This window comes from Acipenser ruthenus, chromosome 57, assembly GCF_902713425.1.
Source record: "Acipenser ruthenus chromosome 57, fAciRut3.2 maternal haplotype, whole genome shotgun sequence".
In the NCBI taxonomy this organism is placed as follows: Eukaryota; Metazoa; Chordata; class Actinopteri; order Acipenseriformes; family Acipenseridae; genus Acipenser; species Acipenser ruthenus.
Genome location: NC_081245.1, coordinates 1,386,199 through 1,458,287, shown reverse-complemented (window position 1 = coordinate 1,458,287; position 72,089 = coordinate 1,386,199). Strand labels below are relative to the sequence as shown.

Here is a 72,089-nt window from a genome sequence, read left to right as displayed (position 1 = left end):
CCAGAAGGTGGGGCAACAGCAGCATGGGGCCAGTACCGCTGGACATATGCCTCACCTGCCTAAAAGGTGATGAATGGTGCTTTGCCGTTGGCGAGGTTGGGCACATAGTAACCAACCAACCCCTCCATGGTAGGAGGTGGAACTGGCACCACAGGCACAGCAGGGGACCGCTGGGACGGCTACTTCTGCCTTGTCGAGGCCTCAACTTGGTGTCCTTCCTGCGGGGAGTGGGGCCACTCCGTCATCAACTGCCCCCCGTCCCGGAGAGGAGGAGGAGGCCTCCCTCGGTGCTCGAGGTCACGAACATGTTCCCTGCATGCGGGGTGGGGCCACTTTGTGGTCAACTGCCCCCTCCTCCAGGATGAAGAGAAGGAGCACCATTTCCTGGCAAGAGAGGGAGAAGCCCAGTCTCCAGAAATAGGAGATTACCTGCTGCTCCTGCCTCCAGCGCTAGAGGCAGACAACAAGCCTGCACTGCCCGGGGAGGCCTGCACGTCGCCGCCCAGGAAGGCCTGCTCGTCATCACCCAGGGCTTTGTTGTATCCAGCAGCAGCATTTGCACTTCTGAAGATCCTGGGGCCGGAGCCCAGAAAAGGGAACTGCCGGCCACAGAGAAGGGGGGAGAGGCAAGGAGACCACCTCCACCCATAGCAGTTTCACTGTCGGAGTATCCTGCGCTGAGAGCACAATGGCCGCTGCCAGAGTCACCGCCAATTGCCTGGGGTTGCCTGTTCGTCACCGCCTGGGAGTCGTTTGCTGTGGCCGCTGGTGGACTATACCACACCTCTGTCTGCCTTTCTGCTGTCGGCACTGCCACTTTAATAGAATGTCTACTGCCACACATTCCTTTGCTGGAAGAGCTAGCCTTGGCGCTGTCAGCACAGCAGCTACCTTAATGTATTCACAACTATACTCAATGTATTGTGCGTCACACTTCACATGGAAGGAGGGTTGTGAACATAAATGATCAGTTAAATGCTGCAAATCCATAATTGTTTGTGAGCAATTTATTATGTTATTTGTGTGTCGGAAACAAACCCTTAAACATTTAGTAATATTAATTATCATGCATATTATATTGTTTGTAATATGTTATCGCACACAATATAATAGTATTAGTGTGACAAGATAGCGCTGTTGGCCCAGGTGTTACCAGCAGGAAAGGAGACTGGGACACAGAGAAAACTAGATTTAAAAGGGCTGATGCACATTTTTAATTAACAAAACAACAAATCAAAAACACAAATCAAAAAGACACAAGGGCCAAAACAAAAGATTTAACAAAACAGAAAAAAAACTGCTGTCATGCTGGGCATTCACCTTCACTGAACAAATCTTTAAATAATAATAATAATAATAATAATAATAATAATAATAATAATAATAATAATAATCTTTATTTTATATAGTGCATAAAGGATTTAAAGCAAGGGTAGACAAGTAAAATGGCAATAAAACAAAATTCATGACCTTTACAGAATTGGATACAAACTACTAACACTAAAAATCAAAAAAATAAAAACAACAAATAATCTAACAGAATGCCAATTTAAAATGTGTTTTAAGGCGAGATTTAAAAACACAGACAGGGACTCAGAAACTCGAATCTCCAGCGGGAACAAGTCCCACAGCCTTGGTGCATACTGCGAGAAAGCACTATCCCCCACTGTTTGTAGCTTGGTTAAGGGACCAGTTAAAGACCAGCAGCGGCGGATGGTAGAGCGCGACCAGAAGTGTAATTTGACAGCAGGTCAGAGCTATAAGGGAGAGAAATTCCCCTATTGGCCTTAAGTCAACAATAAAATTGTATAATCAATACAGAATTTGACCGGCAACCAGTGTAGAGATTTTAATACAGGGGTTATACGCTCACTGGAGCGGGACCTGGTTAACACCCTAGCTGCTGAATTTTGGACAGGCTGGAGTTTTTGGACAGTATTCTTTGACACCCTAGCAAGTAGGACATTGCAATAATCAAGTGTGGTGGAAACAAAAGCATGTACAAGTTTTTCTGCAGCAGACAGCGACAAGACAGGGCGCAGTCAAGCAATGTTCCGAAGATGAAAAAAGACAACTTGGTAATATTCCGAACGTGCGGCTCAAAAGCTAGACTAGGGTCAGAAATGACCCCCAAGTTTTTCATTTTGGAACAAAACTCAGTTAGTATCCCATCAATAGCCATGTTTCGACAACTGGATTTACGCAGTTGATGCAGAGTACCTAATAACATAACTTCAGTCTCGTCACTGTTTAACTTTAGAAAGCTTTGTTGCATACAGAGCTTGATGTCAGCAATACAATTTGTAAAAACAGAAACAGCCAAGTCAATATCAGGTTTGCAGATAAATCTGGGCATCATTGGCAGATGTGAAAATTTACACCGTTAATGATTTGATCTATTGGAAGCAAATATATGCTAAATAGGATGGGTCCCAATATGGGGCCCTGGGGAACACCAGAAAAAACCAACCCAGTAGTAGACCTGAAACTGCCCAAAGAAAAAAAATGCTTTCTCTCGTGGAGGTAAGAATTAAACCAGCCTAGGGCTGTACCAGATATGCCAAGCATGTTCTCCAGCCGGGCAAGGACAGTATTATGGTTCACAGTGTCAAAAGCAGCACTAAGGTCCAGTAAGACCAAAATAGAGAGGGCCCCAGAATCAGAAGCCATCAGCAGATCATTGACAACCTTGACCAGAGCTGTTTCCGTGCTGTGCAGCTGTCTAAAACCTGACTGGATTTGTTCATAAAGATTATTTAACATGAGATGATTATTTAATTGTTGTGCCACAACACGTTCAAGAGGACAGGAAAGGGTAGTTTGAAATAGGCCTATAAACTGCCCAGGTTATCAGTGGGAAGATTTGTTTTTTTCAATACTGGTGTGATAGCAGCGATTTTAAATGCTGCGGGCACAACTCCAGAGCTCAAGGACTCATTAATGATGTTAGTCACAAATGGACCAAGAGCCTGAAAACAAGAACGAACGAGGAAAGTTGGAATGGGGTCTGACCGGTAAGTAGTGGGCTTCATTTTATGAACCAATTCAGTAAGCCTACTGGGGGTGACATGAGTGAAATTAACCAATGGAATGCCGGTAAAGACATATTGATGATAAAACAAAACAGGTGGAGCAAGGACTTGGAATTGACATCTGATATTGTCAATCTTAGCAATAAAAAATCATTACATAGGCCTTGAGAAGCAGGTAATGCAGAGAGCTGCTCGGCTCTAGCAATCTGCTTATTGTAGAAAACAAAAGTCTTGGATTGTCATGACCAGTCTCAATAAGATTAGAGAAGTATGTTGTTGCTGTTGTAGTATGTAGTATGCTGTTGTCTCCAGGCCTGCGCATACAGTTAGCCCGGAGTCCCTCCACTTACACTCAAGTTTACTGCAAGCAGCCTTCACAGAGCGCAGCTGATCTGTATACCAGGGTGAGCAGCGAGTATAGGACACAGTTCAAGTTTTTTCAGGGGCAGTATTATTGACAATGATAGACAGAGTGTTATTATAAAGTTGAACCATGTCTTCCAAAGCCACCCTAAACCCTGTAGTCCCCTCAGTAACCACTAGGGGTGCACCAGGGAGTGCAGACACTATTGTTTCAGAAAACCCAGCATGGTCAATAGCTCTCAAATTGCGAAAAGTCACTAATTGTTTGAGATTCAGTGAAGAATAAGGCATTTCCAGGTAAAATTTAATGGCCATGTGATCTGAGATGCCTAAATCAGGGATCAGCAGGTCTGACACTGGAACACTTCTAACAATTACCAAGTCTAGAACATGGCCCCAATTGTGCTTGGGGACATTTACTAGTTGAGAAAAGCCAAAACAGTACTGTAGTGCTAGAAAATTCTCATCAGAGGAGATTTTGGGGAATCAATGTGTATATTAAAATCTCCCATGATTAAATAACCAGCAAGGCACAGAACAAAACCCCACCAAACTGCATCCTCCTTAATGGAGCCCTGGGCTCTCCGTTTATGGAATGTGGCTCTACTCCCACTTAGCACCAATTATTCTATTAAGGAGCAGCTAATGTTTTTGGCAGGGACAGGAATTAACCCCATCTCTGCCAACCACCACCAAAACACCACAATATTTACAGGCATAGCTTTTGCCCTACCACAATTACAAATATAGGATGTGTTATGCTTATGTTTTAAAGTTTATATAATGCATATCAAACTAAATATGCACTGACTAATATCTTGGCTCTAACTATTAAAAGATGTACAATTTCATTCCCTGCTACATCAACTTATGGAGTCCTGTGACAGTCTGGCTCGCAGTGGTGATGTGGATGACGTCACGGACCAGGAAGTAACTCAAACCAAACAGTGGATGGGCGGTTGAAGCTGAGTGTTAGTGCACTCAGCGTATTTAATAAACAAAATATTAAACAAATTAACACAACACAAAACAAAAGGGCACAAGGGCCAAACGAATGAACAAACAAACAAGTAAGTGATGTGCTGGGAAATCCAGCACGTCTTAGCAATTGTTTTGTTAATGTTGCTTTTTCTCTCTCCGCTCTCCCGTACTCTCCTCTACACTCTCAACCCCGAGTGCAGAGTGCTGCTGGTTTATATACTCTGGCCGAGGGATTAACTAGTTGGTAATTATCTTATTATCCCTCGGCCAGAGTCTGCACGCGTTTGGTAAGGATGCATGACTGTCAGCTAGTTAAATAATCAGTAGCTGATCAGCCATGCATCCTCACGGGGTTTTTAAATATAATAACAAAAGACGCGGCGCTTTTACCCGCGCCGCAAACAAAAATACAAATAATAATAAATAGGGGCGGGACACTCCGCCACACATGCCCCCCCTTGTGCGCAGCACACATGGCCTTTTCGGCCACCTCCCCCCTTAGTCCCCAAAGTCCCGGTCAGCAGTCCCGGCGCAGGAACAGGGGCAGCAACGGGCCAAAGGTGGCGGCCACGGTGGGATGTCCTCCTCCCACCCAAACAGCCGTAGTGTTCCAATGGCCCGCGCACCGGCCAGCTCCTCTGGCCAAAAAATTTTTGGGGGTGGTCTCCAGACCTGCCCCCCCTTCTTCATGGCCGACAGCTCCCCTCCGTGGGGCTCTGGCCACCCTTTCTCCTGCAGCGAAATTGCTGCGGGGGAAGCTGGTCTCCTGACCTCCCCCCCCTTCTTCATGGCTGACAGCTGCCCTTCACGGGGCTCCAGCCACAGTATTTCCAGCCGCGAAAGTGCGGCTGGGGGAGCTGGTCTCCTGACCTCCCCCCCCTTTTCCATGGCTGGCAGCTCCCCTTCGTGGGGCTCTGACCACATGATCTCCGGCCGCGAAAGTGCGGCTGGGGAAGCTGGTCTCCTGACCTCCCCCCCTTTCTTCATGGCCGGCAGCTCCCCTCCGTGGGGCTCCGACCACAGTGTAGTGACCCCAGGCGAAGCAGGATCCCTGGCGACCCCAGGCAAAGCAGGATCCCTGGCGACCCCAGGCGAAGCAGGATCCCTGGCGACCCCAGGCGAAGCAGGATCCCTGGCGACCCCAGGCGATGTGGAACAGGCAGCCCCAGGCGATGCGAGGCAGGCATCCCTGGGTGGTGCGAGGCAGGGCAGGAGCAGTCCTTCCCATGACGGTGGATGTGGAACCAGCAGGTATTCACCCTCTGCTGGTGGAGGTGGGAGGGGAAAGCAGTCCTCCCACAGCGGCTGAGACGGAACCAGCAGGTATTCACCCTCTGCTGGTGGAGCTGGGAGTGGCAAGCAGTCCTCCCACGGCGGCTGAGGCGGAACCAGCAGGTATTCATCCTCTGCTGGTGGAGGTGGGAGGGGCAAGCAGTCCTCCCACGACGGTTGAGGCAGAACCAGCAGGCATTCATCCTCTGCTGGTGGAGGTGGGAGGGGCAAGCAGTCCTCCCACGACGGTGGAGGCGGAACCAGCAGGCATTCACCCTCTGCTGGTGGAGGTGGGAGGGGCAAGCAGTCCTCCCACGACGGTGAATGTGGAACCAGCAGGCATTCACCCTCTGCTGGTGGAGGTGGCGGAGGCAGAGGCAGCTCTTGCTGCTCTGCTCCTGGTGATGGTGGAGACAGAAGCAGCTCCTGCTGCCCTGCTCCTGGTGGTGGTGGAGACAGAGGCAGCTCCTGCTGCTCTGCTCCTGGTGGTGGTGGAGGCAGAGGCGATGGGGCGGATGCTGGCCACTCAGAGGGAGGCTGTGGCGGTGCTGGCTCCCTCTGCTGTGGCGGCTGGGCTGGTGTGTGCCGTGCTCCCTTCAGCAGCATAAATAGAGGCTGCTGGGGAACACCAGCATCCTGCCCTTCTCCCCCCCAGAAAAATTCAGGGGGTTGAGCCTGTAACTCCTCCCCTTCTGGCTCTTGGGACTGCAGCTTGGGTCCTAAGGCTGTGGAAGCGCAGACTTCCACCTCTTGGGCTATGGACGCACCGACTCCCCCCTCTTTGGGCTGTGGACGCACCGACTCCTCCCTCTTGGGCTGTGGACGCACCGACTCCTCCCTCTTGGGCTGTGGACGCACCGACTCCCCCCTCTTGGGCGTAGGACGTTCGGGCTCCTCCCACTCGGGCGTAGGACGTTCGGGCTCCTCCCACTCGGGCGTAGGACGTTCGGGCTCCTCCCACTCGGGCGTAGGACGTTCGGGCTCCTCCCACTCGGGCGTAGGACGTTCGGGCTCCTCCCACTCGGGCGTAGGACGTTCGGGCTCCTCCCACTCGGGCGTAGGACGTTCGGGCTCCTCCCCAGGCTGTGGAGGCGAAACCAGCAGGCATTCTCCCTCTGCTGGTGGAGACAGTAGCGATGGCTCCTCTCCCTCTGATGCTGGAGACGGTAGCGATGGCTCCTCTCCCTCTGATGCTGGAGATGGCAGCGATGGCTCCTCTCCCTCTGATGCTGGAGACGGTAGCGATGGCTCCTCTCCCTCTGATGCTGGAGACGGCAGCGATGGCTCCTCTCCCTCTGGCGCTGGAGACGGCAGCGATGGCTCCTCTCCCTCTGGCGCTGGAGACGGCAGCGATGGCTCCTCTCCCTCTGGCGCTGGAGATGGCAGCGATGGCTCCTCTCCCTCTGGCGCTGGAGACGGCAGCGATGGCTCCTCTCCCTCTGGCGCTGGAGACGGCAGCGATGGCTCCTCTCCCTCTGGCGCTGGAGACGGCAGCGATGGCTCCTCTCCCTCTGATGCTGGAGATGGCAGCAGCAGGGTCTCTCCCATATCCGCAGCCAGGTAGTTGAACACCATGGCTGCGATGTCTGGGAGGGAAGCTGGGTGGTGTTGCTGTTCCCAGGCCTCCCAGCGCTCCCCATCTCTTGCCCACAGGAGGTTGATCACTGCAGGGAGGGCTTCCTCATAATCCCTCCCCGGCTCCACCAGCCAGTCCCAGACTCCCTCAGAGGAGAGTGCATTCGTCCTCTTTGGAGGATGCAGGTCCTCCCTCACTGGACGCTCTGGCTCCTCTTTCTCCTGCCATGGAGGGGGTTGGTCTGGTGCCACGTGCCCAACCTCACCAACCGCGAAGCACCACTCCTCACCCTTCAGGCAGGTGAGGCAGATATCCAGTGTGGCAAGGTAAGGCTGATGTTGCTGCGCCTCCTGCTGCTGTTGTTGCTGCTGCTGCTGCTTTCTCCTCCGGCTACTTTTCCCCATTTTTAATTTGAAAAAAAAAACGAACAAACAAAAAAAAACGCACTTTTCAATCCTGGTCCGGCTGTTGGAGGCGTTGTTTGTCCCACGCAGGACACCATATGTGACAGTCTGGCTCGCAGTGGTGATGTGGATGACGTCACGGACCAGGAAGTAACTCAAACCAAACAGTGGATGGGCGGTTGAAGCTGAGTGTTAGTGCACTCAGCGTATTTAATAAACAAAATATTAAACAAATTAACACAACACAAAACAAAAGGGCACAAGGGCCAAACGAATGAACAAACAAACAAGTAAGTGATGTGCTGGGAAATCCAGCACGTCTTAGCAATTGTTTTGTTAATGTTGCTTTTTCTCTCTCCGCTCTCCCGTACTCTCCTCTACACTCTCAACCCCGAGTGCAGAGTGCTGCTGGTTTATATACTCTGGCCGAGGGATTAACTAGTTGGTAATTATCTTATTATCCCTCGGCCAGAGTCTGCACGCGTTTGGTAAGGATGCATGACTGTCAGCTAGTTAAATAATCAGTAGCTGATCAGCCATGCATCCTCACGGGGTTTTTAAATATAATAACAAAAGACGCGGCGCTTTTACCCGCGCCGCAAACAAAAATACAAATAATAATAAATAGGGGCGGGACACTCCGCCACAAGTCCCCATTGAGATAGCACTGTAACATCTGGTAAAATTATAAAACATTCTCTGCCACACGGAGCACATGAAATGCTGCCCTGATCCGTTTTGAAACCCCTCAAAATCAAGTTTAAACAAGGCTCTGCCAGCCACTCTTACCAATAACGTCGCTATCGTGCCATCATAATGTGTGTCAGACATTGTACGGCCCCCTATAAAATATGCTCTATATAGTATCTGTGTTAAAGATAACGTGCATATGTGCAACAAAATATAAAACCAAACAAACCTTCCCAAGTCTGTGCAACCTTTAAGAAGGATTTAGAAACAAGAATCTCATCTGTTGTACACAGGCCCGGACTGGCCATAGGGCAGTCCGGGCAAATGCCCGGTGGGCCGGTCCATTCTGAGGGCCGGTGGGCCGGTCTGTGTTGGGAAATTGCAAATGGGATCAGAGTGATTTAATTAAAATATTTTATTACCTCTAATATGTAGGCTACGCGTCATTGCTTATTTACGCTCTCAGTTGGCATTATTTGGTCCCATATTCGGCAGCCTACAGAACACCGGTGGTGACACAATGTAAATGCGTATTGACAGTGCTAATGCGTACTGTCATAATAAGCATTAGCATTGCCAATACACATTGATATTAGCTTGTCACCACCGGAATTCCGTAGGCTGCCCCACAGATTGGACCAGAAATGGGCCAATGAGATCGCACGGCAAAATCACGCTAAACAACACATCTAGCTAGTAGCCTATCCAGTTTATACCACAACCAAAAAAACAGTCATGGACAAAAAGGCGGCGAAAAAACAAAAAGGGGGGCCGAAAAAGCCGACAATAGGTCATCTGACAATATTGTAGCTGTTAGGGCAGAAGCTAGCACCGAAGCAGAGCCAGGCCCTGACGATATTGCTGCTGTTAGCTCAGAAGTAGCACTAGCACCACGGCAGGGAGTTTGACCGTGGAAAAGACAGCTGATGACAACCAGGGCCACCATCATCAGGGAGAGGTAGCAGTAGACCGTAATGTCACTGAGGAGAGCTTGCTTATGGAAAGCACAACAGAGGATGAGAATAGGAACAGTAACTATGAGAAACAAAACGTTGAGTTTTAACGCTATTAATTACTTTGCTCGTCCTCATTCAAATGAGCTAACGTTGTTTTTCAGTTACCATCCAAATCAAACTACTACGAACAGTGTTGTGCAGAAGGTGTTCAATTGCAAATTGGAACTAATCGCAAGTGACTGACGTACTGTGCAGAAAAGCGTTTGTTATTTTGCTCTGTCTGTTTGGCATTTTCTAGTCCTGTTGCAACAAATTCATTCACTGATGGAATGACAGACTGGAGGCATGTGCATCAGAGAGTAGAGGAGCACGAAAAAAGTCACATGCATAGATCTTGTGCAGAATCGTACTTTTTGATGGCCAATAGGGCAGATATTAACAGTTTGCTGAGCTGTAATCAAATGTCTGTCCACCGTGAGCAAGCGTGCAAGAGGCGACAGGTACTGAAGAGAGTAATAGACATTGTGAAAATGATGGGTAACAAAATGGAGGCTGCATACACTTTAGCAGACTTTTAAGTGGATCATGGCAACTTCTTGGAATTCATTCTACTGCTTAGCAAGTATGACATGTGTTTGCAGGAGCATGTAAATGAGTGCATTGAGCAAAGCAAAACACTACGTAACTCAGGTGGGGGCAGGGGTAGGGGATCGTTGGTGACCTTGCTTTCCAAGACAACAGTGAATGCAGTTATAGAGGCAATGCGGCAACTGATAAAAGAGAGGATTGTAAACGAAGTGAGGGAGGCGGGCATGGGGCATGTTTTCTATTCAAACAGATACAACTCAGGACATAACCTCAAAAGACCCGTACTCTGTTATCCTGAGATATGTTACAGATCGCAAGGGTCAGTCTTGGGTCCTCTCCTGTTCTCTCTCTACACCCGCTCCCTGGGCCCCCTCATCGCATCCTATGGTTTCTCATACCATTTCTATGCTGATGATGCTCAGATTTTCCTCTCCTTCCCCACCTCTGACTCCACCATCTCCTCCCGTATCTCTACCTGTCTGTCTGCTATTTCCTCCTGGATGCACTCGCATCACCTCAAACTCAACCTCTCTAAATCTGACCTCCTTTTCTTTCCCTCCTCCTCCCCCTCCTCTGATCTCTCTATCTCTGTTCCTCTGGAATCTACCACACTCTCTCCCTCTTCCTCAGCTAAGAACCTTGGAGTCACCCTGGACCCCTGCCTCTCTTATTCCCAGCACATCTCCACTCTGGCACGCACTTGCCGATTCTTCCTGAGCAACATCCGAAGAATCCGACCCTTCCTCACCAACTATGCTACCCAGCTCCTGGTCCAGGCCCTGGTACTCTCCCGCCTAGACTACTGCAACTCCCTCCTGGCTGGCCTCCCTGCGTCCGCCACCCGTCCGCTCCAGCTCATCCAGAACTCTGCTGCTCGCCTGGTGTTCTCTCTACCTCGCTTCGCCCACGCTACTCCACTACTCCGCTCGCTCCACTGGCTCCCGATCACCGCTCGCATCCAGTTCAAGACTCTTGTACTAGCCTACAGATGCCTTGATCAGACTGCACCCAGCTACCTCCAGACCCTCATCTCTCCCTACACCCCCACTCGACCTCTCCGCTCCGCCTGCACTAGAAGACTGGCTCTACCTCCGCTACGCTCCCCTGCCTGCCGAGCACGCTCCTTCTCCACCCTTGCTCCGCAGTGGTGGAACGACCTTCCTACAGATGTCAGGACTGCCCAGTCCCTGACCACATTCCGGCGCCTCCTTAAGACTCACCTCTTCAAACAGCACCTGTAGAACTCCTCTGTTGTATCCTGGGACACTATCACCCTTCATTTAAATATGCTTTATTTTGCTCTTATCTGCCCCCTATTTTACTGCATTTAATCCTGTACCTCAGAATATTGTAATCTGCCAAGTGTTTAATCTGTAGTATTTTGTACTTAATCATATCCTGATGTAACTATCACTATTTAATCATATCCTGATGTAACTTTCACTTTTATCTGCTGTATTATTGAATTGTGATTTGTCACACTTGAGAATTATTGTATTTCTTGTTCTTATTGTATGACTTGTATTGTAACACTTGAATGTATTTGTATTTGCTTGCGATTGTAAGTCGCCCTGGATAAGGGCGTCTGCTAAGAAATAAATAATAATAATAATTCACAAGAAACTAATTGTGGTGATAGATTGCTAATCCTCATCTAGGAAATACTTTCTTCAGTTAATAAAGCAGGTTCTCGATTCATGTGAAATTAACATAACAAAATGCGCTGGCAATTCCACTGATGGTGCTGCAAATATGCAAGGGCTATATAAGGGTTTTTCCACGCTTCTCTCAACAGAATCCCCCGACCAAGTCCATGTCTGGTGCTATGCACACGTACTTAACCTAGTGTTAGCAGACACTACAGGAGTTGCGATTGCAAGTGCATCATTATTTGCTCTAATTAATGATGTTGCCGTGTTTATTCGGGAGTCGTATCAGCGAATGAATATCTGAGAAAGCGTGAGTCAGGACACTCACCATCGGAGGCTGTCCATGATCAGTGAAATGCGCTGGTGGTCAAAGGATGCAGCACTGAGAAAAATGTTTGGGTCATACTCAAAACCAGACTGTGCTTTGTACATAGACATAATTGCGACTTTGACAAAGATTCAAGAGAACCCTAGATGCAACCCTGTCGTGTGCGTGAAAGCCAAAGGATACACAGAGTCACTGCTAAAATATGAGACCATTCTCACCGCTCAGATCTTTTTGCGCATATTTGAGTGTACGTCACCACTGTCAAAATATCTCCAAACAAGTGGAATGAATATATTGGCAGCTTATCATATGGTGTCTGCAACACAGGAGGATCTCAGAAAGTGTGTGAGGGATTCCGATGCTGTCAAGAAGGCAGCCGATAACTTTGTGGAGTGAGCCAATGACAAACTGCTAGATCGGGAGGATTGTGAACTCGAAGTGCAGGCAGCTCTGCCTGCTAAAAGGACCAGGAAAAAGAGAACCATGCCAGGTGAGTCCAGTGAGGATGAAACTGTAAGTGACGCAACTACAGCCTACAAGATTAAAGTCCATAATGTAATTTTTGACACTATAGCAGAGAGCATCCATCGTCGTTTTCTAAATAATGGGACACTGTACGCTGATTTTGCTTGTCTGGACCCCAGAAACTTTACTGACATTAAGACATGTGGGCTTAAGACACAATCACTTAAGGAGTTGAGCAAATGCCTTCTCAAATATGACGAAAGGGCTACCGTGGATAATTTGCAGTCCGAATTAACCATCTGGCATCTCACTGGGACAAGCTTAAGACATCAGCATCGGATGACTATGTGTTCAGGGCAGCAAGTGAAGTTCCTATTGAAGATCAGGGTCAGGAATGTGAATTGGAGCTGGTGAATACAAGGTGTTCATCTTGCAAAAACTGTGCAATTTGTGTCTACCAAATTCTACGGAGATACAACTTGTTGACTGATGCTTATCATGTCATGGGCCTGGCTTACAAATTCGTATTGACTCTATCTGTCACACAAGTTGCATGTGAGAGAAGCTTCTCTACTTTGAAGTTCATCAAGAGCCGATTGAGGAGTACTATGTCACAGGAGCATCTTGAGTCTTTTATGCTGATGGCGACATTCTCTTGAACCTGGACTCGGATGAGGTTATCGATAGAGTGGCCAAAAGGAGTGAACTTTTGCGACGCCTGCTTATTCCCTAAGACACTTTATTCAGTACTATCGTTTTGGGATGTGTGTGCAATAAATGTATAAGTTATAAGGTTGGTGTTTGTACATACTGCATTGTTTGAAAGACAAATATTAATGCATCTGTCATTCAGATCGGTCCTTTAAAATTGTGTGTAAGGAAACGAGTGACATATCTGCGATAATAAAACTTATTCAGTTGTTATTTAAAGCCGCTGCACTTAATAAAACGAGTCGAGGTTAAGCCGTTCAATAAGTCAACATTTTTATTTAGGTATTCCATTGCATACAACTGCTAATAAGAACATACGTTTATTTTTGTTTATTTATTTGTTTATTTATCAGATGTCTTACAGAGACTAGGGTGTGTGAACTATGCATCAGCTGCAGAGTCACTTACAACTACGTCTCACCCGAAAGACGGAGCACAAGGAGGTTAAGTGACTTGCTCAGGGTCACACAATCAGTCAGTGGCTGAGGAGGGATTTGAACCGGGGACCTCCTGGTTACAAGCCCTTTTCTTAACCACTGGACCACACAGCCATTTGTTGAGACATGTACGTTAAATAAGCCTTGAAAAAAAGGTTGTAAAAAATAATATAGGCCTAATAAATAATTGCCCATAGCCCGAATTTGGGCCAGTGTGTTTACAAATGCCTGGGCCGATTTTTAGTCCCAGTCCGTCACTGGTTGTACAAAAAATAAGTACTACAGTCAGCACTCGGATATCCGTTACCCAGATACAAGTCAGTCATGTTTTACCGCCCTTGTATTAAGAATAAAATAAATCCCCATTATATACAGCTCTGGAAAAAATTAAGAGACCACTGCAAAATTATCAGTTTCTCTGGTTTTACTATTTATAGGTATGTGTTTGGGTAAAATGAACATTTTTTGTTTTATTCTATAAACTACTGACAACATTTCTCCCAAATTCCAAATAAAAATATTGTCATTTAGAGCATTTATTTGCAGAAAATGACAACTGGTCAAAATAACAAAAAAGATGCAGTGTTGTCAGACCTCGAATAATGCAAAGAAAATAAGTTCATATTCATTTTTAAACAACACAATACTAATGTTTTAACTTAGGAAGAGTTCAGAAATTAATATTTGGTGGAATAACCCTGATTTTCAAGCACAGCTTTCATGCGTCTTGGCATGCTCTCTTTCACATTGATGTTGGGTGACTTTATGCCACTCCTAGCGCAAAAATTCAAGCAGCTCGGCTTTGTTTGATGGCTTGTGACCATCCATCATCCTCTTGATGACATTCCAGAGGTTTTCAATGGGGTTCAGGTCTGGAGATTGGGCTGGCCATGACAGGGTCTTGATCTGGTGGTCCTCCATCCACACCTTGATTGACCTGGCTGTTTGGCATGGAGCATTGTCCTACTGGAAAAACCAATCCTCAGAGTTGGGGAACATTGTCAGAGCAGAAGGAAGCAAGTTTTCTTCCAGGACAACCTTGTACTTGGCTTAAATTTCTAAGAAATAATAAGAAATAAAATGAACTGTGACATTTGGGCCTTATCGAGCACTATATTCTGTAATTTTGAATACTGACTTTGGATACTGTTTCATTCTGAAAACTGCGCCATTGTAATTTTTTTAATCTTTTGCAATTGCATTACATTTTACGTTGTATGCAGTTCTGTGCATGGGTAACATTTTGACTACATTTTTCGTTAACGGGGAATTTTACATACTGCTACAATACGTATCAGATTTAAAAGCATGTACTGTATTACAATCCACGTGTCGTCTCTTTTGGCAAGTGATATTTTAATTATCATATCGCTCTGAATTAAAATACTTCTGTTGAAAATATAGTACTGTACCAACAAAACCAGCACAGTACATCTAAATGGAAGTCTATCTTTTCAGATATGTGTTTTTGGTATTGCATCGTTTTTGTGTGCCCTGAAAAACGGACAAGGGTTGGAACGGGCCAAAATGAAATAATCAGATATGCGTCACACGTGTTTAACCATCACTGAAATCAAAGTCTTATGGGGTCCGATATGTGAGTGCTGTCTGTATACTGTTTTGGCATTCAAGCTGACTTGGGGAATTCCACAAATGCAGCCTAGAATCACCTGAATCCATCTGCACATATGCCCATGCTTTTTCACTCTCACTCTCTCTCTCAGTATTTGTTACCTGGATGTTCTGGATGTTGGCTCGGCTAGACCAGGTAAAATGCATAACCAGAGACAGTTAATGGAAACCTTTATAGGCTTGCCCACTTGTACTGCTCAACTTTTTAATGAACTGCTGCACACAGGTAAAGTTACAGTTTACTTTATTAAGGTACTTTCAATTTGTTTCTGTATAATAGAACTGCTACTCAATTTTGTTTGTTCACATTTCGTTTCCAAACCAATAAATAGAAGATGCCTGCCATGAACTATATCACCCTGCTGATTTACCAGTTTTCTTGCATAAAGAATAAGCCTAGAATTCTCCCAGCCATTAAAAGCATTTTGTGTTGTAAGTATGACTGATGTGCATATGAAGAGATGGACAGATCTTATATCTTTCATGAACATCTGCTGTAACACATGGACAGCCTTGACATCGCTGATTCGACACGGCCGCGTGTCTGCAGGGTGGTACACTTTCCTGGAAGGCTGCTAAGTGACCCATGCCTGAAAGATTAGCACTTCAAATTCCTTCTGGGTAGTTAGAAGTGGAAATCTGCTGCTAACCTTCAGAATAAGCAAAAGAGGTTAGATTTATTTTTTGTTACAGAGGTTTGATTTTTTGTTTATGTCAACTTGTCATACCACACAACAGCAATAACATCATCAACATGATTTTTTATCAGTACATCTTTTAAATACAATTCAGCAAGGTTCAACGTGTACAGGGCATTCCAGTTTGTACGCGCTGAGACAGCAAATGCCCTGCCTGCTATTAAACCTTTTATAGAGTGTGACTAATAGGTTACTTCAATCATGTGATCTCAGAGTGAAGGCACCGCTGTGAATCTATGTGAAGAAATTATTCTTGTAGGATATTCTAGTAAGATGACCCCTATATAAAATGAAGAAGGTACTGTGCCTCGCCCACATCTGAGACAACTTGTGCTGTGTGAATTGGAACTGTTTATAATCGTTTCCCATGTAAAACAAGACAAGGGATGCATGACTAATGGAAACACAAACTAAAAAAATCCAGGGACATTGGGGATACGTTTTTACAGGACAGCATTCTTAACTGAGATGTTCTACCTTGACATTCCAGCATAGAAAGGGAAAGTGCGGAGTCTCCCCCGGGACCCACATGTGTAATAGTGGGTCTGCTTCCACTATTGTGGTGCACAAATAAGTCAATAAAATTAACCTAAATTTCAGAATATATCTGGTTTAACTTATTATATGTCAGCACAGTACTGTGAATATACATTGCTTACTAAGGGTGTGCTGATGCTCGTATTTTCTGAGCAATTACCTTTAAGGAATCTAAAGGTATTAAATAAATGGAATAAAACGTGATAATTACGCAATACAAAACAATGCAGTCCCTCAGTTTCCTTTGTTTGCACAATTATTAGTGTTATTTAATATAGAACCTATTGTGATCAAACTGACTAAAACTCATTTATATTTGACCTTTCTTTAACATTTTGATATGATATCATTTGTATTCCACTTTCCTTAGACATGTGTCATCTCTGCAGTGAATTGTGCGATTGTAGTCCTGGGCAAGATATTGTCTGATTAAACTCAAAGAAATACAAATCCCAGTGTCCACAGTGGTAGCTCTTCAGTTAGGGTTAAGGAACAGTCGCATTTATGTGACAAATCAGTTGCATTTGCTAGTTTTGCTAAATATTTTCATTGTCAGTTTACTTCCTTGGTACGGCATTGCCCAGGATGAGAGGGGAATGTGCTTTCAATCGACTTTTGAAACAATACAGAAGTTCATTTCCATGGATTAATACTCAGTTGTTAAGGTGATGGAAGGGCAAATTTTCTTGTTTTAAAAATCAACACGTTATTATCAGATTTATTTAATACCTACCAACAAATACTTCTCAAAAGGTAATTACTTGGAAAATATGAGTATCAGCACACCTGTGCAGATATAATAAGGGGAGCAGACAAATAAAGATGTAGTATCTACAAAAGAGCAAAGAGAGCAAAGGTCCTGGACTGAAAAGATGTAAAAGTGGGTGCATTAAACAGAGTTGCACCCACCTCCCCTTTCCTCCACCCACACACATTTTCCTTGCAGTACAGTAGTCTCCGGCTAAGAGAACACCCTTCAGGAAGCAAGAGAAGTGTTCATATAGCCGAAGTGTTCCCTAAGACGGAGTTAGCCACCAGACACAATATGAAATCAATAAATAAATACATAGGGCCTATGTATTAATTGTAATGACACACGTGCATCAACATATGACAGAACTGAATAAGTAAAAGCAAAACAATAAGCAAGTGTATGTTAATAAAGTAACAGACAAACTAACGTTAATAAAACTAAATAAAAAAATGCAGTCAAAAAGATTAAAATCGCTATGTACTAAGAAGTTAGCTGGCGGGTGTGTTTCGGTCTATCACAATGGCAGAGGCAAAAATGGTCGTTACTTCGGGTTAACTTAATAATCTGTCAAACTAAATGAACACATATTACAAAATGCAGCAGCAATAACAGAATAGTGAAGCAACTCACAAGAACGGGAAACACACCTTGTGTCTGATTACATTTTTTTTTCAAGAACTCAAACAATTTACAACTTTGTGTAGCAAGAGAAACAGCGGCGCATTTTCCTGTTTGTTTAAATGCCATTTTGTAGCAAAATAATTCAATGATAGGACTACGGTTCTGGAAAGATCTAATAACCCAATCAGTGTTTCTCAAGTCATTCGGGAAAGCCCCTTTAAAAAAATTAAATATATATATATATATATATATATATATATATATATATATATATATATATATATATATATATATATATATATATATATATATATATATACCACAAGGGTGTTCCTTTAGGCAAAGTGTTCTCTTAGGCGGTGTTCCTATATCTTGAAAAAAGAAACAAGGACCAGGGGTCACAAATGGAGATTAGATAAAGGGGCATTCAGAACAGAAAACAGGAGACACTTTTTTACACAGAGAATTGTGAGGGTCTAGAACCAACTCCCCAGTAATGTTGTTGACGCTGACACCCTGGGATCCTTCAAGAAGCTGCTTGATGAGATTCTGGGATCAATAAGCTACTAACAACCAAACGAGCAAGATGGGCTGAATGGCCTCCTCTCATTTGTAAACTTTCTTATGTTCTTATACGCAGAGACTATTGTAGTAGCAAAATGAATATTAAAGTTGGAGCCAAGTTTGCCCCAGATGTGTATCGTTTAACTTTTTTACATCTTAATGCTTTACCTAAAAATGCAGCAAATGATGGTATCCATCAGCACTGACACCCTCTATTTAAAATATTATTCCTCCAAACAGCATGCAATAAAATGTAATTAAATGTTTAAACATTAAGATTCTTGTCTCACAGCCCAGTCACAATCTGGCCTGGGTAGATTGGCTAAAGAGCAACAATGTTAACAGGGATGCATTCTCCTTGCAGTAGGGATTCCACAGACACCCACATGTAAATCAGGTTGGCAGCCTCTGTTACTGTGGAGTGCACGTACAAATCAACAAAATAAATAGAAACAAATATCAGAATGTCTAAAAAGTCAATCAAAACATGTCGGTAGGTCTCCCCTGGTTAATCAAGGCTGTGCGATTTGCAGGATGTCAGTCAGGGGAGCTCCTGAGTGTCTCACCTGTTAAAGACATGGCCTGTACAGGTGGGATGGGCTGCATCTGAACAGGAGAGGATCCAGTGCACCGGGGGAGAAAGTTAACAGAGTAATCAGGCAGAGTTTAAACTAGGGAATTGGGGGATCAATGAGGATAGAGCCAGGGGAGCTACACTACAAACTACAGAGCAAACAAAGTGCAACTAAATTGTTGCCAATGTTCTCACAAACTAAAATGCCTATAATTAAATGCAAGCAGCATTAGAAATACATTTCTAGAATTAGAATCCTTAGTCAATGTGGATAGCTGTGACATTATAGGGATACCGGAATCCTGGTTAACTCCAAACGATGGAGAAGAGTTTAACATGGAAGGACACAGGTTAGTTAGGAAAGATAGACATGAAAAAGGGGAGGGGGGGCAATATACATTGAAAACAACTTAGAATGGGAAATGTTGGACAGTAATGGTAACAATGAATCAATATGGTTTACATTAAAATAAATTAAAGGTTTAACAGTGGGAGACTGTTATAGGCCCCCAAGTTCTGATGAATCACTAAATTAACAGAAAATAGGAGGCACTTTTTTACACAGAGAATTGTGAGGGTCTGGAACCCCCAGTAATGTTGTTGAAGCTGACACCCTGGGATCCTTCAAGAAGCTGCTTGATGAGATTCTGGGATCAATAAGCTACTAACAACTAAACGAGCAAGATAGACCGAATGGCGTCCTCTCATTTGTAAACTTTCTTATGTTCTTTCTTCTGTATATACACTCATCAAAAAAATAAGGAAGGAAGGGGATACCCTGATTATGGGAGACTTCAACTTCTCAAACATAAACTGGGACCACATGACCTGAGGACAACAGCTCAGACATGGGAATGATAGAGTTAGTGCAAGATTGTTTATCACAACTTGTGAATGCCCTGACTAGATACAATTCATGTCTAGACTTGTTATTAACAAACAATGAAGCAAGGATACACAACTTACAGGTAGTAGAACCACTAGGAATAAGTGACCATAATATGATAAAGTTTGTGGCAAATAAAGCAAGGGCAGTACATAAAGCAAAAGACAATGGTATACAATTCCAGGAGAGCAGATCACAAAGGAATGCAAGAGGAGTTTCTAAACACAGACCGGGATAGAATACTAATAGGTAAAGATGTTGAATACAATTGGATTACATTTAGGGATATAATATTAGAAATGCAGGAGAAATATATCCCAGAAATGAGAAAAGGTAGATTTATGAAAAAGAAACTACGATGTGTAAATCAATCTATTAAAATGGGTGGTAAATACAATAATTTATATCTTTCTATGAAATCCAAGACAACAGCCTCACAAACAGACTACAGAGAGGTCTGTAGAGACCTTAAAAAGCAGACTAGGTGAGCAGAAATGGAACTAGAGATACAAGTAGTGGCAGATTGTTGTGGCAAACTGGCTGGTGATTGGAAACAGGTGATGCAGTGCAGAAATAATCACACAGCAGGAAACTGTAATCCGTTTTGAAAGGGGTCTTTTATTTATACAATAATACATGGATTGCAGTCCAAATAATAAAGACACGTTATCCGCCCCACAATAATACAATACACGGTCACCAGTCCGGGTGCGTGCAGTAGTGCTCGTGGTGGGTGATAACAATTAAACAGTGACTGGTGTAGTGTTGTTCCGGGTAGTGCTGGCGCAAGGTGACAGCTCTGGAGACCTGTTAGCCGACTAGTGAATTCACAAAAGCAAAAGACAAAATTACTAACAACGACAAAACACTCACAAACTCTTTTTAGTTTTTAAAGGGGTTTCTCTCAGTCCTTCCAGTTCCTTGTATTTTGAACCAAGCGAAGGAAAATATTTGCGATTCTCCGTCCCCTTTATGCTATCACGCATGACCCCTGATAAATACACATTAAAGGATTTCTGAAAGTAAAATCAAACCTACGCATATTATTCATACTGTATTATGCAATTCAGTATTTTCTAGTGCTGTCAACAACCCTAAGATCCTCAAAACAGCCCTATTCACATCTACCTTCTACTCGCTGATCTCAACAAAGTGGTGATTATTACACTTTTCATACAGCACTAACATGGGTCTTTTGTGAAGTATTGCAAGGTTTCATGTTGTCTGTTATACTAATTCTATTTTTACTGATGTAATCTATCTAATGAGGTGAATTTGATAGTAGTTGGCTCATGCAGCAGTATATAGAACAGCATATGGAATAATAACTCTACTGGAACTGTTTCAAAAAAATATTGGGTTATCATCTTTAGCCAAATGCTGGAGACGTATGGCTATTAATATCTTTAGTGATTTAATGGAACAAATTGTCTTGACCTTATACAGCAGCCAGTTTTGCTGAGCTGGCAAAATGTTCTTTATAAAAGTAGAACTGGTGAGCCTTCACCATCACTGATAGGCTTGTCAAGCAGTGGTAAGTTGCTTTCGGCTTATCTGTCAGTATTATGTTGAAGTTGTTCTATGTTGATGTGATTCTTAGAAGAAAGTTAGAAGGTCATATATATATACACAGTGTAAAAATGCATTTTGTTTCTTAACATCAATTAGATATGTAGAATCCCAGTTGTGTTTAAATTAGTACTAACACTAGAACGACCAAGGTGGTCATTTTGATTGTTTTTGGAATTTAAATTTAAATTGCGGTGTGTGTGTTTAAGATACGGAGCTGTGCTTTCCTGACTTTTTCCTAAATATATGTACTAATTACCCTGACAAAGAATCGCGTAGCTGCAAAAATTAGGGAGATAAAATACTATTACCTATATGGTAACAATATCCTGGGAGACAGTCAGCATGGTTTTAGGAAAGGAAGATCGTGTCTAACTAACCTGCTTGACTTTTTTGAGGATGCAACATTGACAATGATAATTGCAAAGCAAACAACATGGTTTATTTAGATTTCCAGAAAGCTTTTGACAAAGTCCCGCATAAAAGATTAATTCTCAAACTGAACACAGTAGGGATTCAAGGAAATGCATGCCCATGGATTAGGGAGTGGTTAACATGTAGAAAACAGAAAGTACTGTTTAGAGGAGAAACCTCAAAATGGAGCGAGGTAACCAGTGGTGTACCACAGGGATCAGTATTAGGTCCTCTGCTATTCCTAATCTACATTAATGATTTAGATTCTGGTATAGTAAGCAAACTTGTTAAATTTGCAGATGACAGAAAAATAGGAGGAGTGGCAAACACTGTTGCAGCAGCAAAGGTCATTCAAAATGATCTAGATAGCATTCAGAACTGGGCAGACACATGGCAAATGACATTTAATAGAGAAAAGTGTATAGTATTGCATGCGGGCAATAAAAATGTGCATTATAAATATCATATGGGAGATAGTGAAATTGAAGAAGGGAACTATGAAAAAGACCTAGGAGTTTATGTTGACTCAGAAATGTCTTCATCTAGACAATGTGAGGAAGCTATAAAAAAGGCCAACAAGATGCTTGGATATATTGTGAAAAGTGTTGAATTTAAATCAAGGGAAGTAATGTTAAAAGTTTACAATGCATTAGTAAGACCTCACCTAAAATATTGTGTTCAGTTCTGGTCACCTCGTTACAAAAAGGATATTGCTGCTCTAGAAAGAGTGCAAAGAAGAGCAACCAGAATTATCCCAGGTTTAAAAGGCTGTCGTATGCAGACAGACTAAAAGAATTAAATCTATTCAGTCTTGAACAAAGAAGACTACGCGGCGATCTGATTCAAACATTCAAAATCCTAAAAGGTATAGACAATGTCAAACCAGGGGACTTTTTTGACCTGAAAAAAGAAACAAGGACCAGGGATCACAAATGGAGATCAGATAAAGGGGCATTCAGAACAGAAAATAGGAGGCACTTTTTTACACAGAGAATTGTGAGGGTCTGGAACCAATTCCCCAGTAATGTTTTTGAAGCCGACACCCTGGGATCCTTCAAGAAGCTGCTTGATGAGATTCTGGGATCAATAAGCTACTAACAACCAAATGAGCAAGATGGGCTGAATGGCCTCCTCTCATCTGTAAACTTTCTTATGTTCTTATGTTCTTACTGTCATACCTATTCCGACCTCGAGCTGTCAAATTGACCGATATATATATAAAACATAGTATAACAATCAAATGTTGCGGTATTATTTGTATTTACCAGTCAGGACTTGGTGATATCAGTCTGCATTCCTCAAGTGTGCGGTCTTCTGACATTTCTATTGTTCAACGAGCCTACTGATAGTCCATCAATCAGCCTTGACAGCTCACGGCATCCCGGCTGTCTGTTGATTGTCTGTCTTCATTCCTCAAGTGTATTGGAAGACACATGACAGCAAAGCAGTGTTTTAAATTACTGCAGAGTTTACCAAAAAACAATTCTGATGCAGCAGAGATGGACAATGATGAGTCTGGCTCTGAAGCAGACTGGGTTTGCGAAGATGAATCTTCCAGCAGCAGTGACAGTGAGGAGGATGCCAGCGAAGTGCCAGGACTGAGTGCACGAAGAGGGTGCAGGAGATCCTGTGGGAGAAGAAACAATCCTGTGGCAGCCCCTGCAAGGATGCCAGCCACTTCACCTGCATCCGCCCCTGCACTTGATCCAGCCGCTACTTCACCTGAGGCAGCCGCTTCTCCAGCGGTAGTACCAGCACCACCTGGCACTCAAGAGGCTGGTAATGATGGCACTGTTTGGAACACTATAAATCCTGGTGTTGAAGCTGCAGGTAGAAGGGGTGAACATAATATTTTGAGGGAAGTTCCAGGGCCCACGGCATATGCAAAACACAACATTGATGAGAGCGCATTGAGTGCTTTTCGCCTATTGATTGACATGCCTACGCTTCACCACATACAACGCTGCTCTGAAGCAGAAGCCCGCTGACAACTACAAGATTTCCCGGTCAATGCCCTTGGAGGAATTAGAAGCTTTCGTTCTAGTGCTAGGAAGCTAAATATATACACGCTTTTATACATCACACCGATTACGCATTGTACTTTTAATTTTAAAAAAGTACAATGCGTAGAAACCGTTTTTACAGTGCAGTGTTGTTTTTACGCTTTTTCACATGTCATTTCCGTAATATTAGAAAGTGCACTGTAAATGATGAAATAGTGTTCGTATAAGATATATTTACAAAACATGATGTTATTAATAATGGCATACAAAGGGTAGCCACTGTTTAGCTTATAACAATATAGCTAAACTAAATATAAAATAAAAATACCACTTTTTATGATATTTGTGGTTGACCAAAGTCACAAATAATCAAATAAGCAATGTCATTTAGTAATCTACGCATGAAATATGTTGCCTACTTATGAAAAATAATCTTTAAAAAGCTCTGGTTTAGAAATTGGTCTATACGAATATTAATTTGCTTTAAGAAACAATACTTCATCATAATACAGTTAAGTTAAACCTATAGGATCCATTATAAAACGGGTTGTGTTTATTTCTTCTTGGTGCATGAAACTTCTAAACACTTACAGACCTTAACATCATATTTTAAAATGAATTTACTTACATGTTTAGAGTCTAATCTCATTTACGCTGTATATACAGTATATGTTACAGCTAAAATCTGAAATTAGATTAACTAATGTGCACATTATCTATGGTCTTTAGATTAAGTCAGAAATCTGTGCTAGCTTACACACATTATCCTCTTTCGATGCTTGGTAAATTAGCAGAAGTAGTCTTATTTCATTACATGTCAATAACTGTACTTTTAAGTGTATAGACATCCATCGTTTAGAGATCGTCTGTAGTATAGACTTGCATGTTTTTTTCCCGTTCAAACTTATAATTGTTAACTCAATCTTTGTTCTAGGATAAAAAGTACACTTATATAAGCTGGCTTTGTATTTTGAAGTTTATTTCTGTGCTCTGTTATATCTGCCTGCCTATACATCTGTAATTAGCTTTGTTAAACCATCTCCATTTTTTAATTACATTGTGGATATCTAACAATGATAAAACAGGATTACAGTCTGACAGATAATGAGATACTTTTGTTTATGTACAATGACTAATAATATTGCAGTATCATACTTTTGTTTTCACTTTTCACTTTTCACTTGTGTTTTGCTGTACTAGGTTATTTTTCTAAGCTCGGTGTGCGAGTTCACCATGTCTCTGTAAACAAGCTAGCATGTAGGCTAACTACTGTGAAGACATGGTGGTAATAACAGATAATAAAATAAATAATCTATTTATTTCATTAATTACTTCATCGTTATAAAATTGTTATTATTCAAATCTTTTGATTTATGTATTTAGCGTACTTTATCGAAACTTTTTTAAATAACCTATTGTAACTTTTAATAAAGAATATTTCAACATTAAAAACTTTAAAACATATATTTTAAATAAAAAAAAGCTGGCGCGATGTCTGTTTATTTTTATTTATAGAGAGGCCTTCTCACAGACAAGCCGGGCACTAGATTTTAAAACCTTTCCAACCACAGTTAGTCCCAAGCGGGATTTGAATGTTTCATGATGTATGTTTAGTCCCGGTCAAGATGGTGGCGTTAATGGATTGAAAACTGCTCTCCACACCTGCGCAAAGTTCGCGGGAATTATGGGAAATGTAGTCTTAGCATTGAAAAAGTGATGAACTACATTGATCCGTTATCGAAAAAACTGTTGTGCATCCGATTTTAAGTCTCTGTGCATCTTTTAAAAAAAAGTTTTTTAAGAAAACGGCTTAAAATCTTAAAATGAAAAACACAAAAGGTATGTCATACAAGTAGGATCTACATGTCTGGTAATTTTCATTTTAATTAACCTGTTTGTTTTAGAGAACCATGAGAGTACGTTGTTTTGGAATGTTACTCTATGGGAAAATGTAATATTAATATAAACACTAAGATGTGTTTTAAATCTCTTATATAAGATTAGGAATTCAATGTTTTACACATTATAAAGTATCACACTATAGTACAGTAATTAGTAAAAGTAAATAAAAAGGTATCCAGTGTATTAGGTTTGCCTAGTTAAACTGTGTGTAATGTAAAAAAGAATGTATTTTAATGCCTGCATTAGTTTACCCATGCAACATTATTGATGACCTAATGAAGACTGTAATTTAAGTGTGATACACAGTGCTAAATCATTTGAAACAACAGCATCTGTCAGTTTGCAGGTAGGGGTGGTAGTGGTGGGCTGAGCCTAAAAAAAAATAATTGGACATTACTAAATTGGGGAGAAAACGTCATGATCAGCACAGCAGAACTCTCCACAGCAGCAGAACTCTCAGGTCCCTGGTTACAGCTGCACTAAAGTGCAGAGCTGGCGATTACATCGTATAGCATTTATGCAAGATTAAAAACACAGCAGGAAGAATAAGTAGTTTTTCTCTTTTTTTTGCAGTGCTGTGGACTATTAAAATCACCATTTTCCTGAACTTGTTGTCAAGGAAGGTAAGGAATATTTGTACGGAGTTCGTTTTGTATTTGACAAGAGGAATTGATTCAATAAATTAAGTAAAGCGGTCGTCGTGGGAGGGAACTCACTTTAACCTTTTCGTTCAAATCACGTAAACATCAAGCATATTTTAGGCACTTCCAATACCAGATCAAATCGACAATCGAATTGCTAGTATCTAATTTGTCCTTCAATAAACAATACGTCCAATGATTGGCAAGGAAGGGATTTATATTTTACCTCAATCCATGACACCCCTGCTGCAAGTCCAGAGTTTGCCTCTTACCCAGCCTTAATCTGCTTTTTGGCTTTGTCTAACAGGGGAGGGTAGCTATCCTGCCCCCCTGCCCATGGCTTACCTACGACCAGCCTTTCCACTGATCTGCAAGCTAATTTAAGGGTAGGGGTACCTCGAAAGGCGAGGCCGAATGGCCTCCTCTCGTTTGTAAACTTTCTTAAACTTTCTTATGTTGCAGATGAGTGGATGTTGGACTGTTAACAAAACAACACCTCTGTGCAGTTTGTCTAAGAAGCTTTGTGGCTTTTACGTATGTAAAGGCAGATGCTGTTTAAATTCTGTTATAATGTATTATCCTTTTAAACAGTAGAAAGTTACACATCTTATTTTAATATAGGGGAGACCGGGGCAAGCTGAGACAATTTTTGGAAAACACCGCATATAGGACAAATGGTGTCTACAGCAGGCTGAAACTTTGCACCACACATAACTCTGGTTTGTGCTTGTTTTACAAACAACGTGGATTGACAGTTAAAGTTAAACAAATTTGTTAAAAATACATTTTTTTTAAAAAATTAGCAAATGTTTCAACTTGAGACAGTATAGAATAAACATGAAATGGGCAACATGATTCCATTAAAAGTACATTTATTAATGCAGAAAACAATTATATTATAATGCCTATTATAAAATATAACTTAATAACAAGTGTGCAATAAAAATACATTTAACAAGAAAAATACATTTAATGAAGCCATCTGATTCCAAACATTAAAATATACTAATTACTGTTTAAAATCATAGTAGTAATTTATCAGGTGTGGTAAAAATTAATTAATATAATGAGACAAGTAAAATACTAACAAATACAACAATACCACAGGAAAAGATTACCCCACTAACAATGTCTCAACTTACCCCTGATACCCCTCCCCCACAATTTTAGTTATTTTGGTAGGGAAAAAAAAAACCTTTGAAGGCAAAAACAGATTTTACCTTTTAATAAACAAATTACACTGTACAGAAACACAGCGGTTCACTTAGTATGTGCTTTATTTCTTTGGCTATGAGTCAAAATATCCAATTCCTCAAAAATTATTTCAGGGTGTGAAAGGGTGTGAAAAACAACTTGAAATGACATACCTTGAGAGCGTCCACATACAGGGGATGGGTTAATCACATAGCTATGCTACTACGACTGTTGTCAAGGAGGAATGGCATCATGTGACAGGAAGTCATGGGTGGTGTCTCAACTTACCCCGTGTCTCAACTAGCCCCGGTCTCCCGGTCTATTTGTTTTTTTTTTACATTACCAATTCAAAATAAATCAGATATATGGTTAAATCTACTAACAAATCGAAAGCGTGAACTTTAACCAAAATAGCCAGGTACTGTCGACTATAGTCAGCTACTAAAGTCTGCATTGAATAGGCTATAGTGCTGTGTAATCAGACAAGAGAGGACATCAGGCAACTACTGAAACAGCAATGCTATTAAGTAAATGTATTTAAACAACAAAAAAAGCAAAATAAATGGTGTCAAACAACTAATAATAATAATAACTAATAACAATAATGTTTAACTTGTGGCTGCCTCACTAGCTTCCTAAGCCGCAAGGCTAGTTGCAGCCACATACTGTATATCCGCCTGGATCACTGAAACCAAATTAAACAATCCATTGATTGATTGGCCTGCCAATCCTCATTTCCTAGGAGCCAGAAACCAATATACATGCAGGGATAGTTTATGTTTGCCTCATTCCTGCTAAACTATAATAAAATAAAACAACAATGTGACAGGGGACACTTCATCCCACCACTGGCAGGAATAGGACAAGCAACCCTTGTGAAGTGTCTCCACTATGGCACACACATGCAGAGGGAACAGTTCAGGCTCCATACCCATGAAGAGATGCTGAGATCAAGCACCATATGCATTAGCCAGGTCTATCAAAATCTGGGGTGGAGCACCAGCTGTCTTCATTATGTATTCCCACAGTAAACCGTCATCATGAGTACAGACGCAGAGATGGAGATATACGGGGCCGCGGCCATCTACCTCCGGAAGCCCGAGAAGGAAAGAATCGAGGCGCAAAGCAAACCCTTTGATGCAAAAACTGCCTGCTACGTAGTAGAACCCAAAGAGCTCTACGTAAAAGGTGTTATCCAGAGTAAGGAAGGTGGCAAAGTCACTGTAAAAACTTTGGAAGGACAAGTAAGTCACATTACAGTAAAAACATTTCTGTTACTACTCTATACTACCTCGTTGTGTAAAAAAGGGTAACCTGCTATTTCCCATTAATTGGGTAGCATGCACTTCCTTATGCTAGAGAAATGCTTCCAATTACGTGGATAACCTTATCTTTCGATGTCCGTACAGTTTTTGATGCGCCGTCTTAGTTTTTTTAACTAGTTTTCTAACATTAACATTTTTTTAAAAAAAATGTAAATGCAGATTAGTGAGAATATAGCCCAATATACTCAGTACCAGTGACTATAATCTCTTGATATGAAACATTGTTTAGAAAAAAACAGTTACACATCAAGTTTCTCAGATTTTTTAAGTTTGTCCTTTTTTGTTTTTCAGACCGTCACTGTTAAGGAAGACCAAGTCTTCCCTATGAACCCTCCCAAGTATGATAAAATTGAGGACATGGCCATGATGACCCACCTCAGTGAACCAACTGTGCTGTATAACCTCAAAGAGCGTTATGCCGCATGGATGATCTACGTAAGAGTGTTCATACAAAATAAATAAATACAATCAAAAGACTATTTTCTTATGAATGAACTGTATGTAATATTCCATTGTACAATTTCAGACTTACTCTGGGCTGTTTTGCGCTACTGTGAATCCATACAAGTGGCTTCCAGTGTACGACCAGTCCGTAGTTAATGCATACAGAGGCAAGAAGCGTATGGAGGCTCCACCACACATCTTCTCTGTCTCTGACAATGCCTATCAGTTCATGCTTACTGGTAAGTATTTAAAAAAACAAGCCGATTTTATCTGGGGTAAATACATTAAATTCATTCCATCTGTTTCTATATCTCATGCCTTTTGGTGAGGTAATGGGTCTCGTATATCCTAAATGGAATGAGTTATGAAGAGCATTGTTTTTGTAAATGACAATATCATGACAGAGGAAAGAAAAACATTGACCCCACACTGTTACACATTATTATCAGGTAAACTAGGTACTAACTTCGAAACAATCTTTAATCAGATTCTTAAAATAATTACCTTTACAGATCGTGAAAACCAGTCAGTCCTGATCACGTAAGTATGGATAAAATTACAAACATTATTAAGAAATAAACCTCTCAAAAAATATAATCTTAACATGTTTTTCTCTTGTATTCAGTGGAGAATCTGGTGCAGGAAAGACTGTGAACACCAAACGTGTCATCCAGTACTTTGCGACAATCGCAGTGTCTGGTGACAAGAAGAAAGAGGCGGCTCCTGGAAAAATCCAGGTTGGAAACTACTGTCATTGACATCAAATAGTACGGAACATTCAACTGGTTCCAGTTCCATTAACTAACTCTAGGATTGTGTCTTATATAGGGAACTCTGGAGGATCAGATTATTTCAGCTAACCCTCTGCTGGAAGCTTTTGGTAATGCCAAAACTGTGAGAAATGACAACTCGTCTCGCTTTGTAAGTGACAAAGCTTTCGTTTCCATTATCTTACCACATGTTTGGATTTTCTACAGTGTATTAGCATATTTATGTGATTTCATTTTATTTTCATTAAGGGTAAATTTATCAGAATTCACTTCGGAACGACAGGAAAACTGGCTTCTGCCGATATTGAGACATGTAAATTTCTTTTTTCTACTTCAGTATTTCACATCTTTGTCTTATTTATATACATTTAAAATTCTGACTGTAATACTCATTCATCATAGACTTGCTGGAAAAGTCCAGAGTAACATTTCAGTTGTCAGCTGAAAGGAGCTACCATATCTTCTATCAGATCATGACCAACCACAAGCCAGAGCTCATTGGTAGGTGAAACTAAACCATTCTGTTAACTGGCTGATTGATCTGTCTGTCTTGAAATATTCTTTTACGTGTTTGTTGCTGTTGTTCCTTCCAGATATGCTTCTCATTACCACCAACCCTTATGATTTCCCTATGATCAGTCAAGGGCAGATCACTGTCGCCAGCATTGACGACAAAGAGGAGTTGGAAGCCACAGATGTAAGTTCCATTGATTAGCGCTGTTTAACAATTTTGTTACCTTTTTGTTTTGATTTTTTGATGTGCATGATGTTGTTTTTATTATCCAGTCTGCCATTGACATTCTTGGGTTCACCAATGAAGAGAAAATGGGCATCTACAAACTAACTGGTGCGGTGATGCACTACGGTAACATGAAGTTCAAGCAGAAGCAACGTGAGGAGCAGGCTGAACCAGATGGCACTGAAGGTAACTTGATTTACAAGCACAGGCAATATGCTTTAAATCATACTTAAAAGCATTTACTATTCTTATCATAGCTATCTTATTTAATTTTCATGTTCATGTAGCAATAAGCTGAATATGCATTATTGTGTCATTAACATTATATTCAAAAGAATGACTTCTTATGTTGTGATCACAATATTAAAGAAAGCACTGCTTGTTTCTACTTTATACATGTACCATATTTGGTGTACGATAATTTGTTATACATTTCAAGACAATATGATGTACCTATTCCATCAATTTATAGATTACAATTTATTTAGGATCGAAACCGCAAAGTTCAGAAAATATAACATCTTGTGTTTGGTTTCAGTGGCTGATAAAGTCAGTTATCTGATGGGATTGAACTCAGCCGACTTGCTGAAAGCCTTGTGCTTCCCGAGAGTGAAAGTGGGGAATGAGTATGTGACCAAGGGGCAGACTGTCCCCCAGGTAATGTGTTTGCTCTAGACCGCCACGCGCATTGCACACAATTCAACTTCATATTGTTTTAATTTAACAATTCATCTTTTATTTTTTTAGGTCAATAACGCTGTTGGCGCTCTGTCTAAATCTGTCTATGAGAAACTGTTCTTGTGGATGGTTATCCGTATCAACCAGATGCTGGATACAAAGCAGGCAAGACAATTCTACATTGGAGTCCTGGATATTGCAGGATTTGAGATCTTTGATGTAAGTTTAATTTATCATACTGCTTATATATGTTTTACTACCTGTCACATGTTTTATTATTGCTACTGATGCTATTCATATATTTCATACATGTATTTAGTTCAACAGCTTGGAGCAGCTGTGCATCAACTTCACCAATGAAAAACTGCAACAGTTCTTCAACCATCACATGTTTGTACTGGAACAAGAAGAGTACAAGAAAGAAGGGATTATTTGGGAGTTCATTGACTTTGGTATGGACTTGGCTGCTTGCATTGAGCTTATTGAAAAGGTTTGTAAAAACATAATCATCTTTGCACCATCCTTGGCCTCTCGCTATTCTATTTCTAACATTTACATCTTAATTTCCACTAGCCTATGGGAATATTCTCCATCCTTGAAGAGGAGTGCATGTTCCCCAAGGCCTCAGACACTTCTTTCAAGAACAAGCTGTATGACCAGCACCTTGGCAAGAGCAACGCCTTCCAGAAACCTAAACCCGCCAAAGGGAAAGTTGAGGCCCACTTCTCCCTGGTGCACTATGCTGGCACTGTGGACTACAACATCACCGGTTGGCTGGAGAAGAACAAGGACCCACTGAACGACACTGTAGTGGGGCTGTACCAGAAATCATCCGTGAAACTCCTGGCCCACCTTTATGCCAGTTTTGCAGCTGCTGATGCTGGTAAAATGCCATACCTTCATTCACCTTTGAATTCACATTATATGAAACTAATTTAATTACTTATTATACTGTATGTGCAGTGCTGTTTAAGACTTTCAGTTATTTTCTCTTTTTGACAGTGGCTAAAAATACTACAAAAACAAATTATTGTTTTTCTTAATATCTAAATTTGTTTCAACACTTCTTAGAAAAACAGCATCATTACCCCTCTTTTCAGGTAGACACTTGTTTAGTTCAAGCACCTCGCCCCCTAGAAATAGGAACAGACACTGGGAATCCCTTGGTGGCTAGTTTGGAGTATTAAAGATTGTTTTGGAATCATTTGTATTTTATCAGTCTGAAGATTATTCTTTGTATTTAAAGATGCTGGTGCTGGAAAGGGGGGTGGCAAGAAGAAGAAGGGTGGCTCCTTCCAAACAGTGTCAGCTCTTTTCAGGGTATGTGTTTTTGCTTTATCTTCTTTTTATGGTCAGTTTATTTCTGTCGCTCCCACCGTTTACAAAAGTCTGTACTAGCTTGTAAATTAGAAATGCTAAATGTATCATATATTTGTCACTCTACAGGAAAACTTGAACAAACTGATGACCAACTTAAGAAGTACCCATCCACACTTTGTGCGTTGCTTAATTCCCAACGAGTCGAAGACTCCAGGTGATTATAATATGATCATGCATGTTTGTGACAAGTATCATGATTTTAAAATACGTTTGTGACACATTTCTAATTGTAATTTTAGGTTTAATGGAAAACTTCTTGGTTATCCACCAGCTGAGATGCAATGGTGTGCTAGAAGGTATCAGAATTTGCAGAAAGGGATTCCCAAGCAGAATCTTGTATGGTGACTTCAAGCAAAGGTATCAACACCACTGAGTTTAACCTCTCATTAATGTTTTTTCTTTCTTTTACATTTCTTTATGCAGCTATTAAAAGTGTATAATGACATGTATTCACTACTTTTTTACATAGATACAAAGTATTAAATGCAAGTGTTATCCCTGAGGGTCAATTCATGGACAACAAGAATGCATCAGAGAAGCTTTTGGCCTCAATTGATGTAAATAAAGATGAGTATAAATTTGGGCACACCAAGGTTAGTATACATAAATATATCTTTACAATTAACATCATTTTGGAATGGTATTGTATAGAATAGTATAGTAACAATTCATTTAAAGGCCAATGTAAACCACATTACACTTATGAAAGTCAATCATTTTCAAGATAAAGACTTAGTTTATTGTGGATGATACCCACCTATATCGGGTCCATAAAGCCAGGAATTACTTCTGCTAGGGAGTTACTTGCTGCTTTTAGGTTTAATGGCTTGTCTTGCAGACATCAAGCCTTGGATGTCTCTGAATTATTGAATGCTAAATTAAGACAAAACAGAGATTATGCTAGTGGGCTCTCAAAACCAACAAAGAATGTGGGATTACGTGATCTTGACTCTAGTAATCTCTCATTAAATATTAAACTAGAAATGAAAAATGTGGGGGTCATCTTTGATCTTGATCTATCATTTGAGACTTATATTAGGGAAGTTACAAAAGTATATTTTTACCATTTAAGAAATATAGCCAAACTTAGACCAATTGTTTATGCATCCGATGCCTTTGTTTCATCTAGAATTGATTATTGTAATGTACTTTTTCCTGGTATCCCAAAAGGTGTGGTGTCTCGCTTACAGCTCGTTCACAATACCCCATTCGTCTGGGACTGTTACAGTTTAAGTCAAGACTGAAAACATACTTTTATAAAACGGCTTTCTTATCTTAGTGGGTTTTAGTAAAACTTTTACATTTCTGCTTTTTAACATTATTATATATATATATATATATATATATATATATATATATATATATATATATATATATATATTGTAAAGCCATAAATATTTGCAACCAAAATATTTGGCGAATCACTCCCATAAAATCTAATTTGCTCCAGAAATGTTGGAAACCTGTTGCAATATATCAAGTATATATTGTTAATAGAAATTGATTTTGTGTCAAAAATGTTTGTGTAAAAGGCTTCGAATATTTATGGCTTTATAATGTTATTTTAAATCTGCTATTTAATATGTAGCAGTTGTGTGTGTGGCATGCCTGGGGACCTTTATACAAAGGTAATATGTTGTGTAAATGTTAATGCTTTGTGCAATGTACTGTAAAGTGCTTTGTGATACTTTCGGATGAAAAGTGCTACATAAATGCAATCAATAAATGTTGCAAATGCAATCAATAAATCAATCAATCAATGTTGTGCCATGCTAAGACAAAACCATATTTTACTGTGAATCTCTTGAATACAGGTGTTCTTTAAAGCTGGTCTGCTGGGTGTACTTGAGGAGATGCGAGATGAGAAATTGGCCGCACTCATCACTTGTACTCAGGCTCTCTGTCGTGGGTTTCTGATGAGAACAGAATTCCAAAAGATGATGGAAAGGAGGTGAATGAAGAAATACAGAGGAATTGCAAAAACATCTGAACTAATTGATATATTTGAGTTATAAGCAAATTGTAAACATTTAGAAGAGTTCTGAATCCCACACTACTTCAAGAGATAATAAAAAAATAACCCCCCAGATCAATGTAACTATGTAATCTGACTGGAAGCAGAGCTTACCAGGTATTAATATATAGTCATGACTACAGCACCCCTTGTTCTTAATAGAATCAAAAATCAGATTAACTAACGGTTCCTCAAGCTAGTTTCTTTTTTTAATTTGGTAGTGGTCTTGTTCTCAACAGCCCAGCTCAAGAACAAGTTATAAGGTGCATTGTATTATTTATATTACATGTGTATTTAGTCAGCATTTGCCTTTGTAAAAGAGTTACACAAGTAGTCTAGAACTGAAGTTGTTACCTTGTTCTTGTATTATAGGGAGTCCATTTTCACCATCCAGTACAACATTCGTTCATTCATGAATGTGAAACACTGGCCATGGATGAAGCTCTACTTCAAGATCAAGCCACTCCTGAAGAGTGCCGAATCTGAAAAGGAAATGGCCAACATGAAGCAAGAATTCGAAAAGTGCAAAGAAAATCTGGCCAAAGCAGAAGCAAAGCGAAAGGAGCTTGAGGAGAAAATGATTGCTGTGGTGCAGGAAAAGAATGACCTGCTGCTTCAAGTCCAGTCTGTACGAGTCTATTTTGCCCTACAGCGTTTTAGTCCACTTACATTATGTTACTTTCAATGTTTAATTTGGTCTCTAGAGAAATGAATGATGTACTAGATTAAAATGTACCTTCTCTTCGACCAAATAATAAGGAATCTGCTATTTGAAGATTTTGGAGACCCACAAACAAACCTGTAATCATATCAATAAAGTATACAATGGGCCCCACTGTACAGTATTGCTTAAGGTTACTCAATTAAGTGAAGTCAAGTTATATTTAAACTTGCTGTATTACCTATTTTACATTTTTTCTCTTTCTGTTAAAAGCAATTCAAGCTAACAAAATAATTCCATAAATATTAGCAATTTACACTCCCATTAGCAACATAGGCCACAGATGTGCAGTTTTGAAAGAAACACGTTGTAGCACACAGGCATTTTCATTTTAATAAAAAGTAAAATGGTATTTCTCTGTTTCTAAGCCTTATTCTCGGGTTTGCACTTCCTGAGTAATTTCTCCTCAAAAGTGTTTTCTGGGTTTAAGCAAGTTATTGACTGAAAGCATGTCAGTCAATAGGCTCAGCAGCTGATTGGTTATTGACAGGAAATAAGCCAGTGAAGGGGGGAGAAAACATAAATTAGAATACTAAATTGAACTGTTAAGACAGTGAGTCCCGATCTCTTATAAAATATGTTCTCTGTGAATGTAATAAAGTATATTATGTTACAGTTGCCTGCTATTAAATGTGTGGCAATATTTGCATGCCCATGATCCCATTATTAGTGCCATGCAGTGGCAATGTTAAAGCCTTTTAGCAAGATTCATTTTTGGAAGTGGGGAATGGTCCCATTTTAACTATAATAGTTCAGGAGATTTCTGGGGACGAGAGCACCAAACATAACTTCCCTGTTGGGTAATCCTTTCAGGTATTGTTAATAATATGTAAATGTGTCTATACTTTTTGATAACAATACTTTTATAATGTCTTAAAAGGAAAGTGAAAATCTCTCTGATGCTGAAGAAAGATGTGAAGGGCTTATCAAAAGCAAAATCCAGCTTGAGGCTAAAGTTAAAGAGATTACTGAGAGATTGGAAGATGAGGAGGAAATGAATTCTGAGCTGACTGCCAAGAAGAGGAAACTGGAAGATGAGTGCAGTGAGCTCAAGAAAGACATTGATGACCTTGAGCTTACATTGGCCAAAGTTGAGAAGGAGAAGCATGCCACAGAAAATAAGGTGTGGCTCTAACAAATGACAATGCAATTATTTATTAAAAAACTGAACAGCAAATAAATCAGTTTGTTTCTAACCCTTTTATACAGGTTAAAAACCTTACTGAAGAAATGGCTGCTCAGGATGAAAGCATTGCAAAATTAACCAAGGAAAAGAAAGCCCTCCAAGAGGCACACCAACAGACCCTTGATGACCTGCAAGCAGAGGAGGACAAAGTCAACACTCTGAACAAAGCAAAGTCTAAGCTGGAACAACAAGTGGACGATGTGAGTGAAGCCGACGATGCAGACTTTCAATGGGGTTTAACTTAAAATATATTAACTCTTAGCGTCCGCCCAATGTTAAAAATCCCACTGGCGACCTGGCCCTTTAAATCTTTTTACTTAGGCACTGTAAGAGGCAACCCTGCTTGCATGACTCATTTTGTAAGACTTGGCCTTTAAAATGAGGTTCATATTCATGTATTTCCGGGATTGTAGCCTGGCACTGGAACTAGTGTTTTGCAATGTTACTTCTGCGCTCTATGACAGAACAACCTTAATACAGTAAACGATCAAGTATCAAGTTCAGGCAAAATCTTTACAAAAGAAGAGAAATGGCGACATCAAAGGCACAAGGACCTACACACACATATATATATATATATATATATATATATATATATATATATATATATATATATATATATATAATTTGTTTTTCATCTTACAGGTTTTGTGGATCACATGCATGTCGCATCAGCTGTTAGGGTTGGGTTGCCATGCTTCTGGTCCCTTTTGTATATATGGCCATGATTCCTTTATTTCTTATCCAATTTGTTCACATATGTTCCCTACATGTTACAGTTTCATTGTACACTGTCAGACTTGCTGGCCATGCTAAAATACATTTTATAATCAATAAATAATGGGTTTATCTATCCTTTTCTGTGAGACTATTTAACTTTTTTATGGAAGCCTAGTGTGTGCACATTCATTTCATGTATGACATGTACCTGTAACCTTTATAGTTAAAGAGTTATAGGCACTAACAACAGTAAAAAATAAAAATTAAAAAAACAAAAACAGCTTGGACCCTAAATATAATATAATTTGCTATTCCTTTCATTTAGCTTGAAGGTTCATTGGAGCAAGAAAAGAAACTCCGTATGGACCTTGAGAGAGCCAAGAGAAAGCTTGAGGGAGATCTGAAACTAGCCCAGGAATCCATAATGGATCTGGAAAACGACAAGCAGCAATCAGATGAGAAGATAAAGAAGTAAGATTGTATTTTTTTAAATGTATATCCTAAAGAAACTTTGGATATTTAACAAAAGAACAACCATGTAAAAATGCGCCGTATATTTTCTTTGAACTTTACAGGAAGGACTTTGAAACAAGTCAACTGCTGAGCAAAATTGAAGATGAACAAGCTTTGGGTGCTCAACTTCAAAAGAAGATTAAGGAGCTACAGGTATTGTGCGGAAATCCAAATCATTTAATTCACAGATGAGAAATGATTATAAATGTTTCATTCCATCTGCTCAATTTTTCATTTTCTAGGCGCGCATTGAAGAACTTGAAGAAGAAATCGAGGCCGAACGAGCGTCTCGGGCAAAGATTGAAAAGCAGAGAGCTGATCTTTCCAGGGAACTTGAAGAGATCAGTGAAAGGCTTGAGGAAGCCGGCGGTGCAACTTCAGCTCAGATTGAAATGAACAAGAAACGTGAAGCTGAGTTTCAGAAGCTCAGACGAGACCTAGAGGAGTCCACTCTGCAGCATGAAGCTACTGCTGCTGCTCTTCGCAAAAAGCAAGCCGACAGCGTGGCGGAACTGGGAGAACAGATTGACAACCTCCAGCGTGTGAAACAGAAGCTTGAGAAAGAAAAGAGTGAATATAAAATGGAGCTTGATGACCTCTCCAGCAACATGGAATCTGTAGCCAAATCCAAGGTAAACAGCACAACTTTGTGCTCTCAATATACAATAAAGAATTAAGTCCTTGTACACTAATCTTTTTCAACATTTAATTTAAGGCAAACCTGGAAAAGATGTGTCGATCTCTGGAGGACCAATATAGTGAAATTAAGACGAAGAACGATGAGCATATCCGTCAGATCAATGACATCAGTGCTCAAAGAGCCCGTCTCCTGACAGAGAATGGTATGCTTTTACTGCAGTTGCTGCATGATGTTATTGTACATGTTGTAAAAGGAAGGACTGTTTAAATAGCTATGAATATTTTTGCTTCAGGTGAATTCTCTCGCCAACTGGAAGAAAAAGAATCTTTAATTTCTCAGCTCACAAGAGGAAAACAGGCTTTCACTCAGCAAATTGAGGAGCTCAAGAGGCAAATGGAGGAAGAAACAAAAGTAATACATGTCTCCTTCCTTTTTATATACTGTGTTTTTGTCTTGCACTGTTTTTAAATTGCATTTGTAACATTCCCGTCATTCTAGGCCAAGAGTGCCCTGGCTCATAGTGTGCAATCTGCCCGCCATGACTGTGACCTGCTTCGTGAGCAATATGAGGAGGAGCAGGAGGCCAAGGCTGAGCTGCAGCGTGCAATGTCCAAGGCTAACAGTGAGGTGGCTCAGTGGAGATCAAAATATGAAACTGATGCTATCCAGCGCACGGAGGAGCTTGAAGAAGCAAAGTAAATAATCATAGTTAACTTACAACTTTATCTTCATTTAAATTATTTCATTATTTAACCTTTTCTGTACTTGAACACTTTTCCCAGGAAAAAGCTAGCACAGCGCCTTCAAGATGCTGAGGAACACATTGAGGCTGTGAACTCAAAGTGTGCCTCTCTGGAAAAAACAAAACTGAGACTCCAGGGTGAAGTGGAAGATCTCATGGTTGATGTAGAAAGAGCAAATGCACAAGCTGCTGCTCTCGACAAGAAGCAGAGAAACTTCGACAAGGTGCGCAAAAGATGTTTATTACAAAGGCAGCTATATAAGGCTAAGATATTGTCTGCTGTTGACCATCTGTGACTTCAACTATTCCATCAAAGGTCAGCTGTGAACAACTTCCTCATACATCTGGTTTTTACCCTGTTGTGGTAAATTAGTTTTGGCAGTCTTTATACGGCCTGTATGCTGATACTGAACTAGCCTTGGCATCCAAGACAGAAATCTATGAGCGCTGTCTACATGTACTGACTTTTGCCCTGGAGCTAGTATTCTCACCTGCGTCTTCCAATTTGTATTTGTAAATCTCATAAAATTACAAAGACAATCAAATGGTTTAGGGGAGGTTTCTACAAATACGTAATGACAGCTGCAGGATTGATTGTTCTCAGGCATATGTTAGAGTTGATTAATGTGTTTTCAGGCCAAATGACCATTACAAAATGGATCAGAGATTTCCTCTAACCTCATTGGTCAATACAAGAGCTTAAATCTCTGATAAAAGACCTTGAATGTTATCTTTCAAACTGTTTAATCGCTGTTCCAAATCAATCCACCCGTGAATACCGTATTCATGTTGAAAGAACATGGATGCAACATCTACAATGTGACATATGACATTGTTTATTTAGATTTCCAGAAAGCTTTTGACAAAGTCCCGCATACAAGACTTCTCAAACTGAAGCAGTAGGGATTCAAGGAAATGCAAGCACATGGATTAGGGAGATGTTAACATGTAGAAAACAAAAACTACTGATTAGAGGAGAAACCTCAAAATGGAGCGAGGTAACCAGTGGTGTACCACAGGGATCAGTATTAGGTCCTCTGCCTTTTCTAATCTACATTAATGACTTAGATTCTGGTATAGTAAGCAAACTTGTTAAATTTGCAAATGACACAAAATAGGAGGAGTGGCAAAGACTGTTGCAACAGCAAGGTCATTCTAAATGATCTAGACAGCATTTAGAACTGGGCAGACACATGGCAAATGACATTTAATAGAGAAAAGTGTAAAGTACTGCACACAGGCAATAGAAATGTACATTATAAATACCATGTGGGAGATACTGAAATTGAAGAAGAAATCTATGAAAACCTAGGAGTTTATGTTGACTCAGAAATGTCTTCATCTAGACAATGTGGGGAAGCTATTAAAAAAGACCAACAAAATGCTTGGATATTGTGGAAGGGTGTGGGAAAATACAAGGCAGACACCACGTTCAAATATGAAACGCCGGCACAGGCACCCAGATTTATTAAGCTGCGCTCGGTTGGCAGGTGTTTCTGTGACAGTTCGGGGCACTCTACCAACAATGGAGGGAGCAACTAAGTGAAAAGGTGAAAGGAAAAAGGAAAACAAAATACTTTAAGGAAAAACTACAAAATAAAGTGTGCAGGTTTTTAACCGCGGCTCGTTGCTCCCTCTAGCAGCAGGAGTCCTGAAAAACAGGCACTGCTCTATACCCTCTCCTACACACTGTGGGACAGCTCAGTCCCGCTAAGCTCACTATCTAAAATAGGAATAAAGAAAATAACCGGTGTGTGGCTTGCTTGCAGCACCGGGTCTGTAAGCCTCGCGCTGGAGTTGCCACTCTGTCTTCCCGAGTCGCTGCTCCAAAGCTTCCAGTTTCCCTTCCGAGTCTCAGGATTCTGCCGTGAAGTCACGCTCCACTATGCTTCCTGTATGAGCCCGAGAGGATACAAAACAGTGCCGTTTTATTCATTCATTCATTCACCCCGTGTAGTCCCACCCCCCCAGCCAATGACAGAGCGTCAGCCGATTTCTTCACAGCTGACTCCTGTCAACAAGACATTGCCTGACAGCGTGGGAATACATGGGGTGTACGGACCACCTACAGGCTCCCGCATGCACCTGACGGCCAGTCCAGATATAACTATGAAAAAGACCTAGGAGTTTATGTTGACTCAGAAATGTCTTCATCTAGACAATGTGGGGAAGCTATAAAAAGGCCAACAAGATGCTCGGATATATTGTGCAAAGTGCTGAATTTAAATCAAGGGAAGTAATGTTAAAACTTTACAATGCATTAGTAAGACCTCACCTAGAATATTGTGTTCAGTTCTGGTCACCTCGCTACAAAAAGGATATTGCTGCTCTAGAAAAAGTGCAAAGAAGAGCAACCAGAATTATCCCTGGTTTAAAAGGCATGTCGTATGCAGACAGGCTAAAAGAATTGAATCTATTCAGTCTTGAATAAAGAAGACTACGCGGTGATCTGATTCAAGCATTGAAAATTTTAAAAGGTATTGACAATGTCGACTCAAGGGACTTTTTCGACCTGAAAAATGAAACAAGAACCAGGGATCACAAATGGAGATTAGATAAAGGGGCATTCAGAACAGAAAATAGGAGGCACTTTACACAGAGAATCGTGGGAGTCTGGAACCAACTCCCCAGTAATGTTGTTGAAGCTGACACTCTGGGATCCTTCAAGAAACTGTTTGATGAGATTCTGGGATCAATAAGTTACTAGCCAAATGAGCAAGATGGGGTGATTGGCCTCCTCTCGTTTGTAAACTTTCTTATGTTCTTATGTTCTTCGTTCTTGTACATGCTCTCTGAATGTTTTATGTCAATGCAGACTATTCTGCATCCTCTCTGTCCTATCTATTTAAATTATAATAATTAAATTATAATAATTTAGAATAGTGTTTGCTGTCTGCAGCAATACAGTAACAACAATAGCAACTAGTCTCAATTTTGAATGACGAGTTGAAATCAAACAGCTGGATACAGTCTGATTACTTTCGCCTTCGGCTCAAGACATTTAATGACATGAGACGGGCCTTCCCAGATGATAAAGCCCTCTTCTTCGGGTTCTATTGCTGAATTAATGCCCAGTAAAACATGCAATGGGATATTTCTTAAATCAAGAAATGATCCCCTTGTATGTATGTTTGAAAGACTCTCACACCAATCACTTCACTCTGCAGGTGTGATTGAATAGTTTTCCCTTTAGTATGATTTTGTACCTGTTTGTTTCACTGGTGAACATGCAGTTCTAGAACAACCATCCAGCTCTTGTAGGAGAGTAAAACTTAGCGACAACATTTAGGTTGTTAAGAAATATGACATACTGAAAGAAAAAAAACTCAGTGACAAACAAAATGTTGCCTGACTTCAGTACAAATGTCGTCCTATTAGAAAATAGAATGGTAAGGAATGTGCTACTTAGTTATGTTGTTGAGGCAGAATCACTTGGATACTTTAAGCCCCAACTTGACAAAGTTCTGAGATCAATCAGCTATTAGGAATATTAATAGAAAAATATTGATGTGTAATTATGACACATATTCATTCAGGTTCTAGCTGACTGGAAGCAGAAATTTGAAGAAAGCCAGGCAGAGCTGGAGGCTGCACAGAAAGAGGCTCGCTCTCTCAGCACTGAGCTTTTCAAGATGAAGAACTCTTATGAAGAAGCTTTGGACCACCTTGAAACCCTTAAACGGGAGAACAAGAATTTACAGCGTAAGCCCCCTTGCATTGCATGCCGTAGGGTATTTACCTTGACGTTACTAATAAAAATAGCAAGTTCCCTGTCCCAGCAAGAAAAAAAATCAGGTACACAGACTGCTCCCTGGATAGGCAGGGAGCATTATGTGCAAAGCTGTATTTTATCATGGCCATCACAGGTTATACTATTCCAGTGAAATGTTTCAAATGCTGTGTAATAAGTACTTCCCTGTAACACTTCTGCCTCTCTTATGCTAAAGTTATTTAAAACTATGCTAAAGTTATTCTGGTACAGTAAGCAAACTTGTTAAATTTGCAGACGACACAAAAATAGGAGGAGTGGCAAACACCATTGCAGCAGCAAAGGTCATTCAAAATGGTCTAGACAGCATTCAGAACTGGGCAGACACATGGCAAATGACATTTAATAAAGAAAAGTGTAAAGTACTGCACGCAGGCAATAGAAATGTGCATTATAAATATCATATGGGAGGTACTGAAATTGAAGAAGGGATCTATGAAAAAGACCTAGGAGTTTATGTTGACTCAGAAATGTCTTCATCTAGACAATGTGGGGAAGCTATAAAAAAGGCCAACAAAATGCTGAGATATATAACGAAATGTGTTGAATTTAAATAAAGGGAAGTAATGTTAAAACTTTTACAATGCATTAGTAAGACCTCACCTAGAATATTGTGCTCAGTTCTGGTCACCTCGCTACAAAAATGATATTGCTGCTCTAGAAAGAGTGTAAATTAGAGCGACAAGAATTATTTTTGAGTTTAAAAGGCATGTCATATGCAGACAGGTTAAAATAATTGAATCTATTCCATGTTGAACAAAGAAGACTACGCAGTATTTGACTCAAGCATTCAAAATTCTAAAAGGTATTGACAATGGCTTGGTTTACATGCACATGAAAATCGATTACAGTCATGACTGTGTGATGTTGTCACACGAATACATTGTGAAACAGCAAAAGGACGTACTTTTGGCAGCATGACTTTAAGGGCAGGGTCAATCGCTTTCTCGATTGAAACATAAAAGGTTTTATTTTCTTACCACATATAAAGCACTACTTCAAAAAATGAAAAATTACAATAAAATAAACATTTTAAAAGAAACTAGTGTGTAAACAGGTGTGAACAGGTTTATGTACATACAAAACAGTAAAAATAAAAGTAGTTTTATTACCACCCCAGGCGTGGTATGTATCACAGCCGGTCGTGGTTTATACATTACATTATTATATATATAATACATGGACCAAGGCTATATTTGCATCCTGAGCCATTAAAAAAAGGCATAATATCACAGTAGTGATGTCAAAAAGTGATAATTCCTCTAGAGGAAAATATATTTGAACTTTGACCCATTCGACTCCTCGAGACCATCACTTGAAAACAATCCCATCTCGGGTTTCTGTGACAGTTTATAAATTACTCGACCTTCGAAACCCGAGATGGAATTATTTTCCTGTAGCTCACGGAAGAGGCCCATCTGTTATTTTTTATAATACAGACAGTACATACATATAACACTATTAAATGCTTGATAAGCTATATCCATATAACTATAAATACTTGTAACTGAATTTGGTTTAAAGTGTGACATTCCACATTCCACAATCTGATATTATATATGAAAACCACCCAGTTAAATCTTGGATTCTCATATTAACAGCATTATTTATCATCTCCATCTTGTAGAGGAGATCTCTGATCTGACTGAACAGATTGGTGAGGGTGGGAAAGTTATTCATGAGCTGGAGAAGTCAAAGAAGCAGATTGAAACTGAAAAGTCAGAAATCCAAACCGCCTTGGAGGAAGCAGAGGTAATTCTTTAAAAACACACACCTTCTCATCTCCATTGTTTTTAGTATGGGTGTGCAAACACTCGTATTTTCTGAGAGATTACCTTTAAGAAATGTGCAATTGTTAGGTATTAATTAAATTGAATATAATCTGTAACTTACTCAACACCGGCTGCCCTTTACATGTGTCAATCAGTAACCGTCAGTGTGATTTAATATATATCGTGCTCAAACCTATTCATATTGTATAAGTTATTATTTGTCTTACCTTTGTTTTATCTTTTTGATATGAAATCATTTTGATTTCAGCTTTTCCTCAGGAATGTGTCATACCTGCATTGCATTGTGGGGTTGTAGTCCTAGGCAAGATGTAATCTCTGATTAAACTCGATGAAGAAATACATATCCCTGTTTTCACAGCTCTAGCTCTTCAGTAGGGCTACAGAAAGGTCATGTTTACGTGACGAATTAGTTATTTGCTAGTCTTGCAACATATATTCAAGTCTGTTTACTGCCTTGTGAAAACACAACCGGAATACATTTACAACGACAATAAGAAATATTTTACAGAGCTGTATAAAATAAAGCACAGTTTGAAACTTAAAAATAAATCATCATCAGGAACAGATAACTTGTTAAGTGTTTATTGTCATTTTCAATCATATGCTCACTGTTATCACATCTATTATCATGTGCTACTGTTGAGAAAATATTTTTCAAGTGATCAGCACTGTTGCAAAACATAAAAATATATCCATGCAATCGCATTAGCATAGGAGCAGGTTCATGTAATTACAGTTCTTTTTAATTAAATATTGTTTACTTGGTGTAATTGCTGATGACTTCATCGTGCTGTCATGTTTTCAGGTACGATATTACAAAACTATCTTTTTTTCGTAACTTTAGAAATTAAAATGCTTTGGTTATAACAAAAGCTAGGCTAGTTGAATCAATGTATTTCCTTCAATTGGAGGAATGTAAACACACAGACATGTTTTAACAGCTTTTACATTGTATGTTTTTTTAAAAGGCCACGTTGGAGCATGAGGAGTCAAAGATTCTTCGCGTCCAGCTTGAGCTGAACCAGGTGAAGTCTGAGGTTGACAGAAAGATTGCAGAGAAAGATGAGGAGCTTGAACAGCTGAAGAGAAACAGTCAGAGAGTGATAGACTCTATGCAGAGCACTCTCGACTCTGAAATTAGGAGCCGCAACGATGCCCTGAGAGTGAAGAAGAAGATGGAGGGAGATCTGAATGAAATGGAAATTCAGCTCAGTCATGCCAATCGCCAAGCAGCTGAAGCTCAGAAACAACTCAGAAACGTCCAAGGTCAACTCAAGGTGCGGACTGTTTCTGTCATTGCAGCTATTAAAGAACACTTCCATTGTCTTAAAAATGTTCCTAATGATTTTACTGATTTCTGTGTTTTGTCCAGGATGCCCAACTGCACCTTGACGATGCTCTCCGAGGACAGGAAGACATGAAGGAACAGCTCGCCATGGTGGAACGCAGGAACACCCTGATGCAGGCTGAAATTGAAGAGATGAGGGCTGTCCTGGAACAGACAGAGAGAGGCCGCAAAGTGGCTGAACAGGAGCTCCTTGATGCCAGTGAGCGTGTGCAGCTGCTGCACTCCCAGGTTGGAAGATTTTGTTTACCACCTAATTTATAATTTCTTGTTCTTTTTTATATTTATCAGTTGTTATCAACTTACAACCTTTACCTTGACAGAATACCAGTCTTATCAACACCAAGAAGAAGCTTGAGTCTGACATTACCCAGCTGCAAGGTGAGGTGGAGGATGCCATCCAGGAAGCAAGAAATGCAGAAGAAAAAGCCAAGAAATCTATTACTGATGTGAGTCACAGTGTCTGTCCGTATGTCTGTCTGCCTGCTTGACTTCTGGCTTAGCCAGAATATAATCTTTTTTCACTTACTTCTTAGTCTAGCTCACCAATTGTGACAAAGCTATTGGACACACCAGTTAAGGTATTCATTTCTGGTTCTGGCTGCGGCCACTTTTACTAATCAATATAGTGTTGAGGGGTCAGAGCTCCTCCATCAAGCTATTGGGGTTAGCTCCAGTGGCTGAATCCCTTACAATCCCCCCACTCCTACTGTTGCTACAGTTCTAAATCACTTCACTCCATTCATATATTTTATTCAAATATCAGGCTGCCATGATGGCAGAGGAGCTCAAGAAGGAACAGGACACCAGCTCTCACCTGGAGAGAATGAAGAAGAACATGGAGCAGACAGTGAAGGACCTGACCCACCGTCTGGATGAGGCTGAGCAGCTGGCCATGAAGGGTGGAAAGAAACAGCTCCAGAAACTGGAGAGCAGGGTGAGCTGAACATACAGACTAATAATTCCCTTGTACAAGAAACTGAACTGGATTTAATAGTTGCAATAATTTCCAGGTGCGCGAGCTGGAAAATGAGCTTGAAGCTGAACAAAGACGTAGTGCTGAGTCAGTTAAAGGAGTCCGGAAATATGAAAGAAGGGCCAAGGAGCTCACCTACCAGGTAATACACCAGCTTCTGAAAGTCTTAATGAAGTTTCAGCATTACATGATCATGTTTAGACATTCATAATGCATTCTTCTTCTTCTTCTTCTTCTTCTTCTTCTTCTTCTTCTTCTTCTTCTTCTTCTTCTTCTACATGGTGAACGATAACTTTCCTATAAACTTCAGTGTTTTACAGTCTTATACACGGTGGTGGCACGAGACCTGTGTATAATAACATTACCCGTGTATAAGGGTGATGATAAAACTGCAACCCTCAGTTTTTAAGAAACAAACTCTACCAAAAGTATATGAACAGAAAAAACACTGCCAACAATGGCCTGCAGAATTAGAGTTGTATCTACAGAAGTAATTTGTAGAATAGAGAATAATGCAAGTAATTTTACGAACCATATTTATTTATTACCATAGCCACATGCCCTCTGTGGGATGTTAGGTGGTTTAGACTGATGGCCCTCTGAAAACAGAGGCTTTGAGTGACGAGGAAACCATCCAACTCCACCCTCCAAAAAAGTCAAATTAATGTTCTACTTTGATTCTCAGTAAGAATACATGTAGTTTTCACAGGTTTCTGGTGACATTGGCTTAGTGTGACATGTGTGTTTACTCTTACTCGAGACATGGACTTGGTACCTTTTTGCGTTTCCATGTGAAGCCTTTCATTTTTCTGGGAATGCCCACTCCAATGACTTCAGTCCTAATAAGAGCAAATACAAAACACATTACGATTTGATATCGGGGCAGTTCAAGAGCAGATAACAGTGCTGATAGTTACATCAGGGTTAGATATGAGTGCAAGTGAAATAAAGATACTACAGATTGGGTTCAGTGCAGGATTAAATACAGTAAAATAGGGAGCAGATAAGTGCAAGTTAAAGTGCATTAAAGGCAGAGTGCCATATTGTCCAGAAGAGAAGAGTTGAGGTTTACAGGTGTTGTCTGAAGAGGTGTGTCCTGAGGAGGCGTTGGAAGGTGGTCAGGGACTGGGCAGTCCTGACATCCGTAGGAAGGTTGTTCCACTACTACGGGGCGAGGGTGGAGAAGGAGCGGGCTCTGGAGGAAGAGGAGCGTAGAGGAGGTAGAGCCAGTCTTCTACTGCAGGCAGAGCGGAGAGGTCGGGTGGGGGGTTGAGGGAGAGATGAGGATCTGGAGGTAGCTTGGTGCAGTCTGGTAAAGGCATCGGTAGGCGAGTACAAGAGCCTTGAACTGGATGTGAGCGGTGATTGGGAGTCAGTGGAGTGAGCGGTGCAGTGGAGTAGCATGGAGTAGCCAGTGGAGGCAGAGAGAACACCAGACGAGCAGCAGAGTTCTGGATGAGCTGGAGCAGACGGGTGGCGGACGCAGGGAGGCTGGTCAGGAGAGAGTTGCAGTAGTCTAGGCAGGAGAGTACCAGGGCTTGGACGAGGAGTTGTGTGGAGTAGTTGGTGAGGAAGGGTCGGATTCTTTGTATGTTGCTCAGGAAGAATCGTCAGGTGCGTGCTAGAGTGGAGATGTGCTGGGAGTAGGAGAGGCAGAGGTCCAGGGTTACTCCAAGGTTCTTGGCTGAGGAGGAGGGAGAGAGCGTGGTAGATTCCAGAGGAATGGAGACAGAAAGATCAGAGGAGGGGGAAGATGAGGATGGGAAGAAAAGGAGGTCAGAATTAGAAAGGTTGAGTTAGAGGTGATGCAGGTGCATCCAGGAGGAGGTAGCAGACAGACTGGTAGATATATGGGAGGGGATTGTGGGGTCAGAGGAGGGAAAGAGAGGAAGATCTGAGCATCATCAGCATAGAAATGGTATGAGAAACTACAGAGAGAGAACAGGAGAGGACCCAAGACCGATCCTTGGGGGACTCCTGTTGAGAGAGGGTGACATGCGGTCGGAGAGGTAGGAAGAGAACCAGGCCAGAGCAGTGCCAGAGATTCCCAGGTCAGTGAGAGAGGATAGCAGAACAAGAGTGATCAACAGTGTCAAAGGCAGCAGAGAGATCGAGGAGAATTAGGATAGAGAGACAGCACAAGCAGAGTTTAGTGAGTTAGTGACAGACAGGAGAGCAGTTTCAGTTGAGTGAGCAGAGCGGAAACCAGATTGAAGGGGGTTGAGCAGAGTGTGGTTAGACAGGAAAGCAGAGAGTTGGTGGTATACTGCCCGCTCGAGGGTTTTAGAGAGGAAGGGTAAGAGGGAGACACGATAGTAGTTCTGGAGGGAGGTGGGGTCGAGGGGGGTTGAGGAGGGGGGTGATAGAGGCTTGTTTGAAGGCAGATGAAAAGAGGCCAGAGAGGAGAGAGAAGTTGAGAAGGGAGATGAAGGGGAGTAGAGCAGGAGATTGAAAGATGTGAGTGGGGAGGGGGTCCAGGGCACACGTGATGGGTAAGTGGCACTGGAGGAGGGAGGAGAGGTCAGAGTCTGAGAGGGGAGAAAAGGAGGAGAAGGAGGGTAACTTAGTAGGGGAGACAGAGGGTTTTGGGGTTGGAGCGGGAGGGGGTGGGGGGAGGGAGAGGTGTTAAAGAGTATGCGGATATCAGAGATTTTAGAGGAGAAGAAAGAAAGGCAAAGTCATCAGAGGAGATAGATTCGGGAGGAGGAGGGCGGGAGGGTTGAGGAAGGAGGAGAAGGTAGAAAATAGTTTCTGGATAACAGGTTAGAAATAGGAGCGTTAAGCAGAGGAGAGAGTCGAGGAGAAGGAGGAGAAGAGGAAGCGGTAGAGGTCTAGGGCAGCAGGGAGTTTGGTTGTCTTCCATTTCTTTTCAGCAGAGTGCAGTTGGTTCTTGCTGAGCAGAGCACAGAGGGAGGAGAGCCAGGGTTGGGGAGGGGAGGGGCGGGCCGGTGAGGGGACAGAGGGAGTCAAGGGAGGAAGTGAAGGAGGAGAAGAGGCTGGAGGTAGCAGAGTTTACAGAGAGTTGGGAGAAGAAGTTGATAGGAGGGAGAGAGAGCGGTAGATGCAAGGACAGAGGGGGAGAGAGAGCGGAGGTTATGGTGAGAGGTGACAGCGGGGGTAGGTGGAGTAGGGAGAGACAGAAAAAAAGAGATGAAATAGAGATCAGAGAGGTCCAGAGGGGTGACAGAGATGGTGGAGGGGCAGCAGACCCTGGAGAAGGTGAGGTCCAGTTGACTGCCAGGTTTGTGGGTAGGAGGGGATGGAGAGAGAGAGAAGTTGAAGTAGTGAAGGAGAGGAAGGAATCCGGCAGAGTGGGTGAGGTTGGAGAGATGGATATTGAAGTCACCTAACAGGACAGTTGGGGTAGACAGGAGGAGAGGAGATAGTCGAGTTAATCGAGAAAGTGACTGAGAGTTCCAGGGGGTGTGTACAGTACAATTAACAGGAGTTGACAGGGAGAGGTTAGTTGGACAGCATGAAATTCAAAAGTGTTAACATAGGGCGAGGAGAGGTCAGAAAGGACCCAAAAGAGTTAGGAGTGAGAGAGGAGAAGACCAGTCCCACCTCCCCATCCAGTGAGACACAGAGTATGGGACAGGACATAGAGAGAGGACAGGGCAGCAGGAGTTACAGTGTTATCAGGAGAGAGTCAGGTTTCAGTGAGAGCAAGGAAATAGAGAGAGAGGTGGGAGGCAAAGGCAGAGATGAAATCAGCTTTGTTAACAGAGGAGTGACAGTTCCAGAGGGTACCAGAGAGAGAGTGTGGGAGGGGAGAGAGAGGGAGGGGAGGAGAGGCAGAGGGATGAGGTTAGGGGTTAAGGGAGCAGCGGTGGAGAGAGGACAGGAGTGAGAGGACAGAAGAGCAGGGATGTGAGAGACAGTCATAGCAGGACAGGTGAGACAGGTACACTAGTGTGATAGGTACAGTAGTAGTGGGGGCAGGAGCGGTGGGGGGGAGGGTACAGACCTGTCTAGTAGTTGGTGTCTTCCACAGCGCTGCTAGGTTTGGAATTTCTCCAACAGCCTCTCCCCCCAGTCTCTCCTCGCTGGACTCCCACAGCTAGACTCCCACAGCTAGACTCCCGGCTCTTTGGTAGAGAGGCTGTTCAGTTGGCTGATGCTTCGTGCTGGCGCACAAATAGGCTAGCTGTCTATTATACTAACTAGATGGATAGAAGTTGTATAAACCAATCAAATTGCAAATCAACCTCTATTCAATTTAACCACACTCACCTGGTACTAATCACAAACAGTAAATCACTTAATTAAAACAACACCACCTTTATAATGTTAATTAAATACAGTTAATGTTAATTACTTGAAGCAGGATCACTTACCTATCTGCCTCTGACTCTGGGCCATATCCGAGTGGTGGTTGAACAGGCGTTTGGGCTATTGAAAGGGAGGTGGCGGATACTACTGAAGTGTACTGAAGTGAACCACGAGTTTACTGATGGAGGATGGACACAGGTTTTGCTCAGACATAATTCGTTTTAAACAGAAACTTGGTAATACAATCTGTGTGATACTTTACAAACACATTTAGATCCATGCATAATTAGGGTTATGCAAAGTTTTAGGGAAAACTGAGTAAAAAGTGAGGTTATTTGCAACATCAATCTGATAAGGAAAATACTGCAAACAAAACATTAGCTTTCCTGCTGCCGTCTTTGGACCATGGTAACTTGCGTATTCCCATGTGGCTTTAGGTAAGGTACTTGAGTGAGCTAATTAACATTTTCACTAGAAGCTCGTGTTTCCATGTGTAAGTGGGTGTTGATTTCACCGTTAAAATACTGCAGTCGTTTTTTGCGGGCACTTTCACTAGTTTTTCTTCCCAACATGCACACGCGTGGTCACGTCACGTTATAATGCACAGATGGGGGCACATTATTCCTTATAATAATAATAATAATAATAATAATAATAATAATAATAATAATAATAATATGTTTTTATTGCCTGCAGGCTGAAGAAGACAAGAAGAATGTGGCCAGACTCCAGGATCTGGTTGATAAGCTGCAACTGAAAGTGAAGGCTTACAAGAGGCAGGCTGAGGAAGCTGTAAGTCACTCTTTTGTGGTTTTGATATATCCCCCTTTTTTTTAGGACATTGTTGTTTTCTTGAATTACTACCCTTAATTCTTTGTGGACGGATCCTTATAATTCTAATCGAATTAGATCGATGAAGTAATTGCATATAACAAGAGTGCTATTTTTTTTTCTTTAAATTAGCATAACAGACTTCAGCAGACTATTTCGTAATCCTTTTTTAAGCAGAGTGTTATTATTTTTTTGTTTTATGCCGAGAGATTTGGCAATCAAATCTACAAAGCTTACCTGAAATCATAGTAAATTGTCTAAACCACATTTCACTAAGCCCCAACCCAATAAAGATATGTTTTTTAAATGTGGTGCAGCATTTCTGTAGCTGTGGTTTGGATTACTGTATACCACTGCTTCAAAGTGCACAGATTACTGGAAAGCATACTAAATCTCTATATCACCAACAAGGTTTACTAAGGCAAAGGAAAAGAAAATGACAGATGAAGTTGATGGGGTGACAGAGGGAGAAGAAGATCTCTCACACGTCAAACTTCTTCACACTGACACTGATTCTAGTAAAGAATCTAGTAGCTGAGCCTGCACACCTGTCAAACAATTTTGTGTAAAATCAAAACCATGCATGGTATTTATAAAATTATTTCAGATCATAGTTTCTAAGGGCTGTGGCTAGCAATGGTCATTTTACAGTTTTTAGGTAAGAGCTCACTAAATTGAACTTATGAGAATTAGAGAAATTTATTCTGTGAAACTTTTATTTACATTCAGTCTAGGTAATTATAAGATATTGAGTCATAACATTATTTTCTTAATAATCCCCAGACCTTTAACATTTTAGAAAGGTATAATATTGTACTTTAGTGGATATTTGCACTAATACAAACCCTACAGTCAAGTCATGGCAGGCGGACCTGAAAAGGGTAGAAATTTTCAGTCTGCAAAGGGTTAAAACTGATTAGCTAAATCAAGTTTGCAGTTCATGAAATCCCTTTCAACTGTTTTTAAAGAGGGTTTATAGGGTACATAAGGACCTTTTTATTTTATTGTGTTACATGTTCCCAACTGTTTACTTTTTTTAACTTTTAAATTGCATTCCCTGCCTCAAGATGGCTTCACATGTAACCACATGGACCTCTCAGAACTACATTTCCCATCATCCTCCTGCTCACATATGTAACTGATTTACCAGTGAGCAGCTGGCTCTTTGAGCTAATATATATATATATATATATATATATATATATATATATATATATATATATATATATATATGAGAGTGAGAGAGAGAGAGAGAGAGAGAGAGAGAGGGAGAGAGAGAGGGAGAGAGATAGATAGATAGATATATATATAGATAGATAGATAGATAGATAGATAGATAGATAGATAGATAGATAGATAGATAGATAGATAGATATTGACACTACTGTGTCTTCATCAGGTTCACATTAATTGTGAATTGAAAGCTGACTTTACATTTATACCAGCTATGTTAACAATTAGTTAAATATCTTATGTATGTAATACCAACAGATTCTTTATCCTAAACTTCAAAAGATAACTTGTCATTTGTATAGTCCATTAAATCATGTGTAGCCTGCAACCATCAATATGAAAACGGAATGATGCCGTTAGCAACAGATTACCAAATACATGAACAATTCACATTATCAGTAACCGTACACACCAGAATATTCATTTTTGCAATAATCAACTTCAATTAAGTAACAATTATGCCTTAAACACTCCTATACATAAACATATCAGCAATGTTTACTTAATCTTTAATCCAACTCAATTCTTAATTAATAATGACAGAGTATATCTATCAGAGATAAGAACTGAGAGCCAGGGTTTCATTTAACCCATGTGGTTCCATTGTTTTTAAAGTAAAAATCCCAAAAGACTCTCTTCTCAAAAGCTGTTTGGTTATATTACCTCCTCTTTCAGTGATTGTTACTTTTTCAATCACTATATATTTTAAGCTTGATGCAGAGCCATGATTCATTTTTTTATGTTATGTTCACCAATGTGTATTTTCAGATTCCTTTTTGTTTGTCCTACATAGATTAATCCGCACGACATTTAAGCATATAAATCACACGAGTGGTATTGCAATTAATGAATTATTTAATCATGTAGCCTATATTTTACCTGTATGTGGATGTTTAAAATGTTTGGTGTTATATGTATTTGAACAGTGTGTACATTTACTACATCGGAAATTACCATGTAAAGAGTTTGTTAACCAGTTTTCATATACATGGACAAAACTACAAAATCTTTAATATTTCTACCCCGTCTATAACAAAATCTCGGAGGGGAACCTGTTAATGATTTGAGTCGAGGGTCACATTTCAATACTTCCCAATATAACTGTATTCAGTGACAAAGGGCTTTCTTCTGTTGGTTCATTATTGAGCTTAATAGTTTTTATAAGTTCATTACGTTCTACTTTTTCTGATTTGTCATTTGCCATTTGAATTGTATTTATTTTATAGCCTCTAGACAGAAAACTATTCTGCATGTCTTTGACTTGAATCTTTTAATCTGATGTATCACTACATATTCTTTTCATGCGTATACATTGGCCATATGGAATGTTTTTAATCATGTGTTTTGGGTGATCACGTTCTGCATGTAGAATGGTATTTCTGTCCATAGGCTTTCGAAAGATTGATCTAGAAATGTTACCAACTGTATTGTTTGGAATTAACAGATCAAGGAAATATATTTTAGTTTGACTGTACTCCATTGTGAACTTTAAAGTTGGATAACTACTATTTATATAATCTTTAAACTTGAATAAATTAATTTCTGAGCCAGTCCATATTAAAAATAAAAAATGAACTTTTGCATTGCCGTAGAGACATTATATATAATCTTAACAAAAGAGTCCTTAAAACAGTTGCAAAACATTCTTTAAAGTTTTGTTTAGAACTTGTATTTATTTGTATGTCAAAACATATTCAACTTTTAAAATAGCAACTTTATCTATTAGTACATTTAAATTTAAGAAACTGAATTTAAATTTGATGCACTTCTGAGAATGTGTTATAAACAGAAAACATGATCATGACACAAGTAAACCAAATGTTCCTGTTCACTGTATTTGCCTTTCAGGAGGAACAAGCCAACACCCACCTGTCTAGGTTCAGGAAGGTGCAGCACGAGCTTGAGGAGAGTGAGGAGCGCGCTGATATCGCTGAATCCCAGGTCAACAAGCTGAGGACTAAAAGCCGTGATCTGGGAAAGGTAAGTTAAAAGATTAAATCACAGTGGTAGGGATGTCACATGTCATTTATCATGTGAGATATCTAAACAATTATTTTAGGCTTGCTACTTTTTTCGATATTAATTGGTAAAGCTTGTTAAATGTAAAATTCCCAAAAAATATTTGACTGAAATAAATTTATGTATGATAAACATTGGTAAAACCACTCGCTTTTTTTTTAATTTTCTTACCAAAAATAATACAGCTCACTATTCAGAACTATATTTGAGTGTGGTGTTACACACTACACAAAGTAACCTTTAACCTAACAGAGGTGTGCCTCAAGGTGCACACTACACACAGGGTCAATGCCTTACGGTATAGTCGTGACTGTCTGATAGTAACACAAAAGGATTTGATGTCTTTAACAAACAAGTTATAGTGCTTAAACAGTAAACTCTGGAACAGTAACACAATTCTGATAGATAGCAATGCCGCAAGTAGGTAGTACTGTAAATGAAATGTATAAAACAAGAATTCCTGAGTTTCATTTATGTTTTATACTTTCCCAAAATATAATGAACAATATATATATATATATATATATATATATATATATATATATATATATATATATATATATATATATCTTGAGAAAGCAGAGTGGATGGCTCTAGCAGAGAAACAGTGTCGTCATAGTCAATTATCACGCAAACAATGACTGTTCCATTTTATAGTCTTTGAACTAACATATAGGATATGAGGCATTGTGAAAATGTTGTGTACAGTTTGCAAAGTCCATCAAACCTATGTGTTAATGAGGCCACCCCTAAATCTGCAGCAAACATCCAGTGTGCAGAGCCCCCTAAAGGCTACAAAACAGGTCTGCTAAATAACATACTGGACACTACACTGTCTACTCAAAGCTGACTGGCCTTGGGAGCATGAGCACGGAGCTTGCAGGCACTCTAAGACAGCACATGATATGTTGGCTATGTTGACATCCAACATGTAAGCTCATATTTTTCATTACATTGATTAACTGTATATAAATAGGAATATCTGTGTCAATCAGTGTGTCATGTGTTATGTTCTAGTATGTTTTAAAGTGTTTAATTACTAGTTCAACAATAGATCTGTGTTTTTCCTCGGAATTTAATGTTATTAATTAATTTATTTATTTCTTTTTCAAAAGGCTAAAGAAGCAGAGTAGAAGAGGTCCAGAAGAGTCAAGCTGAAATGTAGAGAGATTCATAAAATATGAATTTCACAGTGAACTAGTTCCTGTAATAGCGCTGGTAGTTTTGAGAATAAAAATGGCATGTAAGCATCTACTCAAGGCTTTGTGGTTTGTGTTTTTTTCTGCTAGTCTTTATTCTGCACATAAAAAATACTTTACTTAGTTTTTGATGGCCTGCTTAATATGGAACTTCGGAAGAAAATATTTTTTTTTATTAAAAATAGTAGCTTTGACTACATAGACCATGGTAGCCATGCAGACACCTGTGCCACTTACTAAGGGAATAGGGAATAGGGATAATAGGGAATCTAAGAAAACAGCAACTCTCTCAACTATGATCTTAGCTGGCCATTTCAAAACAGCTCAGAAATTAGAAAATCTGATTTAAACTCAATATTTAGCAGTTACAGAGACCTACTCGGAACCATTGCAGACATCATAAAAAGAGAGGGGACTTTGACAAAGTAGCTGATTCAGGAAATCACACCAACACAGAATGAGATCAAAAAGATGTTTGCTTACATTTAGCTCTGAAGATTGCAACAATAGGCCATGTTACATGAGTGTTTGACTTTTCTCGAGACATTTGTGTCTTGTGAAATAAACGTGGACTTGGTGCCTTTTTTGTGTTTACATGTGAAGACTCTCATTTCCCTTTGGAACATCTACTTTTCCCCGAATGCTATGCAAATGAAGGAGGGGGGGGGGGGGGGGTCAGATTTAAATTAGCCATGCTGATGGACCACTTAGATTCTCATGCTGTTAACTGTGAAAGCCCCGGTAAGGAGGTGTTCAGGCAAGTGGAGGAACATCTACCTCAGCCGCCAGCAAAAATTGTACACCAGCGATATGATGGTCCTGCTATCTTTATTTTTGTAACCCGATGGTGTACTTTTATTTTGTATCACATTTTTGTTTCAGTAGCTTATTTTGTATCTCTTTATACCAAATCTAGCATCCTCATTTGCGCTGTGCTTGTATGACTGCTTCTGCTAAATAAAGAATTGGAATACTGAGTATTGTTGATTCCCAAGAAATAAGTCAAAAGATTCCACACCACATTTTATTTTGAGAGTGGGTTAAACAATGTTCGTGTTGTGCATTGTATCAAGCTGCCTCATCATATCCTCTTCCGAGTCTCTTCATCGCTCCAACGGACGTAATGGAGGATGGGCACAGGTTTTGCTCAGACATAACTCTGAGAAATTGCATTTGGAGTATAGTTAGTATTATTATTTATTTCTTAGCAGTTAGTATGGTATAGTTATACATATAGTACTTAGTAGTATTTTACAATAAAGTTGTTTTGACAGTTGTTTGGAAAGCTATTTGCAAGTGTATTCTGAATTACTGTACTGTAGCTGTAACCACGTGAATTCACAAGCCCATGATGCAGTTTATCAAACATTGTGTGTAATAGTTTGTGGCAAAGTGGCTGCTGAGCAGAAACAGGTGCAGAGGTGATGCAGTGCAGGAATAATCACACAAAAGGAAACTGTAATCCTGTTTGGAAAAGGGGTCTTTTATTTGTAAAAACTCCCGGTCTGGCGACTAAACAATAATCCTCCGGCAGTACACACCAATGTGTAAAGCGCTGAAGGAAACGATAATAATGGTTTGCAGAACCAAATAATAATAACACGTTATCTGCCCCACAATAATACTTGACATGTTCACCAGTCCAGGTGCGTGCAGTAGTGCTCGTGGTGGGTGATATCAAAAATCAGTGTGGTCTAGTGGTTAAAGAAACGGGCTTGTAACCAAGAGGTCCCCGGTTCAAATCCCAGCTCACTCACTGACTCGTGTGACCATGAGCAAGTCACTTAACCTTGTGCTCTGTCTTTTGGGTGAGACGTAGTTGTAAGTGACTCTACAGCTGATGCATAGTTCACATAACCTAGTCTCTGTAAGTTGCCTTGGATAAAGGCCTCTGCTGAATAAATAAATAATAACAAATAGAACAGTGACTGTAGTGTTGTTGTTCCAGGTAGGGCTAGCCCAAGGCGACAGCTCCGGAGACGTGTTAGCCGTCTAGTAAATTTTCAAAACAAAAGACAATTACTAACAGTGCTACAAACATACAAAACACTCACAAACTCTTTTCAATACAATACAAATAGGAAACTCTCCCGGTCCTTGTCGTTCTGAACCAAGCAAAGGAAAAGATTTATGATTCTCCGTCCCCTTTATGCTATCACACATGACCCCTTGGTAAACAAGTGCAGCTGTCTCTACTGTCTGCAGCTGCTACATCATTTCCCTTCCAGGTCAATACTTTCCTGCAACAGTGTCTCACCTTCTTCCAGACTGACCGACTTCCCGGCCCGGGGAAAGAACTGTCAGGCCAGTCCGTCCAAAGACTTCCCCGTTCGCTGCTTAGCGCCCTCACAGGTCGGGAGGGAGATTTACAACCAAAACTCATTATATTTCTGTCACATAGTTTTAAACAGAAACTTGGTAAATACAATATGTGTGATACTTTACGAACACATTTAGATCCATATATGACTAGCATTATGATAAGTTCTAGGTAAGACGGAGAAAAAAGTGGGGTTATCTGCAACATCAATCTGATAAGAGAAATACTGCAAACACCCTGGGATCCTTCAAGAAGATGCTTGATGAGATTCTACTGGTCCGAATGGCCTCCTCTCTTTTAGAGTAGGTATTCCTGACCTTAATTTGGAGGCTTTAGGACCCTGGGGGTTTGTTAATTGTTTTGGCAGTTGGCATGACCATTGTAAATTAGAGCCAGCTGCCCACACGTGTTACTGTGAGGCATATAAGCTTCACAGTTTGTTAATTCAAGGCATGCCGAGTTGGAGGAAGCAGAAAGCTGTGTGCTCTGCTTCCAACAGTCATGTAACGTAAATACTGTGTGTTGTAGTTTCGTATTAGTAAACAGCTTAGCTGCCTGATGGTCAGTCAGGGACTGTACTCTGTTTAGTTAGTACTCCTTTGTGGAGTTAGGCTTTTGTTTGCTTTGTTTGCTTTTCATGAATAAATATACAGGCCCTATCCTGTTTAACACTAGAAGCCCCACGGCAATCATTTTGGTGGTTTTTGGTTTTAAAATGTAATTTTCTCCAGTCATGTAAAACATATGGTGCTGCGCATTAGTGTAAGAACATAAGAACATAAGAAAGTTTACAAACGAGAGGAAGCCATTTTGAATGCTTGAATCAGATCACTGCGTAGTCTTCTTTGTTCAAGACTGAATAGATTCAATTCTTTTAGCCTGTCTGCATACAACATGCCTTTTAAACCAATACATTTTAAATGTATTGCTATCGTTTCAGTTTTATAAATATGTATGTTGTAAACCGATGTCTGTTCACATGCTTATTTATTTACATTTTCTTGTTTTGATTTGTAAAATAAATGTTCATATATATATATATATATATATATATATATATATATATATATATATATATATCAATTAAAAAAACGAATTACATCCAACTGTTTCTCCTTTCATTATACTATTTACAGTGTTTTGAATACAGCCGTCTCAAGGACTGCTGCAGGGTTTCTCTGTATAAGTATATCTCCGATCCTTCGAGTGCAGCGTTCCTCATTACATGTCCTTCGGGCCAAAAGTAGCCCTCGGGGTCCCAAGGGTTGGCCAGCCAGCTGCCTCTGTATAATCCCGCTGCGTTTTGTACATCTTTATTATATTACAGTACTTTTTTTTTTTTAGTACGCACTTGTGTATTTTTTATCACAAAATCTAAATCATAAATCCTACTCTTCTTATTAATTGTTGCTCGAGAATCGCGTGACCACACGTCAGTTCCCGCCGGCATCAATACAGCAGTGATAACTACTGCGGGTTGTAATTTGAAAAGGGACTGAAAGCAACCATAAAAAATTGAGCGTTTTTTAATTCGCAAAAAACGAACAAGATACGAAAATGAAGAGCTATCTATTGAAGCCACCGATACTGCTCCCAGTCAAAATACAAACAAGCAAGTCCCCAGCACTCTCTGATCCCTGAATTACCAGGAGCAGTTGTTAACTCAGGCAACTGGGCAGGAATCGATAGTTACTGAAGAGTCTTTTTGAATTACTGTATATGGATTTTAATGTTAACCTATAGGTAGGGTTCAGGGGGCAGAGCTAGGCACCAACAACCTATCATCTGCTGTCATCAATTAAATCTACCTTATTTAAACATTAGTCACCTCTACCTCGCTGTCTTGTGTTTTTCGTTTTGGCTTAAACCTAAGCGATTTTCAAGACCCATCAACTTTTGTATACCTCAGTAATGGAGTACTTACAGCAGTTGTCATCGGATTCAGAGGATTCCCTGGATTTTCTATCATTAACAGATCATTCTCCTTCAGCTTCAATCCAGGGTCCATCCAGTCTCCGTTTTTTCTCCCCTTCTGGTATTTCAGTTACATCTGATCAGGCTCTCGACCAGGTTCCAGTTCAAATATTGCCTACCGTTCCTGCCACCCAAACATCGAATCTGCGCTGATCCAAGCGTCTTCGGCCTCAGGACGCCCCTCCGGATCGATTGTTTTGGAAGGACTGGCCCATGAATAAATTGATAAAAACCATCCTTAAAAACGGTAATGCGATTCCGGCAGGGAGTGATAGAGGGTCTCTTTTCATTCTCTATTGCAATTCAGTCTCAGCAGAACCAGTCTTTCCTCCGAAAAAACATAATCAGCCGCGCCCAGCCATTCAGCGTCCTAAAACAGACAGCAGGCAGTCTATTCCGGATCTAACCACCCCCACAACTAGCACCGCTAACCAGCAGCCAGCCATTGAAATCCAACATTCTCAAATATTTAACAAGATAAAATCATTTATGCAGCCTTTTTCCAATACTCTATCTTCGGTCAGTTCTCAACTGTTGGATCTAGCTTCTTCCGGTCCAGCCCTAATTTCAGCCAGCGAAGCAGATTCTCCAATATACAACCTCGCTACTGTATCTACATACGGATCCTCCTCTCCAACTGCAGCTAGACGTTACACTATATCTCCACAAATCAGACGTATCATTCTCGAAGGTAAGGACATTAATCTTGTTTCACTATTAATGACGACTTCGGAATTCTTGGACCATAGAGTAGTCGATTGTGGAGAATTGGCTGTAACTCTAAAATCCAGAGATCCCAGACTGCTTAAAAATCTTACATTAGGGGAGTTTGTCCTTGCTTTCTCCATATTCAGAGATGTGTTATGCTCGGTATATCCTAACCGCAGAGCTGAATTGGAATCTTACGAATACTACATCGTGGAGCTGTCTGTCAGATACGGCGGGACTATGTTTTATGAGTATCATAAAGCATTCTCTGCAAAAGCAGCAGCGATATTGGCAGCAGATAATCACATCATCAATTGGGCAAAACCTGATCCAGATTTATTTAATAGAATTTTTGGTGGTCTAAGGGCTAACGCGTGTAGGGTCTGCACTTCAACAGCTCACTCAACATCTCTCTGCCCTAAAGCTGCAATTGCATCAACTTCTAAAGCACCCGGTTTCGCCGCTAATTCATACAGATCTTCAGTACCTAATCCTATACATTCTTCAGCTCACCTCGATCAATCCACAAGGAAAGACAAATACGGGCGCAGTATTAGATTTTCAGGAGGAAGACAAATCTGCAACAATTTCAATACTGGCTTCTGTTCAAATAGGCAATGCAATTTTATCCACATGTGCAGCAATTGCGGTGACGCTCACGCTAATACAATCTGCCCTTTAAAACGCAAGTGACTTTCCCCGATGCTCACAGTCTTTACTCCTATAAAAATCTCGGCATTATCAAGTAAATTACAGAATTATCCCGACAGTAACTTAATTAATTACCTGATCAACGGATTAAAAAATGTTTTTTCTTTTGGTCTTACTCAAATTCCTTCTTCCTCGTTCAAAAGCAAAAATCTTTATTCAGCGACTCAAGATCCACAATCAGTGCAGTCTTGCATCGAAAAATAAATTAAAAAAGGATTTATAGTCAGTCCATTTTTAGCTCCTCCTTTTCTAGCATATAGAATTAACCCTATCGGCATTGCCACGAGGAAAATGTCAGGAAAAAAGCGTCTCATTATTGATTTATCAGCACCACGGGGGTCAAGCACCAGCAGCATTAATTCATTAATTCCCCAAGATCAATTTTCCCTGCATTACATCACTATTGCAGATGCAATACATTCAATTAAATTAGCAGGTCGTGGTTCCTGGTTAGCAAAAGCAGAAAGGCCAAGAGAGAGATAGAAATCAATATTGCTAAGGGGGCTAAAACCAATTCCAAAATGTTTTTCCAATATTATAACAGCAAGAGAACATTCAAAGAGGAGGTTAAATGTCTAAGAGACACAAATGGCAAAATCATAGATGAAGAAAAATAAATAGCAAATATATTAAATGATTACTTATCACAGGTTTTTACAAAGGAGGACACGGACAACATGCCCCACATGTCGAACTGTTCCTATCCAATTTTAAATAACTTTAGCATAACAAAAGCAGAAGTGTTAAAGGGACTAGGAGCTCTTAAAATAAACAAATCCCCTGGGCCGGATGAGATCCTCCCAATAGTACTCAAAGAAATGAAAGAAGTTATTTACAAACCGCTAACCAAGATCATGCAACAGTCTCTTGACACAAGGGTTGTACCGACAGACTGGAAAATAGCAAACGTAATACCGATCCACAAAAAGGGAGACAAAACCCAACCAGGTAACTACAGACCAGTAAGCCTGACCTCTATTATATGTAAACTTATGGAAACTATAATAAAAAGAAAATAACCTATATGGTAACAATATCCAGGGAGACAGCCAGCATGGTTTTAGGAAAGGGAGATCATGTCTAACTAACCTGCTTGACTTTTTTGAGGATGCAACATTGAAAATGGATAATTGCAAAGCATACGACATGGTCTATTTAGATTTCCAGAAAGCTTTTGACAAAGTCCTGCATAAAAGATTCATTCTCAAACTGAACGCAGTAGGGATTCAAGGAAATGCATGCACATGGATTAGGGAGTGGTTAACAGGTAGAAAACAGAAAGCACTGATTAGAGGAGAAACCTCAAAATGGAGTGAGGTAACCAGTGGTGTACCACAGGGATCAGTATTAGGTCCTCTGCTATTCCTAATCTACATTAATGATTTAGATTCTGGTATAGTAAGCAAACTCCTTAAATTTGCAGACGACACAAAAATAGGAGGAGTGGCAAACACTGTTGAAGCAGCAAAGGTCATTTAAAATGATCTAGACAGCATTCAGAACTGGGCAGACACATGGCAAATGAAATTTAATAGAGAAAAATGTAAAGTATTGCATGCGGGCAATAAAAATGTGCATTATAAATATCATATGGGAGATAGTGAAATTGAAGAAGGGAATTATGAAAAAGACCTAGGAGTTTATGTTGACTCAGAAATGTCTTCATCTAGACAATGTGGGGAAGCTATAAAAACGGCTAAAAGACGGTGGCCCCCCTCCTGTTTGTCGGGTCTCCTCAGCAACGGAACCCCCCTACTGTATTTGTTGGGTCAGGAAGAGCCGGAACCTCTTGTGTGTTATTAATACTAATTCATGTTTTTCTTTCCGGTTCGCGAGCCTCTTCGTATGTCGGGTAACCTCAGAGACGGTGCCCCTCTCGTATGTCGGGTCACCTCAAAGACGGTGGCCCCCCTCCTGTTTATCGTGTCTATCGATCAAGTAAATGTTGGGCCTTGAAGAGGCGGAGCCCCTCTCTCCATGTGTATATGTTTACTAACTCTGTCAATAAACACTATCAGGTGGTATAGCTCCGCCCCGTGAACTCAAACATAAGAAAGCTTTGAGTGTCGCGGAAATCATAAAGGAGTGCTTCATTGAAGCTGCTAAAATTCTTTATGCTAACTTTCCAAACAAAGAAAAAATACTGAAGGAGATCAGCCTCTTGCAGCTATCAACAGTACAGCTACAAGGCGATGCGGAGATCTTGATTCTGATGTATCTGAACAGCTGATAACTGACTTGAACGAGGCGCCTTGCTTCAGTATAGCACTGGATGAAACAACCGATGTCCGAAATATTGCACAGCTACTTGTATGGGTACGTTTTCCAAAACAGTCAGATGGTGTGTTTCGGGAGGAGATGCTCTGTTTTTACTGCCTCTTGAAGGCCACATTCGGGGGCGAGATGTATGTGAGAAGCTGTGTAGTGGATTATTTTCTTATAAGGTATTGCCTAAATGGCATTAAATAATTCAATAAAGCTAGACACAGCATTAACAGTACAAAGAGCTTATAGATGGAACAATGAGGGTAAGAAGTAGCCCTGCCCGGTATCTCTAGGATACTGGGAACTGAAATAAGATAGAAAGGGTAGTTTGTGTATGTTTATTTCTCTTTTATATTTTATATACTTTTAGAGGTATGACAGACATAAGTTTCCTTTTGGCACAGCGCCACATGTAACTGTTGAGAAGCTTCTAGAAAGTCTGCCTGAACTGCCCCCACCGGCAGGAGTAGCAACAACCAATCAGAGACTTATTATTAACCTCTCTATTCAGACGAACCAATGAGAATCTAAAGTAAACAACCTTTGTGGGTAACAAGGAGCAACCAGTAAACTAATTTTAGCTGTCATGTCTAGTGTGCATTTGTCTTATGACTGTTTTTTTCTGATTCTAAGAAATGGAATCAATTTTCTTGTGACTGCGGCCCTAAATGGCCTTTACTTCCTTTAAGCCTTAAAACCAGATGAGCCAAAGGTGTTGGAAAGTTTATTTCATACCATTGCATAATTCACCAAGAGGCTCTGGTTGCAAAGATAAAAGAAGGGGAACTCTCTCAAGTCATGGATCTTGTGAAAACAGTAAACTAACTGCGTGCACGAGCCTTAAACCATCGCCTGTTCCACGAGTTATACCCTCCATCACTACGATGCAGGGTATAACAACATCATTGTGCACAGTGAGATTCGTTGTTTGTCTCGTGGACATGTACTTGAGAGTTTTTTGTCTTTGCTTCCAGTAGTTCGGGATTTCTTAACCGAGCAAGGTAAAAACTAAGCAAAGTTTTCCGACCCTAACTGGATATTAAAACAAGCTTTTCTCACAGATATGACTGGGCGTTTAAACACCCTGAATCTCTACCTGCAGGACAATGTAAAATGGTGAGTGACATGCTGCAGTGTGTACTTTCCATCCAAAGCAAAGTTGGGCTTCTGGTCAGCGACTTGTAAAGCGCAGAGTTCACACACCATTTCCCCAAACTTGCGTGTATCACCACTGAAAGACCTGAGCTGAAGGATCACTACAGACCTGACATATTTGTGACATACATGACTCAACTGAGGGAGAGGTTTGAAGCACTATTTAGTGACACTTGCAATAGGAAGGTTTTGTTCCATTTTTTGCAAAATCCTTTTGTTGTACCAGTGAGAGCCACCTCAACTGAACTGGCACACATGGGGGCAGCAACTGCCAATTCAGACTCTGAACTTTTGGAACTGCAAGCTGACTTTGACATGCAAGCGATACATTTGACATGCTCTGTGCCTGAATTCTGATTTAAAGTTCCTCAAGAAAAATATCCCAGATTGGTATCCTGTGCTTTGGTAGCACATACAGTATGTGTGTGAAGCCAGCTTTTCGGCAATGAACTCAATAAAGAACAAGCCTTTATCAACTTCAGCTTGAATCAGAGAGCCGACAGCTGATGGTTCATTGATGGCAGAGCGAAGGTTATCAGAAATGAAAGGTAAAGAAGGAAGTGTGAAAAGACCAGTAGAAAATCCATTAGTTAAGCCATCAATCAAGTAAGAAACAAACTGTTGGTCTGGGTGATTACTGAGGGCTTGAGCCAATGCTGGTATATTGATGGGCTGAACACAGTGAGCAACGATGAACCTGGGGAGAAGACAGGAGAAAAAAAAAACTTTGAGTTAATGTCACTTAGAAAAAAACAGGGCAGATGATCTTTGAATGGGCGTCGCCGCAAAAACTGCAAACATGAAGCAATTTACATATTTTTGATAAGCAGGAATCGTAATGAAATGTTGCATATTTGTCTATTCCTGGCTGTAAAGCGATCAGGAAGAGCTGAAGAATGAATTGATTTAGGAGCTTCTAGACCATTCAATATATCACTCTCAACAGCTAAAATATAAATCATATACCTCATAGTAAGGCATCAATATAAAAGAGATATTAAATTCAAATATATGCTTACCTTCCAGTATATGGAAGAGTAGTGTAGGATATATGGAAAATAAGAACTGTCTTCAAAAGCAGAGACTTGTAAATACGATCAAACAGCAATCAGTTTTTCAGAGATCTTCAGAGCATTGACCACACAACTTGTAATTAGCAAGTCGAGTGATACTTGACTAGGGTTTTACCTTGATTTTTATAGGATTTTCCATCCATTGAATACATCAGGAGTCCCAATTAAATCTTATCATCATTCTGCCTTGACAGTTCTTATCTTTGAGTTAGTGATATATTCTAGAAGGATCCGATCAACTCCTTTTAAAACTAATTGGATACAACTTCTTTCCAAAAAATACTGCAACATGATTTAGCTCTCTTTTTCCTAACCCCTCCTTTCTCTAAAAAGTCAGGTGAAACACAGTTCATAGGATCCTTGCTACAATACAATGCAATACAAGTATATATGTGTATTAAAAGAGATGTTGTTTTATATATTTAACATCAACTTTCTGGGTGATTATATTAACCTAATAATATATTCCCTCTGAGCAACATATCTCATCACCTTTTCAGTTTAGTTTCATATACAGATATAGTAACAAAATTTGGAACAAAAAGACTGTAGGGTTTTATGACAAGACTTTGAATAAGCATACAGTGGTTAGTTCAGTTATTTCCATTTAAATGTAAGTTATATATAAAAACCTGTCAAACATAATAGCCTTATATTAACTTGTACCATGCTTGGACTAAAACTGACCTCTCTCTGTTTCTAAAAGTTGCTGCTCAAGCAGGATTCAGACACTTTGTTTACTTGCCAAGGCTAGTGTTTTGATTAATATGGAACTCCATAACTCCATAATATTAATCCGCAAACATTATCCCAATTAAAATCACTGCCTATCTGATAAGGACTGATACTGTAGATGAGTTTTCTATTTTAAATCAAATGCCTATTTCGGCTGCAAGTGTTCATTAATTTCTATGATATCATGAAGAGAGTTAATTTTAAAAGACCTTGGATTCGAAACTGCTGACGACCAGTGAATCTCGCTTTTAAGAGCCAACACCGAATCCTGCTTTGAGGTGCCAAAGACCAAGCCTTATCTTTTCAAGGTCTAATGCCCTCCAGAATTCTACTGTGTGTCTGACAAACATTGAATTATTTCACTTTTAAACTCTACAGTTTTCCTGTAAATAAAAACCTGTTTATTACTGCAGTAAAACCTTCATCTAATCTAAACTTTTATATTCTTTAGTTTAATAGATATTGTAATGTCTAAAAGACTTTTTGCCTGCAGCCTCATGCCTCACAACGCACCCAGGGCGTGAGGTAAGAATTATCTTACCGCACACCCTGTCATGGGTTATTTCTTACTTAACTTGCCAAAAGTGTCATGATACATATAGGGCAATTTTAAGGCTGGTGTAAACTTGGCGGTATAGCCTAATGCCGTCGCAAATGCTTGATACAGTCCCCCATAGTACTTTAATTAATTAATTAATTAATTAATTAAATTAATTAAATGTTGAAAATTATATATTATATATATATATATATATATATATATATATATATATATATATATATTGTGATGAATTCTTGCTCCTGGTTGCACTCTATGACTGTATTGTATAGTCTTCCACACACTACCAGGTATGTTTAAATAACAAACACCTACAACAGTAGTATAGTTACCCTCTGTGGGTTGTATTTATTTTTGAAAATAAAATAAAATAAACTAACAAAACCTAACCCTTTCTTGGGTCCTAAACTAAACACTTATTTTTCCTCCAAACTAAACAGGCTAATTCTGCTTACCCTAAAACAAACTATCCATTCAGCTTTGTTACCTCAGCGTTTGGTCTCCCCCCCCCCCATGGTTCTTCCATGTGCTTATTTTATCTATGTATCACAGGTGCCCTTCATTACCCAAATAATTAAGCAATTAACCAATATTGTAAGGCCTTAACAATATGGCTGTCGGTTCCACCAGCTCCTTCACCAAGATGGAGTATAGATTCCTCAACCCCAGGGTCCTAATGCCTTCAACTTTGTGTTGTGAATGTATACTCCATCACAATATATATATTAGCTCAAAGAGCCAGCTGCCCAACGTTTCGATATGTTGTACATATCTTTCTCAAGGGAGAAGGATATGTATTATATATATATATATATATATATATATATATATATATATATATATATATATATATATATATATATATATCTATATATATATATCTATATATATATATATCTATATATATATATATATATATATATATATATATATATATATATATATATATATATATATATATATAACGAATTAACTAAACTAACAAATGAATACATAAATAATTAATTAAACAGGTTTCACCTCCAGTTGAACTGGGATCTGGAGTTGTAGTCCTGAGAGCTCCACATTATGCATGTACGCAGTGTAGAGTAGTGGTTAGGGCTCTGAATTGTTGACAGAATACCAGGACCCTGCTGCTGTACCCTTGAGCAATGTACTGCCCCAGTAAAAATCCATCTGTGTAAATGGGTACCAGAATTTGTATTGTAACTCGCAAACAGGTACATTATAATAAATAGGTGAGAGCACCATAGTGCTTATTTCACATACCTTACGATCAATACCTACCTTTATTCATAAAACTGACCAGAACACTCCGAAGTTCCATTTGGGATGAAAATGATGCACGTAATAAAACCAAGTGAGTATAACAATACTACTGAAAAAACCCACCCAAACAACCTTTAAATACCTTATTGATCAAACAGTGTTAGAAGCAAATTTCAACATTTCTGACACGTAACAAGATTTATCACAGTTGTAATTAAACATCGTTACAATGTGCATTTTTCTGTAGGGTCTTTCTGGCTTTAACAAAGTTGAGAGGTTACGTTGCAACAGTTGAATTTTTCTGAGCTGTAGTTTTGCTTCTAATTAGTTAGTAAATAGGGCATGACTCTTTGGAAATACCATGCACAGTCATCTCAATTTTGCTCCCACAATTCTGGCCAAATTACCTCCACTTAGTAAACGAGGCCCAATAAGTACTAAAATACCCCCTTCCTCCCACACAATAAATGTAATGTAAACTATATTAGGCTGCAGCACACATTATCAACCACATGCCCTTAATCCTTCTGGCTGGGGTGCAATGTCTCACACCCTGAACATATAGCACTGTTTTATTAACTGATTATAGCGCCCCTATAACCAAAATACAATCCCCTCAATAAATCTCTGGCCTCTGCCTGTTGCAATCTCACTCCTCAGTTGGTGTAATGTTGCTGCAGTCCTGAACGTTAATGGGGTGCAGCAGGAAATGTGAGGTATGCTGGCTGCAGTACCCAGAATTTGAGAAAATAAGATTTATTAATGATTAATGATACAGATTAATCTTTTGGCCTCAAGCCTGGTTTGTTTGAGCGCCCATCGCCAGTTTTTTAATTTTATTTATGTAACCTTTATTTAACCAGAAAAGTCACGTTGAGATGAAAATCTCTTTATCAAAGGAGACCAGGGGCCCGTTTCCCAAAAGCAGCTTTAACCTAACCAGCATCGTAAGGTGTTTCAACAATAAAAACTTAACCCAAATAATGCCATTTGAGTTGTAATCCTATTTAAAAGATAATACATATGTGGAATGTGTTTTATTCTGTATTTATCTTAAATGCTAAGTACAGTTTGAACTGTGTAACGAGAAAGAATGCCATTACAAAATATTCTAAGATTTTGTCATACATCCAATTGTGGATCAGTATCAAGTGAACACATGGCCAGCATTTCCTACCATGAGTGAATTGCCCTTCTCACAGCAAATGTAGGGCAGGGGAAGGTTAAACTCCATGAAATGTTATTTTCCTGCCAGTTGTACTTTCAAACTGTGGACGCAGCACAGTTACTATTACATCTTCCTGTATTAAAATATAGAGCATCAATGCATTATATGCAATTTAGAATCACTAGGATAGCTTTTTATCAACCAATAATATGCTGTTCAAGTGTATGAAGAATTGAATATAAAAAAAATCACCAAAATTGTTGCATACTATACAACAGCTTTTAAATGATGTTTCCTCTGTGTGTTGGTCATTTTTCATTGCAGCATTCTTTGTTTCTGGCGGCCCTTGTTCTGCTTAATAAACCGCTGTACATCAGTGTATCACTGCAGGTCTGCTTGATGAACCTCTACATCAGTGTATCACTGCAGGTCTGCTTGATGAACCTCTACATCAGTGTATCACTGCAGGTCTGCTTGATGAACCTCTACATCAGTGTATCACTGCAGGTCTGCTTGATGAACCGCTGTACATCAGTGTATCACTGCAGGTCTGCTTAATGAACCGCTGTACATCAGTGTATCACTGCAGATCTGCTTGATGAACCTCTACATCAGTGTATCACTGCAGGTCTGCTTGATGAACCTCTACATCAGTGTATCACTGCAGGTCTGCTTGATGAACCTCTACATCAGTGTATCACTGCAGGTCTGCTTGATGAACCTCTACATCAGTGTATCACTGCAGGTCTGCTTGATGAACCTCTACATCAGTGTATCACTGCAGGTCTGCTTGATGAACCTCTACATCAGTGTATCACTGCAGGTCTGCTTGATGAACCTCTACATCAGTGTATCACTGCAGGTCTGCTTGATGAACCGCTGTACATCAGTGTATCACTGCAGGTCTGCTTGATGAACCTCTACATCAGTGTATCACTGCAGGTCTGCTTGATGAACCTCTACATCAGTGTATCACTGCAGGTCTGCTTGATGAACCTCTACATCAGTGTATCACTGCAGGTCTGCTTGATGAACCTCTACATCAGTGTATCACTGCAGGTCTGCTTGATGAACCTCTACATCAGTGTATCACTGCAGGTCTGCTTGATGAACCGCTGTACATCAGTGTATCACTGCAGGTCTGCTTGATGAACCTCTACATCAGTGTATCACTGCAGGTCTGCTTGATGAACCTCTACATCAGTGTATCACTGCAGGTCTGCTTGATGAACCTCTACATCAGTGTATCACTGCAGGTCTGCTTGATGAACCTCTACATCAGTGTATCACTGCAGGTCTGCTTGATGAACCTCTACATCAGTGTATCACTGCAGGTCTGCTTGATGAACCTCTACATCAGTGTATCACTGCAGGTCTGCTTGATGAACCTCTACATCAGTGT

The 72,089-nt window shown here is 40.2% G+C and overlaps 1 protein-coding gene across 1 annotated transcript; it reads left to right on the top strand.

Annotated features, from left to right (window-relative positions):
* Positions 1 to 26,179: 26,179 nt before the first annotated feature.
* On the top strand, positions 26,180 to 56,817 carry LOC117407574 (myosin heavy chain, fast skeletal muscle). The gene is made up of 40 exons (XM_059017651.1): positions 26,180 to 26,229; positions 28,470 to 28,685; positions 29,058 to 29,201; positions 29,293 to 29,449; positions 29,723 to 29,750; positions 29,836 to 29,947; positions 30,039 to 30,131; positions 30,230 to 30,293; positions 30,383 to 30,481; positions 30,574 to 30,677; positions 30,767 to 30,905; positions 31,258 to 31,376; positions 31,467 to 31,616; positions 31,717 to 31,887; positions 31,971 to 32,280; positions 32,644 to 32,717; positions 32,844 to 32,931; positions 33,017 to 33,134; positions 33,247 to 33,370; positions 34,592 to 34,728; positions 35,164 to 35,419; positions 36,393 to 36,635; positions 36,722 to 36,898; positions 37,744 to 37,889; positions 37,994 to 38,084; positions 38,174 to 38,563; positions 38,647 to 38,773; positions 38,864 to 38,982; positions 39,070 to 39,266; positions 39,354 to 39,537; positions 42,850 to 43,015; positions 44,710 to 44,834; positions 45,844 to 46,152; positions 46,248 to 46,451; positions 46,544 to 46,669; positions 46,987 to 47,157; positions 47,234 to 47,338; positions 52,165 to 52,260; positions 55,381 to 55,512; positions 56,667 to 56,817. The coding sequence occupies exons 2-40, from the start codon at positions 28,482 to 28,484 to the stop codon at positions 56,682 to 56,684; spliced, it is 5,817 nt and encodes a 1,938-aa protein (XP_058873634.1). The 5' UTR covers positions 26,180 to 26,229; positions 28,470 to 28,481; the 3' UTR covers positions 56,685 to 56,817.
* Positions 56,818 to 72,089: the final 15,272 nt, after the last annotated feature.

Coding starts and splice junctions, on each gene's coding strand:
- LOC117407574 (XM_059017651.1), top strand. CDS start 28,482: ATGAGTACAGACGCAGAGATGGAGATATACGGGGCCGCGGCCATCTAC. Junction 31,888..31,970: donor GCATTGAGCTTATTGAAAAG/GTTTGTAAAAAC, acceptor AATTTCCACTAG/CCTATGGGAATATTCTCCAT. Junction 36,636..36,721: donor AGCATGCCACAGAAAATAAG/GTGTGGCTCTAA, acceptor CCTTTTATACAG/GTTAAAAACCTTACTGAAGA.